Source organism: Argentina silus, assembly GCF_951799395.1.
Source record: "Argentina silus genome assembly, chromosome: 2".
NCBI classification, from domain to species: Eukaryota; Metazoa; Chordata; class Actinopteri; order Argentiniformes; family Argentinidae; genus Argentina; species Argentina silus.
This window is the reverse complement of record NC_139656.1, coordinates 10,105,406-10,174,962: the sequence shown is the minus strand read 5'-3', so window position 1 is coordinate 10,174,962 and position 69,557 is coordinate 10,105,406. Positions and strand designations below refer to the sequence as shown.

The 69,557-nt window shown below is 40.2% G+C and overlaps 7 protein-coding genes and 1 long non-coding RNA gene across 9 annotated transcripts; 7 read left to right on the top strand and 1 right to left on the bottom strand.

Annotated features, from left to right (window-relative positions):
* Positions 1-13,065: 13,065 nt before the first annotated feature.
* Positions 13,066-15,881, top strand: b3gat1b (beta-1,3-glucuronyltransferase 1 (glucuronosyltransferase P) b; the record flags this gene model as incomplete). Its single annotated transcript, XM_083690816.1, has 5 exons — positions 13,066-13,177; positions 13,690-14,201; positions 14,386-14,682; positions 15,303-15,406; positions 15,664-15,881. 4 exons carry the CDS (start codon positions 13,066-13,068, stop codon positions 15,387-15,389), a joined length of 1,008 nt encoding a protein of 335 aa, XP_083546942.1. The 3' UTR covers positions 15,390-15,406; positions 15,664-15,881.
* A 470-nt stretch (positions 15,882-16,351) lies between these two features.
* Positions 16,352-23,735, bottom strand: LOC310816268 (beta-galactosidase-1-like protein 2). The gene is made up of 18 exons (XM_083686381.1): positions 23,562-23,735; positions 23,408-23,476; positions 22,431-22,526; positions 21,756-21,864; positions 21,560-21,652; positions 21,253-21,334; positions 21,062-21,126; positions 20,604-20,688; positions 20,237-20,374; positions 19,444-19,524; positions 19,214-19,320; positions 18,920-19,066; positions 18,577-18,648; positions 18,377-18,455; positions 18,179-18,266; positions 17,984-18,095; positions 17,694-17,810; positions 16,352-17,561 (listed from the first exon to the last, which is right to left on the bottom strand). The coding sequence occupies exons 1-18, from the start codon at positions 23,723-23,725 to the stop codon at positions 17,475-17,477; spliced, it is 1,791 nt and encodes a 596-aa protein (XP_083542507.1). The 5' UTR covers positions 23,726-23,735; the 3' UTR covers positions 16,352-17,474.
* Positions 23,736-25,111: 1,376 nt separating this feature from the next.
* Positions 25,112-31,019, top strand: ei24 (EI24 autophagy associated transmembrane protein). Its single transcript, XM_083664837.1, has 11 exons — positions 25,112-25,221; positions 26,035-26,168; positions 26,862-27,007; positions 27,215-27,275; positions 27,429-27,495; positions 27,597-27,721; positions 28,132-28,251; positions 28,454-28,565; positions 28,692-28,803; positions 29,046-29,120; positions 29,224-31,019. The coding sequence occupies exons 2-11, from the start codon at positions 26,127-26,129 to the stop codon at positions 29,384-29,386; spliced, it is 1,023 nt and encodes a 340-aa protein (XP_083520963.1). The 5' UTR covers positions 25,112-25,221; positions 26,035-26,126; the 3' UTR covers positions 29,387-31,019.
* Positions 31,020-31,577: 558 nt separating this feature from the next.
* Positions 31,578-39,139, top strand: stt3a (STT3 oligosaccharyltransferase complex catalytic subunit A). Its single transcript, XM_083687686.1, has 18 exons — positions 31,578-31,610; positions 32,493-32,614; positions 32,725-32,785; positions 32,919-33,040; positions 33,432-33,577; positions 33,835-33,925; positions 34,025-34,131; positions 34,245-34,409; positions 35,163-35,343; positions 35,576-35,731; positions 36,265-36,356; positions 36,582-36,737; positions 37,002-37,190; positions 37,335-37,451; positions 38,062-38,164; positions 38,410-38,598; positions 38,745-38,860; positions 38,986-39,139. The coding sequence occupies exons 2-18, from the start codon at positions 32,527-32,529 to the stop codon at positions 39,022-39,024; spliced, it is 2,118 nt and encodes a 705-aa protein (XP_083543812.1). The 5' UTR covers positions 31,578-31,610; positions 32,493-32,526; the 3' UTR covers positions 39,025-39,139.
* Positions 39,140-41,758: 2,619 nt separating this feature from the next.
* Positions 41,759-42,737, top strand: LOC310801034. The gene is made up of 2 exons (XR_014554099.1): positions 41,759-42,103; positions 42,212-42,737. It is a non-coding gene; the product is annotated as an uncharacterized lncRNA (long non-coding RNA).
* Positions 42,738-43,572: 835 nt separating this feature from the next.
* Positions 43,573-47,492, top strand: LOC310818487 (cytoskeleton-associated protein 2). Its single transcript, XM_083689445.1, has 7 exons — positions 43,573-43,646; positions 44,417-44,481; positions 44,595-45,376; positions 45,484-45,751; positions 45,851-45,911; positions 46,197-46,494; positions 46,652-47,492. Exons 2-7 carry the CDS (start codon positions 44,446-44,448, stop codon positions 46,926-46,928), a joined length of 1,722 nt encoding a protein of 573 aa, XP_083545571.1. The 5' UTR covers positions 43,573-43,646; positions 44,417-44,445; the 3' UTR covers positions 46,929-47,492.
* A 1,112-nt stretch (positions 47,493-48,604) lies between these two features.
* thap12a (THAP domain containing 12a) lies at positions 48,605-53,791 on the top strand. Its single transcript, XM_083664864.1, has 5 exons — positions 48,605-48,830; positions 49,783-49,903; positions 50,029-50,136; positions 50,257-50,293; positions 51,505-53,791. Exons 1-5 carry the CDS (start codon positions 48,742-48,744, stop codon positions 53,322-53,324), a joined length of 2,175 nt encoding a protein of 724 aa, XP_083520990.1. The 5' UTR covers positions 48,605-48,741; the 3' UTR covers positions 53,325-53,791.
* Positions 53,792-54,506: 715 nt separating this feature from the next.
* Positions 54,507-67,951, top strand: LOC310800933 (uncharacterized protein). 2 transcript variants are annotated; one of them, XM_083664822.1, is made up of 11 exons: positions 54,507-54,775; positions 55,509-55,629; positions 56,076-56,180; positions 56,569-56,605; positions 58,759-60,581; positions 60,811-60,841; positions 60,964-62,744; positions 63,229-63,277; positions 63,607-65,405; positions 65,579-65,615; positions 65,723-67,951. In XM_083664822.1, exons 1-11 carry the CDS (start codon positions 54,642-54,644, stop codon positions 67,246-67,248), a joined length of 7,443 nt encoding a protein of 2,480 aa, XP_083520948.1. In that variant the 5' UTR covers positions 54,507-54,641; the 3' UTR covers positions 67,249-67,951. The 2 variants fall into 2 exon arrangements, with proteins under 2 accessions (XP_083520948.1, XP_083520949.1); XM_083664823.1 differs by lacking the exons at positions 54,507-54,775; positions 55,509-55,629; positions 56,076-56,180; positions 56,569-56,605 and having other exon boundaries at positions 59,044-59,086; positions 59,182-60,581; positions 65,723-67,945.
* The last annotated feature ends 1,606 nt before the right edge of the window (positions 67,952-69,557 follow it).

Below are 69,557 nucleotides of genomic sequence, written 5' to 3'. Positions count from 1 at the left end.
GGCTTCCTTGACATGCAGTGACTCTTTGGTCATGTTGACAGACACAAATAGCAGACTACAAAGGAAAATGTAAAGGCTAGAATCAATAATAGACATTGACAGCTCTCTTATGCCTGCACAAATTATGTGATGGAACACACCTGACTAACCAGAAACACCTGTCAAGGAAATGTTCCAATACTGCTGGTTCCCTGAAATACTCCCTTATAATCCCTTATAATCCCTTATACTACATATAAAAAGTGTTGTAATGGTGAAACCAATCAGAAAAAATAAACTAAAAAATAAACTAGATGGTTTAAGATGTGTGTGCCTCTGCGTTCGAGAAGGAAGGAGGGCGACTGGAAAGTCGCCGAGTGTTTTGGGCCACTGTAACAAGTTCCGTGACACAGAGGCGGAGTCGAGGTGGTGTGGTCTGGGAAAATCCCGTTTATTTTATAAAATGTTCGTAAAGTAGTCATCCAGTTCGTAAAAACCCAAAACACTCGGCGACTTTCCAGTCGCCCTCCTTCCTTCTCGAACGCAGAGGCACACACATCTTAAACCATCTAGTCAACGAGGCTTCATTTGCAACAGGTGTGCAACGGAGCCTCGCCGACGTCACTCTGGCCACGGTCCTGTAGCTCCCTCTACAGGCCGAACGCTGCATGTCCCCCCAAAATTATCTATCAGTATTAATCATATATCTTTTGGAGTCAGATATAACGCAAAGTTAACTTGTGTCAGTAGGTCATATGACCACTTGTATGCATTATCATGTCCATAACCGTCTGAAGTTCTTGTGTCAGATTACATTTCCTTAGTTTCCTGTGACAACCTTTGGATGTTGTTATTATCACACATCACTCGTATTTTGTGGACAAACATCAGGGAAGAGGGTTCAAATGAGAAATGCAAATCTTCAAGCTTGATGTATTGAGCCACATAAAAACATTATAAACTCTAACCTGGTACTACAGTACTTTTGGAGAATCCTGTATAAAAGGCAACACAATATTGTTTAAATAATAATGTATGGTGGAAAAATCCAAACCCCAAAGCTGAAGACTTCAAATGTCAGACACGTTTTCAGTTTCAATATAAATTACCAGCCAGAACCTTGACAGGCACGTGGAGGTGTGCTTTTCTTTTTGAAAGAAAGGAAAGCAAAAGCCCTTTCATTGTGCCTCTGACTTTGAGGTTGAGGATGTGATGTTGTCATTGAAGACTAAAGACTAGAAAATGATCACTATGCAGTCCTGATCATGCTTTTTTTCAAAAATCTCTTTTTTCGAGTTGAAATTCTCCACAAACAGTAAAAACACCATTCATCAGTCATGGTATTACACACCACCACAATGTGACATGTTCCACCACAGCAGAGGTGAACTGTAATGTTGATCAACCTTGACAACAAGAAGACGGCTACATATGGCTGTATATGCTGTCGCCTTCCTGCCTGAGTTCACTCCTTCTACTCCAAACAAAAAATTAAACATTTATGGCATTCACTACAAGCACACACACTATTGTATTGAATTCAGGCCTGGGGAATGACAAGACTGCCTGGTTTCAACTTCTTCTTCCAGCATCAATCTGTCTCTGTGGTTGTATTTGTGAACAACAGTGCAGCACACCAGCATGCTGTTCTGCTTCTGAGATAAAAAAATAAATGTTTGTTCAGGATGTTACTGTTTGTATTGGAATATACTGTATCTGCAACCCCTTTCATGGTCCACCAAGAATGTGGAAAATGAGATCTTAAGATGTGGATCAAAATATGATATATTTTTCAGTATGTATTTTCTTTTACAATAATATTTCCTGGTTTAACATCTGATGATTCTACAGTAGTTCAACGACCTGTTCTGAAACGGAGGTGTGCCATATGGTTTTCACAAGTAGAATACTTTCTATTCATAAACAGAACACATCACTATGTTACTCTTACGGACAGTTTTATTCTCCCCCAACTGTAATCCTCAATCATAGTGTGGATTAGTACTTTACTTCTCAAACCTCAATCTTAAAGAAGCTATCAGTGATTCTTTTATGAATTCCCCCAAAATATACTCCTTAATAAATATGACTCCTAAATACACATTAGTGTATTACATATAAATAAACTTTATGAGAGTAGAACAAGTATTCTACCTCATCATAACCAAAGCAATAAGGACTTATTACAATATTGTTACACATTTTCTTTTTTACATAGGAGATTTTGCAAACAAATGCTATATACTGTAGCTTGAAATCATGTTTTGAAAGAATAATGCTGCTCTTATGGAAATGTAATGTTCCTTGAAAACAGATTTTTTGCAAAAAAACAATCTTTCTTGAAAACAGGCATTTTTGAAAATAATTTCCTAGTATTTAATGCATTAGTCCACTCTTCATATAGTCCCAACATATCATTACTTTTCGCACAAGAGCCTCGTAGCTATACTAAAAGAAAGCCTATTTTATTTCCTGAAAAAGTGACATGATGATTGTATTTTGACTTGAGTAAAATCCCCCTTTAATGAATAACATTTACCTGACATTAATGTGGGAGCAGATACTGTAGATATAAAAAACACATACTCAATCACTGAATCAAAATAGTCAAGTACAGATACAGAAGGATGTCAATAACGGTCATTATTATCAGGTTGGAATGAACCAAAACTGGGATGGAATACAACCACAGCTTACTACAAGCCTTGCTGCAAGAGATACACCACTCCTGCCCAGTGAGGTAACCCACACAGCTTTTCTGTCTGGGAGTAGCACTGCATTATACACCCTGGAGATGAGGATAGTCCAGGAGAATGATGCATCCTCAGATTCAGACATGATACCTCCCCAATGCTGGGGTGGAGGAAGGAGCTCAGGACCAGCAGGGGTTGGGAACAGACTGCTAGAACACAACAGGCCAGTGCACAGAATCTCTCCACTCTCTCTGCCTAGAGATGTGTTCTCTCTGTTGCCATAGTAACAGCCATTAAGCGTAGTAGTGGGGTTGAGAGTCGGAAGAGCTGTTTGAATTAACAATGACAAGTCTGTTTCTTTGTCTGTTTGTGGCGTGTTTTTGTAATTTCTTGATCCTTCCATGAGTCATTAATAGAAGTCCGAAAGAATGATGAGAGATGGTAGAGAACACAAAAGCACAATGAGGAGATATCGGTTGTTCAATGAAAAGATCAGTCTCTTATCATAACCTCTGAGCATTACAAATGAACACCACACTAGACTAGAAAAGCTGCAATTCTAAAGCTGTATAGGTCTTTTCACACTGCAGTGAGAAAGGGCTATCCACCCAGTGCCAGGGCTATCTTACTCTCGATTCACAAATGCATTTGAAAATGCTATGAAATAACCATAGCAACATGCAACCATTCTAGCCTTGCAAGTTGGCTAACTAGCTAGTTTACAGTGCACAGGCAATGGAAACCAACAAATTATAGATAAAAGGAAACATACTGGGCGAAATGACGGACAAGGAGACATGAAATGCATTGGATATTTGAGTTTTACCTTGTAACAACTAGTCAACTGTTCGCTAGCAGCTAACCATAACAACAAATTGAAAATGCCATGGTAACTGTCCATTTTATATGCTGTGTGATTGGATAAAACCATTCTATTGCAGTTATACCTGACCCTGTTTCACACTGGCTAGTTTTGGCACCATGTTTGGAGGATTTCTGGGGCTAATCCCGAAAAGTTGGTTCTAACCCTGCTCCAGATTAGGGCCGGCTGGCCCTAGCCTAAAGTCGGTGCTAGCCCACTTTAGAAAGTGCAAGTATTAACAGTTGCTGAGCCCCAGGGTAAAAGCTCTCATGGGGCCAAGAAAGCTATTGGCCTTAGGCTAAGCTCAGTGTGAAAAGGCCTTATGTGTGTTTAGTTCTAGTAGCAGAGTATGGTAGCAGTCAGGCCTCACAGTCGCAGAACTGTTATAGCATCATGTTAGATGGTTAGGGTTAGGGTTAGATAGGAAACACATCTGAACAAGTGTAGCCTCCTTGCGTAAATTACTGGTGTTTTGTGTCCGCTGGGTCCACATGGAGGGCGCAGAGGGCAAGTTAAAACCAGCCACCCCTTTACAATGGCAGAGATGATACCAGGGCTAGATGGTGCATAGGTGAGAAGGGTCTTTAATAAGAGACTACTGGGAGAATGGAGGAGTGGACAGAGATGAGAGAGGCCAGGGCCAAGGAGTCAATTCTATTGTATCCCCATTTTATTGCAACGATTTTTTTCCGTTGCCAAACCATGCTACTGTCCAAGTGGATAGTGTCATTGAAACTGGAATGCAAACTCACTTTTCCAAATTTGTAATGAATATACTCTGGACCTTTATTGTGAACAGAGCCTGTTACACTCAATTAGATAAGATTTAATTTGATAAAAGTTAATTCCCTTTCAAGGTACTGGAAGGATGTGAAATCAGCTGTCTCTGAGGTTGGTTGAAGAGATAAATTAAAGTCTTCAAAGTTTAACTCTTTTATTGTTTTTATTATTTTTTTATTGAGGGAACAAGACATCATTGTTATGTCTCTTTTACAAGGTAGCCCTGCATACACACAGTTTACAATAATACATAATACACATACAGAATGACAACATAATAAAACACAAATGTAATGTATGTGGTAACAAAAGGTACTTTCTCGCACTTGCCTCAATAAATTCAGCACAATTGGTAACTACAGTAGCTGATACTAAACAAAAACAGTGAGTGCAATTAATATGCAATTATCAAGTAATAACATTACCCAGTACTTTCTAATAATAATAATAATAATAATAATAATAATAATAATAATAATAAAATAAAATAAAAATAAATATCGTTTAAGTAAGTACCTAATTATTACCAGGCTGTAAAATAAAGGGTTACTTGGGTTTTTTCAATGACACCCTCCCTGTGATCAAGGGCTTGTACTCTTATGTTGGGGCTGCCTTGCATCATCCCATTTAACCGTGAGAGCCAGATGAGTGGTGGACACTCAGGACACTCATGCAAATGGTGATCTTCCTCTGAGCGAATTACTCTGTCTGTCTCAGTTGTCAAGTCAAAATAAATATGAATTAGAAAATTCTGATGCAATAGGCCCAATGTTATTCCTTGCTTTAGAGGTAATTGAGCCTAAACCTTAACACACAATAATGGAATCATTTGATATTACATATTGTACCATTGGTTATCTATCTTAGAAATGATCATACATTGTGGGTGAAGAGAATTAAGGTTCACTATCCTCAGCTCAGAGAGTTGACATTTGTATTACGGCCATTTATAGACACAAGCACTGTATCTATGGATTGATTCAGCATTTCACTCACTTGTAATATAGTCACTTTGATCTGGTCTAGTCTTTCACAGGACAGAAAGGTCACAGACACTTCCTCATCCAAGACACGTGCTGTAAGCACTACTCAGGGAAACTACAGCAAAAGTAGTTTGCCCATTTCCTTTTATCAATTACCACTATGAGCATGTCATTCAATCCAATCTACTTATGACATGTTGCACTGACTGTACTGTTGTTCACATGGCAGGGTTTTTTTTTATCATCTGTGAAATACCTTAAATTAGAGGCATGAGTACCACATCAAATATGTTTCTGTTCTGAGTGTTCAGGAAGTCCAGTTAGAATGTGGTCCTTTCATAATGAAAAATGAAAGCAAATGAAATGGCCCCACTGTCTGACTGACTGACCATGTGACTGCTTGTACGGCAGACAAATGACCCCAGCGTTATGCATCACTCCCTCCATTTTTCAATCCCTCATCCCTAAGCAAAATTCCATTCGGAGGGCTGTGACATTTTTTATGTGATTTATGCCATTGTCTTGAGTCCCCCATCCCCTCTTCCCCCCTCCTCCTCATCCCCTCTCCGTCAGCTCTGACAATCCCAGCCTTTGTTTATGGAATGAGAAGCAGCATTCTTCCAGAGGGATGACCTCCTCTGTCTCCACAGGGGCTGGCACTGAGGACGCGACCCTGCCCGTGGATTGGACACCCCCGGCCGTTGTGCCCGGAGCAGTCTGCCCAGTGCTCTTCAGTGGGCTAAATCACTCTCTCTTGTTCAGTAGGGAGAGGAAGCAGACTGTATAGACCCCTCTGACCAGGATACCAAACACACAAACCACCATCAAAACAGACCACGATTTGCCTGTATTGGGAAGAGCAGAATATCCTACTGTATGCCCTGGTGAGTATCAGTCACTTTGTCTTAGTCATTTGATTAGATTCACATCTTATCTCACAGTCAGACTGGAAAGCAATAAGAAGGTGTCAAAAAAGACACGTTGTCTGACCCAGGGCTGAACCAGAGTAAAAGATTATAGACCATGCAATTATTTGGATTAAATCAAGAGTTTCCATACATCTGCATAGTAATAATAGTTATAATGTCACAAAGTTTGACCCTGTTTCTGTACACAGGTCTCAATTTGCAATTACTCGATTTGACTATAATCCATTTATTGTTGGCTGTCAAACACATCAACATCTCACACAATACACTTTCAATGTTAAACCTTTCCCTTGTTACAAACACTTTGCTGGCAAATAACAACAATATGAGGGTGCAGAGGTACTGAGCAGCAATAGTGGGTTGAGTGGATCATGATGGACATTCTCTGTGGCTCAGTGGGTAGAGCATCGCGCTAACAACGCTTAGGTTGTGGGTTTGATTCCTGCTGGGACCATATATACTGAAATGTATGCACTCACTGCAATGTACGTTGCTTTGGATAAAAGCATCAGCTAAATGGCATATATATACATTCTCTGTAGACATATCCAGATTTACCAGCCAGTGACTATCATGAATAGACAGGTCACCATTAGGATTTAATAAATTAAGGAAATAATGATTATCAGGATTTGGAGGGCTGTAATATGGATTTCCCCCGGATGAAACATAGCTTTTAGTGTCCAAGCAGATTCCTGATGATTAGAGAGGGCACAAGTGCACCTGCGTTTGTGTACTGTATGTATGTACAGTAGTGGTGTTTATGATTCACATTTGTGCATTACACTTCAACAATTTCCTAAACAATTAATATGCTCTGAAAGTAATTGCTTTTGCATAGGTATATGCACTTAATCTTAATTGATCAATTTATTTAGCGTTCAAAATAGGCATCTATCTTTAATCTGCTGTGCTGACATATTCATACACAATACTTAATGCTGCACTATGTGACTGTCATTAGAAGACAACATTAGTGTGGATTTCCCCGCTGAGACAGGATTTTAAAAGACCCTGTCTGAGCGCTTTGATATCTGGAGCTGTCTATTTATAATTTTCGTTGAGCTGTGCTGTTCATTAAATAGATGGTAAGGAGCTTTCAGTCTTTTTAAGTGCTAAATGAGCCTGACAGTCTCCTCTTCTCCCTCCTCTCTTGGCCCTTTGATCCAGCCCGGGTCCGTCATTAGTTACCACAGGATTGGCAGGACTGAGGTCTGTTGGCCCTGCATAGGCAGCTTGCTCCTCACACCACAGACCACATGGACTAGCACCATGTCGTAGACTACCTATTACATTAATTGGCTCCATTCTGATTTGATGCTGAAACACCTCATTTGGTGTTGTTTGAAATCATTCAATCTCTTTTTGTCAAGGCGTGTTGCTCTGGGTTACGTTGACTTTGTGGAAAACCCTGATATTTGACAATGTTCAGTGTGAAGAAATTAAGCTGTAATGTTAAACATGTATATATATATATATATATATATATATGTGTATGAATCAGAAAACATGCCACATCAGCAGGATGAAACTCTGGTTTCTCTACAATCTATATTGCATCCATATTATGTTGTATATGAATCTAACATAAACTATAGGGTGTGGGGGTACCTCTATTAAATAAATGGTTATGGATTTATTCATATTTGATTAATGTTTTGCAGAGGGGTACCCCTATACTACAACCACTGTCTAGGGTAATTTGACTTTATAGCCATCAGATTGACTTTGTGGCTCAGAACCTGCATCCTACTGTATATACAGTTCACAGCTGAAGTAATATGGCTGCATTGGTAAGTGCTGCATGTATTTGATGGATGAAAAAATCATGACCTTAGTATGTATGAGATACCCATAAATACATGGAGCAATTTCCCATCTTGAAAATCCCATCTAATGTGATGTATCTAGGCATCACTCCATTTGGAAAGACATGGATATGGCTAAGAGCTCTGAGGGTAAACATCAATCTGTGTGCTTCGATTGGATGTCAGGGTTCATGTGACTGTGAGCACATCTCTATAGCACACCTAGGCCTCCATGCAAAAGTCATTTTAACAAGGAGATACTATGTAATAGGGATGGTTACAAGCTAATGTTTATTGAAGAAATCAGTAGCGTTCTTACATCATATAGTACATATAGTACTAAAATGTACAGGTATAGCTTTAATTAAATATCTGTTCTTACAAGAGCAAAGCTGTAATTTATTATCAAATGTATTATCCTGTCAAACTGTTAATTGGATATTCACCATATTAATATCTCAACATTGGCCTTGATCAGAACAATTAGTACAATTTGTCTGGGGCAACAGGTAAATTAGTGAATGAGACTGGTTACTGTAGGAAGGGAGGAGAGCACTATAGCTGAAAAAAATAGCCTTTTTTGTTGCTTTTCTAAGTCTTAATAAATCAATGGCATTGTGCTTGATTTATGAGTGTCTAATCTCTATTTGTGCATGCTGATGATCGTTTGATTAAAAGGCCCACAAATGTTTAGACGGACCACTCAGCCCACCAGAGTTTATGGATCGACAGCTTAATGTGGGTGGTGTGTGGTGTGTGCGTGCATGCACGTGTGTTACTGCTGGGCTCTTCGTGATGCCTCAGTCACCATGGACCTCTTATTTAGACTCTCTGCCAGTCCCTCAAATCAATGGCATTCAGAACACAAACCCCCAAGCTGCCAAGTCCAAATGAACTCCCAAGCTGTCAAGCTTGGGAAAAGGTTTTAAACAGAAGTACCAGAAATCTGGTGTAAATGGTCAGTTGCATCTGCAGTACTCATCAGCTACATTCAGGCAATGAATCTATCTGTTCTCTCTAGATCAATCTGCCTTTAGTTTCTGTGCCCCGAGTACATGGAATTCAAAACAAACTGAAATTAGATTCTCTTATGTCACTTGGTCTGCTTAAAATCTTGATGAAGGATCTGTCAACTAAGGAATGTATATGTTTTAATTGATTATATTGTGTATGTTGACTTTGTTATTGATATGTACTTAACTAACGGTTTTATGTTTGTAACTTTTGTTCCACTTTTGAATGTACATTTATGATTGTTTTAAGTTTGTAAGCAGAGCTCCTCTGCAAAAATGACCTTGGTCTCAGTAGGTCCCCCTGTTGTCTAAATAAAGATGTAATAATAAAACAAATATTTTTAAAACCCAGGGCTGAGAAGGGCATTAATGTTCATTAAGAGATCAAACTGTGCAAACTTCTAATTGGAATTATCAGACTGAAAAGTGAAAGTGAAGAAAGACAAATAAAAAAGTGAAAGTGAAGAAGGACAAATGAAATGTATACCAAATATGACCCCATTCTTGCTTCACTAAATGAGATATGTGTTTGAGCTTTTGCATTGTTATGATATGTCCCTTGAAAAAGCTTTGCATGTAAAACAAGCTGAGTTAGCATCATGAATATAAACATTTAATATCTACACATTTAGCAATACTTTATGTTTTCCAGAAAACCCCTGCTCCTCCCTTTTTTCTGATGAATACCTTGATTATGGCCAATGGCCAGTATTGCAAATGTAGCTGACTTATGAATCTTCAAAGACAGTAAGACACATTGTGTAGTCCATTCACACTTTCCCCACACATTCAGTGAGGACAGCCAAGTGAGGGTCATGCTTCAGTCTGTTTAGTCCTATCACATAATTAAATCCATAGTAATTATGAGCTTAACAATAACCAAACCAAAATGGAGCCAGTAAACAAAGGTTGCACTTGGGAATCACCTTGCACCTCCACTGAGGTCAGCCAGCTTGGTTTCTCTTGACACAACAAAAATATTATCATAACCATTTCAACAAACACGTAATGAATGCCATATTATTGGAAAAATAGTCAATATGTAAAGAAAGAGTAGGCTGATAATACTTTATATTAAGACTATCAATTTATGACTGACAGGTTTGAGTAGGGAGAAGTACAGATTGTCCTTTTGGGTTTCCCAATTGTTAGGCTACTGTACATCTTATTTTTTTCTGTTCATAATCTACTTTTGGGTTTCCCCTCTTCTTCATTAATATTACAACCACAAAACATGTTATGCACTTTGTAAAAATGTGTTAATGACAGCAGTTAACAAAGACATATTAATATTAACAGGTAAATCTGTCCACTCAGAGATCATAAAAGCACTGTTTAGATAAACATTAACAGTTGTGAGAATGGGTAAGAAAACATACTGTAACTGTTATCTTTCATACGACCATTTAAGTAGATCTGTGGACAGCAAGGATTCAATATAGAATGCATTATAAAGACCACACCTGCATTGCTGTACAGTGTAATGTATACTGACAATGTGCAGTTTCTGGATTTCAGAACTCAGGGTACAGGTGTTGCAATCGAGTGGAATAAGTCATTTAGATGTGTTTTAAACAGTTGATTGCCAGCATGCTCTGCATTGTTAATTACCTTGCCAATATTAATGATACCTAATTAACACAGAGACCCCATTACGACTAGACTGGTGTGATAATTAGGTGCTGGACCCTTTGATCTTAGAAACAGAAGTTTATCTTCTTTAATCAAGGATTAATTACATCTGAAGAGCTGTGATTAACAAGCAGACTGTCTGTCTTGATCACAGACGAAAGGTGAGGGAAAATGACAGGAGTGGGTAGCTGATGATTTTTTCCATTATTTATCTGTCCTGTTTTGGTCCAGGATATGTGGTAGGAGCATTTGACTGGTGTGATACATCCTGACCAAATCAAATAGACAATCTCTGAGCCACATGCACATTCTCCCTCTCTTGCTTTTATATAAATGCATTTAAATGTTTGATTGTTTGATTTTTAGCGCTAGTGTTTTACTCCACGGAGCCAAGCAGAAGCATCTGCAGTAGTGATTCAGACACTTTTTCGACAAATGGTTGGTCTATTGGTTTGCATATATCCTGCAAGGCAGAATCTGTGAGGACAGAATACCAAACATGCCTGTGGAATTCATTCTAATCAAACCAAATGCTGCAATAAAACATGACTATGTCCCAGGTTAATTCATTTAATTTGCAGCAGAACAGACAGGAATGTAAAGGTAGTTGTAAGGAAACCTCTCAGATTCAGCTTGTCCCTCCCGAGACAACACACACACTGCACACACCACACCCCTCCCGAGACAACACACACACTGCACACACCACACCCCTCCCGAGACAACACACACACTGCACACACCACACCCCTCCCGAGACAACACACACCACACCCCCAAGGGAGAACAGAGGGCACAGGGCAGCCATATTCAGCACCGCTGGAGCCAAGTGCACAACAGCAGGAGCCTTAGATATGATGCCAGTAACCTTCCAGTTACCAGTTCACATCCGGCTCCTCCTAGGGGATCGAACCAGCAACCTCCCGATTGCTGGCCAGCCTCTCTAACCTCTAGGCAACCTGCCACCCCAGAGGTTACTCATGTAGCATTACATCACAAACACACCTGGCCTTTTGTGCTAACTGCTCTGTGTTTTTCTCTCTTTTTTCATGTGACAGATAAACTAAACAACTGAGGCTGCCTGGCTGCCTTGCCACCTCACTCATATTATATGCAGCTCCTGTGCTGCTCGTCCCTGGTATGGCCATATATGAGCTATAAACAAAGGTAAGTCCTGGTGCTTCCTCTTGGACATCTTTCTTGGTTGTGTCAGATTTAGACATTATTATTGCGCAGACAAATAAACACACAGTTAATCTTCACAGAGGCGAGAATTGGCTATGAACCTGCACAATAAAGACGAAAAAACCTATGTTATAAAAAAAATAAAAAAATTGAAAGCATCTTTTTAGCCTAGTTTTATCATGAGTAAAGTTTGGAATTCTTTATATAGTATTCCAGCTTGCTTTTCCATGAGGCAGAAATGAAAGCCTGGAGCTTTCTCTGACCTATTTTCTGGGGTGCAATGGCTCTAGTGGGGCAGAGGGTTCCTTGCAAATGCTTTATTTCTGCAGAAACACGCCTAGGAGCTTGCTCTTCAATGGAGGGTTACCATGTGGTAAATTCAATTCACATGGAGCCACAATGAATGTCCATTAGATGGCCACTCTACGGGTCAGCCCCTTCATTCACTGGCTCTTAACAGCAGGCTAAATATAGACCTTTGAATGGCGGACGATTGCGCAATCTCCCTCTCTACCTTTATGTTATTCACTCTGTAAAATAACTCTTTATTTAAAGCCTTGTACTGTATCATGTACCTGTCATTGACCCTAATTAAAAGAGTGTTCTTTATTCAGTTGTTTGATCACTTGTCTTTTTAACATGATATCTAGTGATATGGTCTTACAGTTGCTTTAATAATGCAGAGATGCATGGCAGTCTAACCACAGTTGACTTCATAGCATGAGTTCATAGCAAGCTAACTAGTTAATTAATTGATTGCATTTATATAGCACCTGTCACCCAAAGCGCTTACATTATAAGGGGGAGAACTCACCTCATCACTACTGATGTACAGCTTTAATCAGTGCATGTGGCAAGTGCAAAACAACATGAGTGTCAACATAGGCCTACCTGTAAATGAGCATACTCTAGGTGCTGGTCTCAAGCAAATTCTCCAAATCAAAGCTCTCTTAAAATATCAACACTGTAGTGCCATCCGCCGTACAAGCTGATTAACAGTGAGTTTAAAAAATCTTTAGTTTCAATGATTAAAACATAGTACTCTACATAGCAAACAACATTATGAGATCTGATTATAGCTTTAGCTTGACCATTGTTTGAACACATTGTTGATGAATTTGTTCAGTTAAAGCAGTACCTTCCACAGTTTGTTAAGTGTCCCTTTCTACGGTGTTATAGGTAATGAGGTCTGACCCTGGAGATGCCGAAGAGACGAGAAATACTTGCAGTTGTGTTGATTGTATTGCCTTGGACGCTTCTCATCACTGTTTGGCATCAGAGTGCCCTCGCCCCTCTGCTAGCTTCTCGGAAGGGTAAAGATCCCTGGTGGTGGTGGTGGTGGTGGGGGGGGGGTTACAATTTACCACTGAACCTATACAACATGTTTTTCTTACAGTGCAATTAGTTATTAATGTCATGTACAGTATTTGTTTACTTGAAATGTTGTTCGAGATTTTAAGCACAATGGGAAAAAATGTGTGTATAGTCATAATGAGCTGACATCTTGTCAGTGAGGGAAAATGTCATTAAGTGATGCTGTGGCATGAGGTCGCTTTTAGCTAGAGTGGAATCAGCAGAAAATTAATCACCCACATGATTTCATAATTCCTGTAATGAGATGCTGACTTTAAACGGGCTCATAATAGTTTGACATCTATTTTAATTGATTTAATTGCATACGTTAATGATCATTACATTCATTATTAGGATATATAGCAAAACAGGGCTAAGAGGAGTCCATTGGAAAGTCTTCACTCACTCTATGAAGCTTGTCTATGTAGTTTGTTGCCAGAAACAATGCTTTCTAACACGTCCGATGTCCTAGATGACAGGCATGAGAGTCGGCAAGACTCCAGGAACACCTTCACCCTCAAGGAGTCCTGCTCCACAGAGAACAAGGACATTGTGGAGGTGGTGCGAACGGAGTACGTCTACAGCCGTCCCCCACCCTGGTCAGATGTGCTGCCCACCATCCACATTATCACACCCACCTATAGCAGGCCGGTACAGAAGGCGGAGCTGACCCGGATGGCCAACACCTTCCTCCACGTGCCCAACCTGCACTGGATCCTGGTGGAGGACTCCCAGAGGAGGACCTCCCTGGTCACCTGGCTGCTTCGGGACACAGGCCTTAACTACACACACCTCAACGTGGAAACGCCCCGGAACTACAAGCTCCGAGGGGACACGCGGGACCCTAGGATACCCCGGGGAACCATGCAGAGGAACCTGGCCCTGCGCTGGCTCAGAGAAACATTTAGCCTCAACAACAGCCAGCCAGGGATTGTCTATTTTGCAGATGATGACAATGCATATAGTCTGGAGCTGTTTGAAGAGGTGAGTTGAATGGAGAGGGATGCTCGTGTTGTGCAGCACAGTACTGTTTCCATTTCACTGTAGCTATCGTATTAGGGCAAAATTTGGACTGTTAAATAAACTACATTACATAGTCGTTACAGACATTGTGCAAATCTCCTCTGACTAGTGGCTCTGACTCTTTTTTTACCTTTCTTTTGTCTAGATGCGATCAACAAGGAAGGTGTCTGTTTGGCCTGTAGCCTTTGTAGGTGGCCTACGCTATGAGTCCCCTAAAGTGAACACCTTGGGGAAGGTGTATGGATGGAAGACTGTATTTGATCCCCATCGGCCCTTTGCCATTGACATGGCTGGGTTTGCAGTGAACCTGCGACTCATTCTCTTTAAGCCTCAGGCCTACTTCAAACTGCGGGGAGTGAAGGGAGGATACCAGGAGAGCAGCTTACTGCGGGAGCTGGTGACTCTCAACGACTTGGAGCCCAAGGCTGCTAATTGCACTAAGGTGAGGAGAAGAAAGGTGTATATAGCTGATATTTGTGTCAGAATGTCTAAAGACCTGTTATAATCACTCTTGATAAGGAAGCATAATGTTACATTACAAATCATAACACATGCAGTGTGCATACAGCCACAGCATATGCCATGTACCGTAAGTAGTGGCATTAAATTCAAGTTTTTATTTATTTATAAGTGTATTTTCTACTGGAAAAGGAGAAGCATAGAGTACTTTTAGTTTACTGTACTGCATGTTTCAGCCACTGAGACCTTATTTTTCATAATTTTCCACAAAATCGTCTCTACACATTTATTTTAGATCAAACAATTTACGAAGAGGCATGTGTTCAATATGCCAGAACAAAAATGGGTGAAAGCTACTAATTTAAACTATATTCACCCACACAAACACCCACCTGGGTTCTTTTCTCCATGTTCCAGCAAATGTTCTCCAGGACATCTGGGTGAGACAAGCAAAGGAATCATATTTCCACTCTCCACAATAATAACACTCAAATGCCCAGAGACAAGAACACATAAATCAGAGCTTGCAGAAAGATTACCTTCCAAGAGTAAAAAAAAAAGATCTAGCATGTAACCTAGCATTCCTCATTATTTTCCGGACAGGTACTTGTATGGCACACTAGGACAGAGAAGCCTGTTTTGGTGAATGAAGGAAAGAAAGGATTCACTGATTCCAATGTGGAGATATGAAACTTCTTCTGAAACAGGTAATGAGAGATATATGTTAATGACTTAACTTTCCTGAGAGGCATTGTTTGAGGGGCAACCTGCCTTTTTGAGCCCCTGTGAGGTATGGAAATTATATTGAACAAAGCCTATCCTGGTCAATATGTATTGCAGAAATGTTATGATTAAAAGCATAGAGATTAATAAACATCTCTGTAATGTGTAACAATTTACTTTTTTTATCATATGGTTATGCATTTTATTTATATGACAATAACAACTCATTGTATAATTACAGGTGATGCGGTGGCTGGGATTCCAAATGGACAGGCATAATACGGGTCAAAAGTGTATTTACTGTACAGTATGTCTGACTTCTATTGAGAGATTTTGAAAAGGAATCAGAAAACACGTCAGTTTTAAGCAGCACATAGCCATGTATGAATACAGGCACAGAGTATCAAAGCACAAACTCAAAGAAGATAGCAATATTCAGCTAAGCGCTTCGAAGCACTGATGAAAGCCAAGAGGAGCCAAGAGAAGCTCGCCAGAGAGCAGAGACAAAAGATATCCAGCCATTCAGACAACAGGATGTCTTTACACAGTGTCCAGTAGAAAGTGTCCTCAACCAAGCTAACACAAACCAACCATCCAATCAACATCGCCAGACCATGCACTGGACCAATCTGTGGCTGGCCCAGTAGTGTCCCCTGTCTGCTGGTGATTTGGCTCCTTTTGTCCTGGACTGGACTGTTGTTGGGGTGCAGAGCAGCTCAGAAGAATGAGCTCCTTGTCTGACATGAGTCAGCAGTGACTGACACACTGATCAGAGAGGACATGAACCCTCCCCACGTTCACTGTAAAACACTGAGCTATTCAGACAGCACCCCGAAACCCATCACTAATTATGACCAGTCTCTCTCTCTCTCTCTCTCTCTCTCTCTCACACACACCCAAACACACACAGAGCCCTCAGATAGGTCTGTATTGCTTTACATTACACACAAATACACAAGAGGAAGCCATTCATTAGCATAACACCCGTACCGTAATACCAGCTTTTGTTCGTTGTTTGTTTTCTTTTTGTTCATTTGCACATTGTTTCCTGATTGTATACTGTATGTATAACTACTGATTTATTTCAGCACTTTCAAGTTAAGATCAGGGTCTATTGTCCATGTTGTTTTTCAAACTGGGGTCAGAAATATGCATCACATAAAATAAATATGTTGTTTTTAGTGTTAGTCAATGAAGCATTACTTTACATCATGTAGTCACATGATACATTTCCCTAATGGTCTTCCCTTGATGTCTTTAGACATTTTCTAAACGGTTTCTAACTAGCGCCCCAAACAGCAATTATTGCTCTTTGATTGGATATTCAGAGGTAAACATACGATTTCAAAGAGTAAGTCTGTCATGTAAAGTCACTGTAATTATATGTAAATATAGTCATAAAAATGTACTCCATATATCTATGTCTCTTTGCCTCCCTGTTTGATGTAGTTCATTGCCACTGTGATGGCTGATATGTTCATAATCACAGCATTGTTTTCTATTCACATATGGTGGAGCCCAACACACGTCACATCTTCACACATTGTCTTCGTCTCTGGGGAGCCAATAACAAAGCACACACGCCACAGTAACTCATATTTGCCAGCTGTCTACAGTATGTGCTTCAAAAGGAATGATGTAAATACTAAAACTAAAAGTAAAACTGCCCAAGCTCATACAGTAACCAGCATCAGCCAATCAATAGTCAGATCACTCATATGTCTAATAATTTACTTGGAATTTAAATACCACTAGAATGCTATCATTGACATGATATGACACCTTTCATAACCAAATATCAAATAACACATACAGATGTTGATGTCAGCTAGTTGGCCAGCCAACATGAAGATTGTAGTTAGGCAAAAAAAAGAAGAAGAAAACATTTGTTTTGTTGGGCTGTTATACCTTCTTCAAAGTTTCCAGTAGATAGTTTGAATTGTATTTTGTTTAAACAAAATGGTAAGCACAGGAAACAATTATATTATTTGTGGTGGATGAGATGAGTTACCCCAACACAATGTGCAGCCATTTTGCAGCTTGGCAATGCAGTCACTGAATGTCTACAGCCATGCCCAGATCAGGAGACTCTTCAAACTGGACTTTATAGTCAGCTTCCTGCTCTTCAAACACAATGACCTGAATAGTAAACACAATAAGGTGGTGGGGATCAGGGGGCTGCAGTCATACACTGAGAGGATGTTGAGAAAACCCAGGCTTACAAGCTTTATCTTAGGGGTGTGTGGGAGGGTTGTAATATAGTAGCTGTACCTGGTTAATTCCACTGTTGAGAAAGGGTCCTGGGAGGTAGAGTGCTTGCTGGGGGCCGATGGACCAGTAACGACCCAGGTTCAGCCCATTAATAAAGACCACACCTTTACTCCAGCCCTGTAGACATTACTATCCTGGTCAACAAATTGGCATACCATTCATTTTTTAACTCTGCATATCATTTTTGGGGTAAATATCACTTTGCTGGTGAGGTACTAGAAACAAAAAAGAGGTATATACTGTAAAGACTAAAGCAGGCATCAAGGCCAAAGTACTATGTATGCACTTACTGGCAGCTTCACAAAAGTGTCACTTGGATAGCCATACGCAAACAGTCTCCCCATGAAAAATCCAGGAAAGCTGGGGATATGCGGAAGGGATTTCCAAGGCGCCTGGTTTAGGCTGAAACAGTGCATTTTAAATATTTTGCAAATACAGTATATCATTGATATATTCTGAGTGCCAATTGAATAAAGTATTCAAACCTATCAATAAAGCTGGGTTTCATATCCAGACTGTATATTGTGAAGTCCCTCAGTGGAGTGTTGTTCAACAAAATGTCCCCTACCAGACCTACAAAAGAAAAACAAATCAAAGATGAAAAATCACATTTCCATTCATCATTAATCTTTGATGTTATGATTGGGCGATATGATTTAGATTCAGAGGCTGAGTAGACGTACCTTTGCGTTGTTTATCTAGAGCTTTGCCATAGTGCACTCGGCCACAGTTCTCCACCAGTAAGCTTAATGTGCGTTTTACCTGTAATTAGAAATAACAATGAGACACAAGTCTTTGGCTCTCTCTAGTCTTGTAGATGCTTTTGAGCATTGCCATCACATCAAACATTGCATTGAGGGCTAAGCAGGTCTCCTCTGGATACCTTTCCATCAGGGACCGCTAGCTCCAAGATCCGGTGCTTGAAAAGGCCAATGAAATGTCTGTCCACAAACACCTAGAAACAACACATCTGTTAAATACGTGCTCCCAATTACAATTCACAGTAATCACATTTCAAAAGAGTCTGTATGTTGGCAAACTGGGTTGGGATAATCATAAAACATTTAGAAATCATTATGATCGTTTTACTATACCTGTGTCATAGACCCTACAATATGCTGTCAGATTATGACATTACTGCCAGAATCATTCATTGTGATTTATGGTGAGTGTAGAGGTATGATGAGTCAATTGATACCTTTGTGTCTGAGGGTGTTTCTACTCACCAGGGCTCTGTCTCGTACATTGTCTCCCGACTTGAGGGAGCCTCCACTGGTGATAGTGGTCTCATAGAGGGTGTAGCCATAGGACTGTCCATTCCCGTTGTTCACTGGGAGATTCTCCATGTTTGTTGGGGTGGGGGATTTAAAAGGCTAGAGAGAGACGCACGAAAACAGTTTATCTCTGTGGAGCTCCTGAAGAATAAGATGTCAGACTGTCAAACACATACGAACGCACACATACGAACGCACGCACACACACACACACACACACACACACACACACACACACACACTCACCTCCTCAGCAAAGCTCATGGCGTCCCACAGGGAGAGGTGTTGGTACATGATGGCTGGCTCATAGGCCTCCCTCCAGTGCAGGGCCGGCATATCAGGGAGCTTCTCACCTCCGACAAACAAGGCCAAGGGAATCATCAGGCAAGAGGTCAGACACGCTCTCACATATACTCTTCATATTTGTAAGTTGAGGATTCATACTTATCAATGTACGTTTAATTGATAAAACTTACTGTGGTACCGACTGAATAGATCCCTGAGTAGGTGGTACTTTGGAGTGTATTCTCCAGCTTCGGACAAAGGTGCATCATAATCTACAAGACAACAATCATCAGGGACTGGGGAATTCTCTAAAGATAAGTAAACCCAGATGGCCACTTAGTGGTGGGAAAGTGTAATACAGCTTTAGAGGAAAGAATTGAGAGGAAATATCCTATTTTAAACAGAGGGTGTACTAGTGTGCTACAATGTTGCAAACAACCCATATTTCACTATTCAAAATGATGATAGAGTTTAAAGGGACACTTCACCCATTGTTAACATCACATTCAATATCTCCAGCACCATACCAGTGTCTACATATGTGAAAACAGAAATGTTCTGTAGTCAAAAGATATGACAAAAGATCCTAAGGAAATATGATATTATAGGGGATAAAAAAAAGGTTTAGGGTTAGGGTTTTGATTTAGATTTTCAAAAGTACAGCCATAAACACCCTCCCACTGGCTGGAAACTCCCTGTTGTTTCTAAAAATACCTTTTTTTTTAGTTTTTACCCCCAATGACATGATATTCATAACATCAATTTTCTCATATCTCTTTGACTACAGTAGAAACCTTGAAAATCACTGTTTTCACATATGTAGACACGTATGTGGCATGGTGCTGGACAGAATGAACGTGATGTTAAAAATTGGTGAAGTGTCCCTTTAAAAGTAAAAACACAACAAGAAACACTTTGCAGTGCAAATAGTATTTTTGTGAATGCTAAGATGAGTTGGATGTTCATAAAAACAGCAGGACCAACCATAACTTGTGATGAGGGCCTTGTAGGAGGGGTTAGCCAGTGCTCCGCTCATGAAGCCAAAGTTAGTCCCTCCATGGAACATGTACAGGTTGATGGACCAGCCCCTTCTAAGAATCTCCCGCACAGCAGAGACCGTATCTGCCACACAAATAAGCCATTCTCTACTACTACAGTAGACAGTCCTGATCTGATGTTACACCAGGGTTGGTCATATGGATGAGCTCCATAGAGAGCAAATGGGAGACATGCACAAACAAATGTGTTTATGATTAACAACTAAGTCCAAAACATGATATGCAGCAGCGTGACAAGCTGATGGACTTCAATGTATATCTGCAAATATTAGTGAGGAGAAATTACATATTACCCTCTGGGGCGAGGACGTGGTGGAGATCTCCCCACACATCAAACCAGCCAGTCCAGTACTCCATCACCATTGTGGGGCTATTGGGCTGTCATGAATAGAGCAATCAAATATATATATGTACATCTTTCACTTATCTACCGGTGCTGGGCCAAATAAGAGTAATAAATAATGAAGAAAAGCCTGCAAATGGAATCTCCCATGTCCTTAATTCCAAACAAGCATTTATCAGGTCGTATATGAATAGAAAGCACACAGCATACACTTGGTCAATTACAATTGATACAATATTGGTTAATGAGGGGAATTCAATGTTTACATTATAGTATTATAGTATTATATAGTATTAGTATTTGTATTATAGTATTAGTATTCAAGTACTTATATGGACACGTTCAAAAGTGGGCATTCTAATGATTCTGAAGTACAGAAAAGTAGTGGAAAATAAGTTTTGTATGTACCTGTATAGCATTCAGATACTTTATGTCCCCCTGATTGAGTTTCTGAAGATTTACTGTTCTGATTACTAAAAGAGAGGATGACATAAAATACATACTGTATAAAACCACTTTGGAAATTGATTACTAAATGTGGACACAGATAACATTCAAGTTAGCATAATGTGAGTGTCCTGTAATGATATATACTGTACCTCCACTCATACCCCCTTCCTTTAGCCCCTCGTGGTTATCTGATGTAAGCAGGAGCTCATTCATCCCCCTGGACTGCAAAGCCTTGAAGAAACACAACAAGTGACAACCAACAAGTGGTGTGTGTGTTTTGTACTTGTTGTGTGTATTTTGTATTTATTTTTGTATGAGGGCTCACTTGGGTCTCAAGTGATCTGTAGTGAGTGTGTATGTGTGTGTGTGTGTGTGTGTGTGTGTGTGTGTGTGTGTGTGTGTGTGTGTGTGTGTGTGTATTATGTTTGTGTGTGTGTTCAATTCTGAACCTGTTACCTCTTTAATGAAAGGCATGTAACTGGTATCCATTGCAAATGATCCATATTGATTTTCCAATTGCACAGCAATTATGGGGCCTCCTTTTTTAAACTGAAAAATTAACGACATTTTCAAATGATATACAAGGACAATTCTACAACTAACAAATAAATGACAACTATAAAGGTAAATACAATAACAATTTAAAAACAACCTGCATTGGGACCACTTTTGGAATGAGCTTGTCAAAGAATGTGTTGACTGCTTCAGTGAATCCTGGATAAGTTGTCCTCAACCTCATACTTCCATCACGAAGAAGCCAACTTAAGAGGTGGGAAAAGAGACCGGGGACATTGAATGCATTGAAAAAAGAGACAGAGACATAGTTAGATGCTGTATCTACAGTAACAGACTTCTCACAGTGAGGTAGAAAGATGTGTGGGTGTTGAAGTGCAATTCACTGTTTATTCACTATTTACTCATATACTCAAGACAGAGCAAGAGAGCCAGTAGATAGGACAGCATCCCCCCCCCAGTAACTTGTTTATCCTAGTTCCCATGGCTGCACATTACAGTGAAATGGCACCTTGTGTTGGTAGATCAAGTGACCTTTGTGTGAACGTATTTTTACTCTTCGACCTCTTTATTGCATTTCCTGAGGAATGCTGCCTCAATAAAGTTCTCACTCTAATAAAAAGTAGGCTGATAGGATTCTACAGACTTGTAGTGAGATTCTACATGTAGGGAAAAGGCTGTGGTGTAGACTATGTGTATCTCTGAAAATGAGATGCAAATGAGAATAACTTGTGTAGGTCACAAAAACCCAAAAGCTTCAGTAGTGGTTTGACAAATCAGAGGACAATAGCACAGAAGTTAACAGCAGACAGACCTCGGTAGTCCTCCTAGGTCTAGCTCTGAGCAAATGTATGGCCCTGGACGCAGAATCACCCAGAGTCCCACTTCAGCAGCCAGGTTAATGTAGGCTCTGGGAAACCAAGACAGGATGAAGAGAACAGTCACCAACATCAGTTATTATACCTCACCTCCACACAGAAGTATAAAATATTGTATTCAGAGAATCTAAAAGTGTTAATTTCGTCATAACTTGCCTTAAAACAAAGTCACTGAAAATGTGCTAGTTACATAAGCTCAAGGAGAGATAATAAAATATGTCATTGAATGAGGTATCGGACCTCTGCTTGGCAACGCTTAACATATCTCCTCAGTGTCATTAATTGCACGCCAAGTGCTGTTGTTGTGGAAATGCTGCTGTTGAGTGCATCTGCTGCGTGCTCCCAAGAGCATTAGAGCTCAGGTAATTCCAAATATCAAAGGAGGAAATTCCCAATAGGTTTTAGACCAAGCAATATCACCAGGGTAAAGAAAAGATGAAGGGTGTTATTCTAAGATAAACAGAGTAATACAAAAAGCTCCAAGCTTTCAATGGATATAGGTATATTTCCCTCTATTGCTTGTTTTCTATAAAAATACTCTATATGAAGAGTTATATTCCATAACATGATACAGTATATCTATTTGCATATTACATTTAGCATAACAATCAAAATAATCAAGATTGATTACAACTTCAAGAATATGATGATATAACATAGCTACTGTCCTTCCAAATGTATCATAAAGGAGTTTTATGTCATGACAGCAATCATTTTATAAGAAAGAAAGTTCATCTTTGAAAATGGTAGGTTTCATTCATTTTGCAACAAAAAATATTTTTTTTGAGAAGCTATTGAAATAATTCCAAGATACCATAATGATACAGTGGGACATACACTTTAGACAAAAAATCTATAAGCCTACATTACATAAGCCTGCAGTAAGTGATGAGAGTAGCGGGTAAGTCTTTACTCTAAATCCAACTGCATTTGGAACTGGAAAACCCCTCTCTCTGGCTGATGTAAACTCCATGGCACATATCTGTAAGACAAACAGGATGCTCCTTATTACTGTCCAACAAGTGACCAGGGTCATGATGATGAAATAGATGAGGAATGGTACATACGTAGTGAGAGTGTTGATGCCACAGGCCTTCATTTTCATCATGCGGTCCCTCCAGTAGGCTCTGGGGACCCGAAAATAGTGGACGGATCCTCCTAGGATACGGAATGGTTTTCCCTCTAAGGTGAACTGGGATGAGTTGGCACTCAACCCCACTCTCCTGCTCATTCTCCTTCCTCCTGAAAGCATACTGGAGAATAATGGGTCATACCAGAATGATTTGAATCACACACAATCAAGTTACAGTCCTCTGCTCTAAGTCACAGCCTTATGTGCTTGAAAAAATCCTTGAGACCACTAGATTTCTGAAATTCCAGATAAGGCATGATTAAGTATGAATGGATAACATGCAAACTGACAGCAAAGACACATAAAAATGTGCACTACTACAAACAACATCCAACAATGGAACTACATACATCTGTGTCCACCCTTTATAAATTAGACCGCAGTGGAGGACGTTGCGTGACACTACAAGATAATTCATAGAACACACTAATGAAAAAAAGTTTGGTCTTGCCTTGAGTTATAATTCAAGTAGCAATATACTTCATGTAAACCAGTTGCCAAGTTAAGATAAGCTGTCTTTAGTTGCCTCCAATGTTGTGCAGTTTTCAATAACCAGACAACAAACCAACAGCTGGTGATTTTATAGCAACATTGTTACTCTATAACAAGTTCTTCATTTTCTCCAATAAAACGTATTATGTAACAAAAATGAGCATTGAAATAAATAACTTATACAAACTTACCCGAGGTATCGGTACATGATGAAGCCAACGATGCTCAAACACAGAAGTGCATAATGTCTTTTGCGAGCATTCCTGAGTTTTAGAACAACCATCGATCTGTGAATTTACGTTGTTCGAGGAAATCACACTTCCTAATGACAAAAGAGCAATAGACCAACTGCACATTAAAGCAAGACTGAGTGGTCGGGTCTTTGGTTGCTAGAGAAAAGGTTTAGAGGAGGAGGATCTCAACAATATTCTCGCATGAGCTCTTGAGAGAGGTAATGATGATCGCACCGCCCATAATGGGTGTGTAAGCAAAGGATATGTTTTCTACAGGGATACAGATGTCAGATATACAACGAAATCAGATTTACAAAGTTCGCTTATTTCGCTAGTAATGGGGTCCTACAGTGGCATTCCGATGGTTTCACACTGAATGTTAAGTGATTAGACAAAAATGTTGCTCTATGTATTCTCTCTCTGTATTCCAGGGATGTGAACTATCCCTCTAGAACCTAGCCTATATCAGGTCATTGAATTTTCCCTACCCTAATAACGATAGGCCTACTGGTGGTGATGAAGATGGTGATGATGATACTGATGATGATGATGATGATGATGATGATGATGGTGATGGTGATGGTGATGATGATAACAATAGAAATATAATAAGTTCTCTTTCTATTTCTATAATGACACTTACTGATGTCATTTGTCAAGAAATGACTGAAATGATGGCGAACAAGACAGAGAACTTTTAACTACTGACTACACATCCCACAATCCCTCAGTTGGAGCTTGCGCAATACATAACTGACGGGCCTGTTAGCTGGGTTTGGTTTTGTTGTTGTTGTGGCAGAAATAAGGGGTGAAGAAATAACAAAAAGAAAAAGGGGTAAAGTGAAAATTTTAGTGAAGTTGTCGCATGAGGTAAGATATGTTGAATAGATGTTAAATTACGTGGCCTGTATTTGATCTTGCCAGTTTTGCTAACTATTGAAAAACACATTTGTCTAGCCAGCCAGCTAGCAACACTGATGCTATATTCCTCACTAGCTAGCTAACATTAGATGTTAGCTGGAATAGCCTTTAGATTTGTAAAGCTTATTCAACCAAGTTATGTAGCTAGATAACTTGATACAAATAATGGCTTAACCAGTTTCTTTAAACGATTGAATTGGCTAGGAGGATTCGCATAGAGATAGCTAAATCGTGTATGTTCGTTAGCCAGTGTAAACCACACTAGTATGTTGCTGACCGTAGTAGTTGTTAGCTAGTACTACTAGGGCTACACGTATATTACGTTTAGATTGCCTTGTAGTCCAAACTAGACAGGAGTGAGGACCATATGGTTTTTGCACAAAATATCACATCATGTTTCATTATATACGACGGGAACAGATGGGGCTACATGTTTCACAGCTTCTCTTGTTATATTGGAAATTCGCAATTGAAGAAGGCAATCACAGTAGCTAATGATTCAACCTGAGCCATTTAGACCCTTGATTATGTAGCTAGTTATAGCTTACGTATCCACATGCACACATTAAATGTGTATGTCTGAATGTTTCTAAACTGTGTGGATTACATAGTTGTTCAAAAATATAACATTATTAGGTCATCACAAGGAGGAGGACTTCTCGAGAACTGGCTTAAATATTCAACATCTTCGGTGAGTTAGAGTAAAGCGAACCTGTTGTCCCTCTTTTTTTTCTTTCTTTTTTTTCTTCTGTATTCTTACAGGTTGCTGGGTGTGCACCTCCCTGCCATGAGAGCTGTCCAGGTCACCAGCCCCCCCTCCTTCTGCAGTTGATGGATCTGCAGCTGGTCTGGAGATGACAGACAGCGTCAGGGCCTTCCTCCGCAATGTTGCGACGGTCAGCAACACACCCTGTCTCTTCACACTAGTGACACTATCGGTGTTAAGAGGATCCAACTATGTCACTGACTCAGTCTGAACATTCGTCCTAAGATCTGTATAGATCATTTGGGATTTAATGTTTCTAGTTTACTCCTCCTATACACCTCTAAAACATGTGCGTCAGTGCTAAAGTGGCCCTTATTACTGAACAATAATTAATAGAGATTGCAGGGTTTCAGGATTTAGTTTTGTTTGTTCTAGAGGAAGTAGTGCTTAGGGACAAGTAACTACATTTTGCTGTTGAGCCTTGACCAAATATCGACCCTTATCTGTTCTGTTATTTACCTTGAGCCTTATCACTATGTGCTCCCAGGTGTTCTTGACAAAAGCAGTTCAAAGATTAGCTTTGTTAGTGTTTTATTGAAAGTGTTTTCTTCAGCCATGCTTGGTAACTAAGGGTTTGCAACTGCCTTCAAAGCTGCTCCCTGTGTTCCCTGCTGTTGTTACCATTTTGAAGTAAATTAAATAGTTTGACAAATTTACTATACATCTAGCACTCTGCTAAATAAAATGCTCCGCACAAAAATAAACAGTGCTACAGGAATACAAAAAGTCAGTATTTTTTTTGTATTGCATACAAAAAGTCTGTACTTTGCTGATTTCAAGTAAGGCCTTTATGTAAAATGTGTGTCCTTTCTCTGTCCCTTAGGGGATCAAGGACTCCATTTTGGGGATTGGCACCATCTCGAAGCTGGATGCCCGCATCCAGCAGAAAAGGGAAGAGCAGCGGAGGAGGAGAGCCAGCGGGGCCCTGGCACAGAGACGGGCCCAGAGTGAGGAACGCAAACCGGAAAGGTACACCCGCAGGACATCCAGGGAAGCAACTTCATAAACTGCTTCTGCTTAAATACAATACTATGTTTAGTAGTAGTTAGTTATATATTATAGTAACAAGTTATACTACATGTTCTCCAACCCACCTCACTCCTTAATTATGAGCTTTTGAATGCCATTGTGATAACAAGTAGTGGTTGACATTTATCATGTTACCCTCTCTTTCAGTGAACCCAAATTAGCCAGTAGGATTTGTCAATGCTGTGCATGGAATGGGGGAGTGTTCTGGGTAAGTAATTTACTGTTCTAGTAGCGAATTAGAATAAATGTTGCAAAACATCAGTACATTGTTAACTTCAAAGAAGGTTTGTATCAACACTGTTTTCACATACTTTATAAACATTACAATTCACCCCATTTTGTATCCTCATTTCCTTTGCAGCTTAGTCTGTTTCTCTTCTACCGGGTGTTTATTCCATTACTGCAGACTCTCACGGCAAGAGTCATTGGTATGTATGCCTGTTAGGAGGGTTTATTCCATAATCACATGCTTTGCAATATGTTAAGATCAGTGGTAAAACCTGTCATTCAAAGAGACATTTCCTGCCAGGTGACCCCTCTCTCCATGGCAACGTGTGGTCGTGGCTGGAGTTTATATTGACCTCTGTGTTCAGTGCTCTCTGGGTGCTCCCTCTGTTTGTGCTCAGCAAGATAGTCAACGCCATCTGGTTTCAGGTGAGGTCTCTGGTAGGACACAGATGGAGCTCTTTTGTGGTTGTCATATTAATGGCCAAGGAGTAGCAATGTTGGCCCTGGAGAGTGTTGATTGCTTGCTGTACTTTATTGTTATCCAGTTCTTCAATTAGGGTTCTGTTTGAACTTATGCAGCATCCTATAATTGTTAAGAGTGTGAAATAATGAATTATGTCATGTTGACCAAAATCTGGCTGTGCTCCCCCTCTGGTCCTCTTAGGTTGATGACCATCACAGTGCCATACGATTCTACTTTCTCCCTCTCCATGTTATCACTATGATGCATATAAGTCCGTTTTTGAAAGGTTATTCCCCCAATGTTCTTGTGAGATTATGACATCAGTAATACAGTGAAACAGGAGTTTAACACTATTTATGGTTGTCTATTGTAGGACATAGCTGACCTGGCGTTTGAAGTGTCTGGTCGTAAGGCTCAGCCCTTCCCCAGTGTCAGTAAAATCATCGCCGACATGCTCTTCAACCTCCTTCTTCAAGCACTCTTCCTCATTCAGGTATTACAGCGCATAATCCAGTCAAATGTCTTATCTGCTGAAAACATGACCTGTACAGCCTCACTATCGATCATGACCTCATACTTACAAAGGTTTGAAAACCTAAAGGGATCTTTGGGGTGACCATTGAGAGCTGTGGTTGTGGTGCATTACTGTGGTCAGTGTATAATCCCATCACCTTGTTTTTGTTATGGTCCTCTAGGGTATGATTGTTAGTCTGTTCCCCATTGATGCCATTGGACAGATGGTCAGCCTTCTCCACATGTCTCTGCTCTATTCCCTGTACTGCTTTGAGTATCGCTGGTTCAACCATGGTACGCATAACAGATCAATTGTTTGATTGTTTCCACGCAAAAAATGTTTTTCCTGGAATTGTATTGTACGCTTTAGATGAGCTAAAATTGCATTAATCTCAACCCTTTTATAACATTTCATCAAAGGCATTGAAATGCACCAACGGCTGTCCAACATTGAGAGGAACTGGCCCTACTACTTTGGCTTTGGTCTCCCCATGGCTCTGTTGACTGCCCTCCCGTCTTCATATATAATCAGGTAGGGCAGATGACACCCGGTCCTACTGTGTAAGCTGGTGTGGTAATGCCAGTTATTATGATCTGTAATGAGATTTGGGTGAATTAATTAAACACAGAGCTGCTCCCAGGGCCTATATTGAGATAATGTGTGAATGTGATTTTAGCCTGTTTCAGATTGTATTTCCTGCTAGACGTTGAATTTCTTTTGTTTGTTCTCTCTCCCTCTCTCCCTCTCTCTCTCTCTCTCTCTCTCTTATATAGCGGTTGCCTGTTCTCCATCCTCTTCCCTCTCTTTATCATCAGTGCTAACGAGGCCAAGACCCCAACAAAGCTTTAGTGAGTATGGTCAACTCTCTAATCTAATGACCAGAGATCTGCTTGTGGAAAAAGAAACACTGAAAGCCTCCCCTCTGCTCACATTCCTCCCTTGCTTCCACAGCCACTTCCAGCTGCGCCTCTTCTCCCTGGTCGTACTGATCAGCAACAAGCTGTTCCACAAGACGGTCCACCTGCAGTCTTCCCTAACCTTGTCCACATCCACAGAGAAGCTGCCCTCTCCTCATGCCTCACCAGCCCGTCAGAGACCCCTGTCCTCCCAGTGATAACCACTAGGGGGCAGCATGTGAGCAGCTCATCAGCTCCACTCAGTAAACAGAGAAACATAGTCTGTGCAAAGGATCTCTCATTGGGAGGAGGAATGAAGTGTATTTGGTTAAGGGGGGGTTTATGTGTTTTTAACAAATCTGTAGCCCTTTTCATATTATTTAGGAGCACCAATTAGGTGCATTTTTAATGTGAACAACGTATATTGGGATTTGACAGCCCTGTGCCTCACACTCAAAAACACATGATTTATATATCCTTTCTTCATTTAAATATGTTTAATTGTTTTGTTTTTGTATGTATGATGTGCCATTTGAGTGCTTCTAGCGTTTTCAAATACAGCACAAGCAGTCATATACATTTTTTCTTTGCTTTTTCATCCCACTCTTAAATTGCAATGTTTACTATCCTTTGCTCTTCCAGTGTGTTTACCCAGTGACTGATTTAGGACTTATTTGTATGAAACACCTAATATGGTGAAGAAAATTAATGGGCCACATGCTCATGTCATGTTACAATATTGTCTGGAGCTGTGTAGATATAAGATACAGCCTTATCCACTGGTCAGGTGATCCCTGGTAGCCTATTCTTTTGAATGATGAATCAGCTGAGAGATGCAACCAGTGACTATAGAAATTCATCCAAGCTTGGAATGCAACAAGCAGGTTCTCCTTAATTGAAGGGCTGTTTTTGCGTTCAAAAGTGAAGCACAAGCGTTGTCTTGTGACGTATGTTTGTCTGTGTTGCAAGTGACATTCCTTTCACATACATTGGATGTGTTCTTGCACATAAATAGCTGTTTCTATGTAAAGCAGGGGTGTCGTCACTACTTTGGTTTGAAATCCAGGAATCTTAATCTTGTGCAGTAAAAACAAAGGGAGACATTTTTAAAATTATTATTCCTATAAGTGCTTTTTTAGAGGAATCTCCTTTTTACACTTTAAACATCCCACAAAAAGGAAGAGTATCCTTGCTAACCTAATCCAAATATTAAATCACTGGTTGGTGTGGTGAAAAGTTAGCTGTTTGAATACGCAGTTTTCTATTGGTGTGTATTAGGTAGGTGAAGCTATATGACTCTGCTGCTGGGTCAGATGACACTGCCAAACTGCTTCGTCTACTCTATTTGACTCATTTTAGATTAATTAAATTCAACACCATTCACTGTTGTATAGGAAGGGTCCACATAGTTCAGTTGTTTTGACTGCTGTTTATCTTGAAGGAAGGTGTATACCTTAAGGTAGGGGAGAAGCTTTCATGTTATCTATTTTCCCCTAGAGCAGTGGCAAATCCAGAGGCTGTGCGCTTCTTGTACGTGATGTCACTAGGCTCTGAATGTTCAACCAAAACCTCACCATGGTTATCATCGTCTAGCTTTCTCATAGTCACCTTATCTCATGGGTCGGGGGAAGGGGATGTGTTTTTGACATGGTATGTAATTATTGTATGAAGTGCATAGTGTTTATGTATGCAGATTGATATTTGTGAGTGAGGTTTTGTAAAAGTATTATGCCTAATTTCAATAAAATTGGTCAGTATACACTACACCTTGAAGTGCATTTGTATTTGATATGCTTGTACACAACTAGCCCCATCTGTGACTAGGATAATATTATTGATGTTGTACAGTATGTGTGTAATCCTACCCATACAACATCCAAATGTAAAAAATAATATTATCCTAGTCAAAGATGGGGCTAGTACACAACATATTCAAGTCTTGTTTTTAAATATAGACCTAGTCATCTTTTTGATGGAGTGTTTTGCAAAATGTACATTTTTTTAATAACTTAACAATGTACTCAATAAAAACATCCGGAAATGGGGATGAGTTTTCCATAATATATCAGTATTTTATCAAAAATGTGTACGACCATTCAGAGATCATGACTCAGAAGATAATTATATTTACATGCAGTGTCGCTGTTCATTCCATAGGCGGTTGATACAGCCAGACCTCATGCAATCTGCTCCTCAGCTCCTACCAGAGGTCTTTAGACAGCTTTGCGTTGCGTTTACTAGCTAAGGACACGTCACGACTGAAGCGCCAGAGGCAACATCGGCTGCACTCGCAGAGAAATTCGAATGACAGCTGCTAAACGAATCATAAACTGGATAGGACCGTTGCAGAACCAATAAACACATTGGATGATCTAGTTGGGCGGGATTCAGCTGCACTAAAGGTTGTGTGTGAAAAGTATATGTGTAACAGGAACGGAGTGGGTAAGTTCTGCTCAGACCTGTACATTTAACGAGACTAGCCATTTAATTTCTGTATAGTTGTATTTCTATGTATGTCGTGAAATAAATCACATTGATTAACATTGATAATACGAGAAGGTAAACGTTCTGTTTACTGCTACAGCGATACAGCTAGTTAGCAAGTTAGCTGAAGGCTCAGCCCTTCTGGACCTTAGTTGAATGGAAGACCGCAATACGGTCAATTTATCTCAGTAGCTACCGCAAAAAAACACGAATCAGATGCTGATTTGTTATTACCTTCATCTCTCAAGTTAAAGCAAGCATGCTTCCAGCAGTATTATACCATAGTTGCTTAACGAGCTAGTTGGCTACCTAGCTAGTAGCTGATCATGCATTGCCAGGCAATGTAACTTTGTCGCGTCCATTGATTTTGTCATATAGCTACTATCCAATAAAAAACTATGCAACAACGTTGATATTCGTAAATGAGCTAGATGGTTCTTGGTTATATGCTGTCATTTATTTGTTTTGGAGTGTGTTGGCAAGCTAAATCGGTGAAGCAAATATATGAATGACAGCTAACTGACTGCAGACATGGGATGGGTTGCGCCAGCATTTCCTGGTTTTGTTCCTTTCCACGCCACATCAACCTATGCGTGTCCTTATCTTGTTGGAACAGAAAGTTGCCAGTGTCTTTGAAGTCTGTGATTTCTGTGTAAGCCAAAATAGGCGGTTTCGAGATGCATACGGTTTTGAATGTATTGTTTCATGTAATATCTTAAATTCCCTACACACATTTTCTTGTTGGAAACAGTACTCTTCAATTGGCACTATGATTATGCAAGGTTGCACTCCTGCACTAGGAATGTAATGAATTAATGTAATTGATTTTCTTCCTATTAGGTACTAAGGGTTAGTTGTCCCTCCCCGCGTGAAGATGACCAAATTGGGCTTCCTGCGGCTGTCCTATGAGAAACAGGACACGCTACTGAAGCTGCTTATCCTGTCTATGGCTGCGATCCTCTGTAAGTCCTTCTACTCCACAGTTCCACTAATAATAAAGGCTATGCCTTTGTGTGGAGTAATGAGCAGATGATGATGATTATGACCTGATTTTTTTCTTTCTTCTCCATAGCATTTTCTACCAGACTCTTTTCTGTGTTGAGGTTCGAGAGTGTCATCCATGAGTTTGATCCGTAAGTCCCCAAGATAGTTGTTTTTTGATTACTTAAAATACTTAAGCATTTTCTCTTTGATATTCTTATTAAAGGGTGAAGTGCTAAAAGTGGTTAAAGCTCTGCTCTCATATGCTTACTACTTTATCCTCAGGTACTTCAACTACCGTACTACCCGCTTCTTGACAGAGGAAGGATTCTACAAGTTCCATAATTGGTTTGATGACCGGGCATGGTATCCTCTGGGGAGAATCATCGGTGGCACCATTTACCCAGGTAGGATTGGCATAAACTGTGCAACAAGCATATAGAGGCTGGTCTTGAAACGTTATTATAGGGTTGGGTTGATGCACTGATGCAAAGGACCCAAGTGTGGTCATTCATAAGTGTGGTCCAATGAAAGTAATGTGAACAAGCTTTGTCAAGAAAGATCAGTAGGCCTATACAGAGACTGTTCTGGTTTTGGGTAGCTTTGGATTGACTACGATTCACTTTTGGGGTTTCTTACTACTATCTTTGTTATTCTTTGGGATTTTTCATACACTGGTTATCACTCAGGTAATTTTATTTGTGATTGTCATACACTCTGGTTATCACTCATTACAGCTGCCTTGGCACAACTAAGCTCACATAGATGAACTGACTTGTCCTGTGCCTTATTCCCCAGGTCTAATGGTCACATCTGCTGCCCTATACCACGTTCTGCACTTCTTCCACATCACCATTGACATCCGCAATGTTTGTGTCTTCCTGGCTCCCCTCTTCTCCTCCTTCACTGCCATAGTCACCTACCACTTCACCAAGGAGCTCAAGGTACTCCTGGCCAAAGCCACCCCCATCTGATCTCAGTTGAAGAAGTCCCAACATGTTCAAAAGCAGAATTATATTATATATAGTTTCATTTTAGGATTTGTATGCTTTTCATAAAGTCTTTCAGGCTCATGGACTGCACTGAGTTAAGCTTTGATGAGAATACGCTGTAATAAATGTACAACATTCATGAGTAGCTCAGATCATTTGGTTGTTCTCAAGTTGTTTGCACTGCATTCATATCTAATTACTTCTCTTAGGATGCAGGCGCTGGGCTTCTTGCTGCAGCCATGATAGCAGTGGTGCCTGGATACATTTCTCGTTCAGTTGCTGGCTCCTACGACAATGAAGGTAGCCACAAGCCTCAGCCACACAGACATACCCCTTGAATGGAATTGACCCTTATGATCAATAATTGGCCTAATAATACTGCCATGTTTTTCTACCCAGGAATTGCCATTTTTTGCATGCTGTTGACATACTACATGTGGATCAAGGCAGTCAAGACAGGCTCTGTGTACTGGTCCTCTATTTGTGCCCTGGCCTACTTTTACATGGTGAGCTACTAATCCTATTTTAATGGAATCTAGTCCAATACACTACATTTACAGCCCCAATTGAGGCTTCTGACCCTCCTGTGACAGAGCACACCTGATGTCTGTGTCTGCAGGTGTCCTCCTGGGGTGGATACGTGTTCCTGATCAACCTCATTCCCCTGCACGTGTTGGTCCTCATGCTCACGGGCCGCTTCTCTCACCGTATCTATGTGGCCTACTGCACTGTCTACTGCCTGGGCACCATCCTCTCCATGCAGATCTCCTTCGTAGGCTTCCAGGTAAAACCATCGCTCTCTCTTCTCATATCATTCTTGTCACATCCACTGGAGAACTTGTCTCAAGTAATAGCGTTTGCAAGAGGCAACGATGTTAAATGGGTAGTTCACCCAAAAATCATTATTTCTTACTCTTTCACTACCTTAGATATTGTCTGTTGACCAGTAGTGACACCCTCTGCGAACTGCCTGTCATTCCATTTGCCACAGCAGCCGAGGTGTTAGCAGATAGTTTTGACTAGCAATTTAACATGGATTCTCAATGTAGCCCAACCGTATTATCTGAATAAGCCTGCTTAAAGGGGCGACCTGAGATTCAAACAACAAGAGAGCGGTCACCTTGTCCCCTTTTTTTTTTTTTTTTTAAACAGTTGATGGGACTGGAGAAATGTAACCTCTCAAATTCATAGACTGAGCTATGAATGCAAGTACTGACAAGCCATAAGATCAAAATGATAGTTGTAACCATGTTTGAAGCTATATAGTGTTTGTTTACAATTACATTGTTTGCAAACAATGGAGTAAAACAAGCTTATATGTTGGGTTCTGATGTGGCAAGACAGTTGAACTAAGCTTATGAGGCATTTATAAGTTATATTCTTCAAGAATCAATGGTTATATATCATAACAAAAGCCAGTCATAGTATCTGGCCTGTGTTCGATATGAAGGCAGCATGGGTCTATGAATACGATGAGAAAATGTGATGTACTGTTATGTGAGCTCACCTCCCTGTCTACCTCTCCTCTCCATGGCAGCCGGTTCAGTCCTCTGAACACATGGCAGCCTTCGGGGTGTTTGGCCTGTGTCAGATCCATGCCTTTGTGGACTACCTGCGCAGCAAGCTCAATACCCAGCAGTTTGAGATCCTCTTCAAGAGTGTAATCTCCCTTGTGGGCTTCGTCCTGCTATCTGTGGGAACCGTACTCATGCTGACCGGTAAGAGGAGCTCCAAGACTCCACTTTTACATGGCAGTACCTCTACTCATATTGATATATACATCTACAGCCCTGTGGTTGTTAGATGCCCATTTATTTATGACTAGTTTCCCTGACAAATGGTCTATTAATACGATCAGATGCAAGGAAAAAAGGTACACACATTATGCAACAAAACTTGGCTGAATGTTTTGTCTTTTTGGTCAGTATGTGTTATTGTTGTGTGCTTCAGGTAAGATCTCTCCATGGACGGGTCGTTTCTACTCCCTTCTGGACCCCTCCTACGCCAAGAACAACATCCCCATCATTGCCTCTGTCTCTGAGCACCAGCCCACCACCTGGTCATCCTACTACTTTGATCTGCAGCTGCTGGTCTTCATGTTCCCAGGTAAAACACAGAAAAGTCTAACTGGGATCCTTGGGACAACTTGACTGGTGGCACCCCATTGAAGTTTAGATTTAAAGCGGAAAGGTGAGGGTTAGGTATGGGTTATGGTTAAGTGTAGGGTCATCCCAAGGATCCCAGTTAGCATCTACAGTAAATACACTCACTCGGTTACGTGTCAGAGTCATGTTGAAGGAAATGGACAGGTGATCAGAATAGGGTTGGATATCGAGACCCGGTTCCTTATTGGCACCGGTTCCAGAATTGTTAGTGTTTCGGTCTCTTGTGATAATATTTGTTTAATGAAAATGCATTACGTTCAACTCGATGCATTACTAAACAAAACAAAAAAACAGTTTCACAATTGAGTCATTTTTGCTCTTTATTTTAATTGGGAACCGTAAACAGAACCGTTAAGGAACCGAATGAGTAAAGATCGCTAAAATCCTTACGACACCCAACCTTAGATCAGAATCTTCTGGCATAGTCTACCCAGTGTACTGCTGCCTTAATGGACTTTGTTATCCTTTTGACAGTGGGCCTGTATTACTGCTTCAACAACTTGTCTGATGCCAGGATTTTTATCATCATGTATGGAGTCACCAGCATGTACTTCTCAGCTGTCATGGTAAGTCTGTAATCTAACACAATACAGGGCTGAGTCGAGCTGTACTCAGCCGGCCTGGTTCTAAATCCGCCATAGTTGCCGGAACTGTACTGGAAAGGACAATGTGAATAGAAATGGCACAGTACAATCTTCACAATAGTGTTCTGTACTGATTCACATGAGCAAGCAGATGACTAAAGGATGGTAGGTTTTGGAGTGTGGATTGATCCCAGTGTTTCTCCTCAGGTACGTCTGATGCTGGTGCTGGCCCCAGTCATGTGCATCCTGTCAGGCATCGGCGTGTCCCAGGTGCTCACCACCTACATGAAGAACCTGGACATCAGCCGGCCAGACAAGAAGAGCAAGAAGCAGCAGGACGCCACCTACCCGATCAAAAATGAGGTAAACAGGAGAAGAGAGTGCCATCTTGGCCCCCTGATGGTGCTGTTCAACAAATGTTTCTTAGTCCATCACACAGATATGCATCTCTGAGAATTGAGCCATTTATAGTGGTTTTAATTAGAAATGTGATATCACTTTAAGGAGACTTGTATGATAAGGGGTAAGGTGGTAAGGTGATGTAAAATGTTGTTTAGTATTTACTTTACAGCAAGCTTTGGTTATTATTTAGTATTGGTTCCACTGATTTCCTGTTATGTCCATCAGGTGGCCAGCGGGATGATTCTCGTGATGACCTTCTTCCTTATCACCTATACCTTCCACTCTACCTGGGTGACCAGTGAGGCCTACTCCTCCCCCTCCATCGTGCTCTCAGCTCGCGGCGGCGATGGCAGCCGCATCATTTTTGACGACTTCAGAGAGGCCTACTATTGGCTGCGTCACAACACCCCAGAGGTCAGAGCCAGGGGCCCCCTCACACCTTCACTGCCTTCACATTTTGCCTTTGATTGTAAAGGACCTTCATAACAGTCAAAGCAGTGAGTAAAAAGAAACCCTCTCCAAGTAAAGTAGTAAACTGTTTTATTTGTGTTGTTTCAGGATGCTAAAGTGATGTCGTGGTGGGATTATGGCTATCAGATAACAGCCATGGCCAATCGAACAATTCTCGTGGACAACAACACGTGGAACAATACACACATCTCCAGAGTCGGCCAGGTGAGAAGCATTGTTGGTTTCACAATTGTTTTGTTCCTCGCTGGAAAGTTACCATGGGGCATACAATATCTGAGAACAGATGTATACACAGATTATCTTCCACTAAGGTTCAGTTATGGTCTTGGTAGGTGCCATTCTGTTGCTGTATCTAAATCAGGGCTGTCAAAGAGAAAAATAAAGTATTTTTTATAAAGAATAGATTTCAAGTGGGAAGATTCTAAATTCTATCAGAAAGCATTGCTTGCAAATTTGTGATTATTTTATTTTTGCTTTTGAATCCCTACCACACCCTCCCCTGATTGGAGGTCATGGAAAACTTACAGCTATTTATTGTACCTCGTAAGGTATATGTAATGTAAACAAAGACAAATATATACAGTATGTCTGTTTATAGGTTTTTATTATTGCTTGTAATAGATTTATAAGTATATTTAATATATATTAGTTTTACTAACAAATGTATTACTTTTTCAGTCCCGCATGAGTCTGCATTTTGTCCAGTGTGGCCCTCGACCACAAAGAGTTTGACACCCCTCATCTAAATTATCTTGTTGTTTGGCAGAACCTGTGGCAGAACTTGATTTAATGTTTATTTTCTGTTCACTTGTAGGCTATGGCCTCCACAGAGGAGAAGGCCTATGAGATCATGCGGGAGCTGGATGTCAGCTATGTCCTGGTCATTTTCGGTGGACTGACAGGATACTCCTCAGATGGTAGGCCCATGAAACCAGTCAAAATAAAGCTATTGATACTCATCTGCTTGCTCTGAATAAACACTTCTTAACATGATTTTCTGTGTTAGAGATTCATTTGTTTAACTCAAAAAAATAAAAATATTTTGAAAAAGTATTTGCTGTAGCACCTTGTGTATTACAATAGCTTACCTCCACTTGAGAATGCTGATATCAAAACTATGCCAAGTCTCTTGGTCTGCTAACATTCCCCTCTGTTTGTGTAGACATAAATAAGTTCCTGTGGATGGTGCGTATCGGGGGCAGCACAGACACAGGAAAGCACATTAAGGAGCATGACTACTACACCCCCACCGGAGAATTCCGTGTGGACCGTGAGGGCTCCCCTGTCCTGCTCAACTGCCTCATGTACAAGATGTGCTACTACCGCTTCGGCCAGGTCTACACAGAGGCCAGTGAGTAACTGCAGATGCTATTAATTCATATATCAGGTCTCTAGTATTATCAAGATTAGCTTATTTATCAGGTCTCCCCAGATAACTGAGAGTGGAATCATAGTGTGCTATTTGCCCTAATCCTGATGTTATAAACCTCCTTTCAGAGCGCCCCCCTGGCTATGACAGAGTGAGAAACGCTGAAATCGGCAACAAGGACTTTGAGCTGGACGTGCTGGAGGAAGCCTACACAACAGAGCACTGGCTGGTCAGGATATACAAGGTAAAGGTCTCTTTCTCTCTCTCCCTCTTTCTTTCGATTTCTTTCTCTTTCTTCACGGCACTGGAGGATCATTAATGATGTCTTCTTTAGTATAACCCAACAATGTCTTGTGTTCAACCCCCCAGGTGAAAGACCTGGATAACCGAGGGCTCTCGCGGACGTAAAGTCCTCTGACTCTTCAGCATTCACTCACCCCTTTTAGCACACAGCACTGAAAGCCTTCCCCTGTGGTCTGCAGATGAGTGTGAAATTAAAACTTTTTATACTTTTGTTGGGAAATGCAGAAAGAGATTTGTTTTTGTTGATTCTTTTTTATTTTGCTTACCAATGTGGCGTCTCATCTGGGAATGGAAGGTGTTATCATAACGTCCAATCTAATGTCAAGAAGTGATTTCTGCAGTCAGTGGCCAAAAGACCGATATTGTCATCCAGTGAGTTTTGAATTTTTACAATGTGGTCAATTAAAAAGAGGGATACATGTGGAAAAAAATGTTTTGTCTTGTTTTGAATGTGCTCCTAGAATCATTGGTAGAAGAGTTTGTTTATTTCAAATTCCAAATAAAGTCTAAATTAATCAATACACAGACAGACGATACAAAAGCGCTTGAGGAGAACACATTTACTTAAAGGAATTACTGAAGACTTCCAAACAAGGATAGGAAACAAAGTTGGCATCTGTTGAATTACAATTAAATGAATTTGATAAGTAAATTGAAATTACAATTCAACTATTGGAAATAGGGCATTTATGTTTAATGATTTTTCAATAAACTGAAAAAGAAAAGATTTTTAAATAACTTTACCATTTGTGAATTTCAAATTGAAATACAGAGCCTTTGGAAAGTATTCAGATCCCTTCACCTTTTTCCACATGTTGTTGTGTTATAGACTCAATTTAAAATGGATTAAAATAAAGGAATTTGCCATCAATCCACACACAATACCCCAGAACGACAAAGCGAAAAACACGTTTTTTTGAAATTTCAGTAAATTTATTAAAATTGAAATACCTCATGTTACATAAGTATTCAGACCCTTTGCTATGACTCTTAAAATTTGCTAAAATGCAAAAATGTCATCAACAAACCACTCAGTAAGTTGAATTGAGTCCATCTTAATGCAAGGATAATAGTTCATGTAATTTTGGAATTAACACAATGAGTAGATAAGGATGTTACTACCAACTCAGCAAATTTTATAATTTTCTCTTGATCCTGAAAAACTCCACAGTCTCTGCCAGTGACAAACATACCCATAACTTAATGCAGCTCCCACTATTCTTCACAAAAGAGATGGTGGGGAAACTGCATTGCATGTGCTGGATTTGCACCAAACTTAATGCTTTGTAGTAAAACCAAATAAACACATTTCCAGCCACTTTCTTTGCTGTATCACTTGAATTCATTGTTGCAAACAATTATGGATATGAGAGAGATTATTTTCCATTAAGGGATTCTTTTTGGCCATTTGGTTATAGACTAATTTTGTAGAGAGACTGAGATGATGTGGTCCCATCGACTATGCTTTTTGCTCTCCACCATTCAACTTTGTAGATTTTTGTAAGTCTCCCCAGGCCTCAGGGTTGCATTCCTGAGCAGTGTTGTTCCTCTACATTTGCTCAGTTTGTAATGACAACCTGATCCACACATTGTGTAATTGATTCCTATGTAAATCAGAGACCCTATAAAAAAAAAAATATTAATTCCAAAATGACATGAACTATTATCCTTGCATTAAGATGGACTCAATTCAACTTATTGAGTGATTTGTTGATGACATTTTTGCATTTGAGCTCATTTTAAGAGTGTCATAGCAAAAGGTCTGAATACTTATGTACATGAGGTATTTCTGTATTTCAATTTGAATAAATTTACTGAAATAAAAAAATAAATTTAAAAAAAAGTGTTTTCGCTTTGTCATTCTTGGGTATTGTGTGTGGATTGATGGGCAATTCTTTTAATTTAATCCATTTTAAATTGAGTCTATAACACAACAAAATGTGGAAAAAGTGAAAGTGTCTGTATACTTTCCGAAGGCACTGTATATAGGCTAGCTAGAAAAAATGTTTTGACCTGAATACAAAATATAAAAAAACAAAGGCTGGCTATGATGTGGACTGAGCAAACCAAGGTTTGGTTGTGGTCTTTCTCTTACAGGGGATTTCCTTTTTACAAGTAGGTCATGGGAAGTGATCTGTGTTTTTGCAAGAATTGGTTTAAAGCAACTTGCTTGGATTCTCATAATTTACTTAGGCGTACAACATTGTTTGATATTATGAATTACAGAAAGATATCCTTTTCACTCTGATACATGCATCTTTGGGAATGGTAGGTGTTACCACAGCCAATGTGTTTTGATTTGCTAGAGTAGGGTGTTTTACTTATCTCTGTGTGCCTCTCAATGTGGAGTGTTGATATGCATTATAATTTAGTGGTTTACTTTACAGTGATTGTGTCACTGGAAACTGGTGACAAAAAAGCTAGGTTATACATAATCTCTGAACCCAGAATCTGATTTTTATTTTATTTTATTCAACCTTTATTTATCCAGGTTAGTGTCATTGAGATAAAACCTGTTTTTCAAGAGAGACCTGGTCCAAGACAGCAGCCATATAGTCCGACTAAGCTATAGTTTGAGAAAAGTAGAGCATCATATGCTAACTATCTTACATGAAGTCATATTTAGTTGACTGTGTGTTTATAGCATAAATAAAACTATCTAACCACTTGTGTGACTGGATGGCTTGAGCTAGGAGATGTCTGGTTGAGCTTGTTTGCGGCTGTGGTCACTTAAATGAAATTGGTTTTAAACTTGGTATAAGACACATTTCCATTGTCAAGATTCTATCAAGATAGTCATTTGTTTCTTTGGGGTTATACTTCTTTGGAATAATAAAGCCTGACCTGACCTGAATGTAAAGCCTGACCTAGTTAAGGTTTATGTTCTGTCAATCAAATGTGGGCGGTATGTACATGAAGCCTGTGTGGTTAACTTGTCAAGTATAAATTAATAGGAGGTGGGGTGAATAAAACATCATTCATCTTTAGAGTCTGTCGAAGGCCATCCAAAAACCCAGGAACTGACATGCCATCCCAAGATGATGTTGAGTCTCAGGGGCAAAGAGGGGCATTGCAATATGCCAATGAGGAGCAGTCTGTGTCTAACTTCTTTTGCTGGTCCATGTTAAATGTGTTCTTCTGCTGCTTTCCATTTGGATTAGCATCACTTCATTACTCCAAGAAGGTTAGTGTTTTTCAATCAAACCCCATGTGGATTTAATTTATGTTTAAATTGCATTCACAGTCGTTTTTGAGAATGGTAACAGACATCTTTACTGTGTTGTAATTTCAGGTGAAGAAAAAACTGTCTGAGGGAGATGTGGAGGGGGCCAGGATGGCATCAAATAATTCATTAGCTTTCAATGTGTTGTCGATGGTTACTGGAGTGGGAATCTGGATATATTTATTTTACCAGCACCAATCTTATTTTGTTCACACCTTTGAACACAGATACCATGAGTATTAGCATAGCTATCAGCATACTCAGTAAGGGAACTAAATACCCCAAAACTGACTTGGTGAATTGACCATAGCCAAGATGTGTGTCATTTTATATATTTTGGGTGGATCTCTTCAAGGAAACGTTGCAGAATTAGGTTGCTGTTCAATATTCTGATTTGTTTCATCCATCCAAGTAATGGTCCTAATACGACATATCATTCTACATGTGTATTTTGGGAACATTTGACTTTGCCGAAGTAATGCCGGAAAAGCGTGAAAATATGATAAACTGGAGCAAGATGGAAGCCACTGACCGACATCGTCCTGTTATTTTTATAATATACTCTGGTACTCTGAATAAAGCCAATTTATCATCTGATCATGTCCTGTGATTTGTATGTATTAGTCTTCTTCTGTATCAGCTATAAGCACTTTTTATTTTGTTTTATTAGCCTGATAGTCAGCCTGATAGTCATGATAAACTTGAAAGTATTACTCCATGAATCCTTTTAAAGAACATAAATTTAATGTGTTTGCAGGAGGTATTCATTTTGTTGTCAAGATCGGAGAACAACATGGAGACAACAGATAAACCTGTAAAGTTAGTTAGCAGTGGCACATGAAGTACATTACTGAAGAGCCAATTTACCTGAAATGTCTTTGGTTCCCTCTGCTGGTAGGTTACCTACTTCTTGTTCATTTGTTACACATTAGCCAATATATAAATATATAAAACATTAACATATCATTGGTTTCTATTCTCTAATATGCGACACACAGACACAGACACACACAGACACACAATCTTGACTTAAAAGCGTGAACAATGTGTTCATTTGTGATATGGCATGCACGCAAAACTCTGGTTAGGTATATCCAGTTGTATAAGAATATACTGCAGCTTGTAGCTGCACTGTCCATTGCGTGATTATTACCGAAAGTGTGTTTAAAGTGAATTAATATGCTGCTCTCATGCATCTAACTAGGCGAGGGTGCAGCAGTCCGCCTTTTGCCAGTATTTTAGGAATTCTATTATCGTTCAAACATTCAAAAGTACAGAGCCCTTCTTCACGACTGGGCCCGCCTCAAAGTATCACATGAACCCATTTCCACATTCGATTGGCTAAATTGAGTTTTCCCGACACCATCTCGACCTATCCGTACAAACCTTCTGTTACGTACACCGCCAAAGTCAAACTGAGTCGTTTGTTTGAGAAAAACGTTATACCTCGGCGGTGCTTTATCTTTACTCTAGTCTAGGCAGTTAACCACATTTTGATCCCAAGGTAAGTGCTTTGAAATGGTTAATATACGTTTGCTAGCTACTTGAGAATCACCATCGATTTAGTTGACATTCATTGCTGACTTGTTTGTAATATTTTCCAGCTTAGCTAGTAGGAGAAGCAACAGCAGCTATCCTTCTGTTTTGCAAATAAACGTGGTCATACCATTAATTATCAAGCTAGCTAACTTAGCTTCCAGAATAATTATGAATTCGGCGGATATAATGGCATTGGTTGGTTTCAACAAGTGTACAGTAAACATGTTGTCCCTCAGGAATTACGTAGCGCCGTTACTTTTTTTGCAATTGGTTACTGAAAAGTGTACTGCTTATTTGATTAATTGTCAAGGATTTGACTGATTTATTTGAACTCGCTTCTTTGCATCTTAAGTTTTTAATGATAACAACCTAGCACTTTAGCCGCAACGTCACGTGATGAATCGGCACCACCTCGAAACTCCTAACACTGGATAAATTCGGCAAATCAGTTGTAAATTTGGCAATTTTGTAAATGCCGCATCTGTATGGCAAGATGCATCATTCACCCAAGTTTGGTCAAAATTGTCCAAGTGGTGTCGGAGATAAAGCGTGTGACATACGAACGAACGGACAGAGACGGATTCATAGTCCCCTATCAGATTTCATCGTGGGGGACAATTAATCTAACTAGTAACTATATATGTTTGCAACATCTGCTGACAGCCATCTTATCTATTAAAGTGTCTTGTCTAGTTGATTTTTAAGTCACTGATTCCTTAAATTTGACATGTTTAGGGAGTCTGGCTTGTGGGACGCACAAAACAATGGATACAATATCAAGAACTATCAACCCCAAAAAGGTAACTTTAAAAATAAGAACAATTAATCTTGATATAATTGTTATTTTTTTTTCTTTTTCTGTAAATGTGCCTACTTAATGCATTATTTCAAAATTTTCCATGTTTATTATTAGGGTAACAAAGAGAATAGTAGACCAAGTGGACACAGTAAGTCCTCCACCAACAGAGAAGTTCCCAGAACAGTCGCTGCTCCATCTGCCCCTCTGCAGTCAAAGAGCAATGAAAAGGAGGAAAACTTTGAAAAGGTCAAGACTGAGCAGAAGGATGTGAGGGCAGCAACTGCAGGCAATTCCAAGAAACGTCATACTCTCAGCCAGGTCTTCCTCACCAAACAGGCTGTTAAACAGAGAAAGCTTGTTTCAGTGGTTCCAAAGCCGCCCGCTTCCATACCACCTAAACCTGTCCCTGGCACCTACAAGGGCAAAGTTGTCCAGTCCAAAATAAGTTCCTTCAGAAAGCCCAGTAGCCTTGAGGGAGGGCTAGAAAATAAACCAGTCACAAAGACATCAGCGCCCAAAGTTGAGAGCCATAAGCTTGGAGCGGTACGGTCCAAATCCATTGCTGACTTGCCTGGTCGTGCTTCAAATAAGCCACCTCCTCAATTTCATCCCCAAAGACCCAAGTCTGTGTATGATGGGCATCCCCCAGTCTCAAAGTGCCCAACCGCCAGCCGTCCCACAGGCGTGCGCTCTGTGGTCGCACCTGCCAGAACTGCTCCAGGAGCCATGGCTCACCCAGGTTCCAGAAAGTCTGCCATGTTGTCCAAGGGAAAAGACCAGTCACAAAGCAGCAAACCCAAGATGCCAGTTGCAACAGACAAGAAGGTCCGGAAGCCACCTGCAACCAGCACCCTAAGCCAGTACAGGGTTTCCATGGAAACTGCTGAAGAGAGAAGGTTTGTAGCCCTTGACTAGTAACACTCAAAAGGTTTTTAAAGTTGGTGTTTTGAGACACTGGTGTACTGGAATAAGCTCAAAATTAATTGGCATCTTTGATTCACAGAGCAAAGTTGGCTGAGTGGCTGGCATCCAAGGGAAAGACTCTGAAAAGGCCTACCGTATCAGCAGTTGCACCCCCAAGAGCCAAATCAGTCTCGCAAACCGAAGTCCCACAACCCGATCTGAAAGGTCCTGCTGCTCAGCCTGAAAGCAACCAGGTACCTGAGCAAGAAGCTGTATGTCCCTCAAGCCCACTAAAAATAAACACAACACTAGACCTGCTTGACAACTCTATGGATCTTCCTGTTGATCCAGAGGTCAGGATGAAAGATGTAAGAGATGCTTCCTTCACTTCAAATTGTATTTTCTTCTGTACATTGATGAAACCACTGAAATGCAACTCATTCATGCCTTACCTATGTTTATCCCAGGTTGTGGTTAACCTTTGTAATGCTTTGGAGGCAATGGATATGCCCTCAGCATATGTAGATGGTATGTTTTTTTCACTGCTTTTGCACTCACAACCATACTTTATTTGTTTTACTTTTCACTTATGATTGAAGATCCATGATTGTAAACAACACAATTTCGATGTATTTATCCATGTAGAGTTCTCTGCATGATTCAAATGACTCAACACGACAGTGCTTGATCATTACCAAAAATGAACATAAGATCAACATCAAGTTTTTGAGTTATTTTTGTGTGCTTTATCAAGTTACCAAGTTATCAATGCAAAGATGGGGTTTCATGCTAAATAATCTGTTTTTGTTAAAGTGCCACGGGAGATGAAGGAAGAATTGGAAGTGAAGATGGTGGGAAGTGACCCAAATAAAGAGACCTTGAAAGAGGAACCTGAGGAGAGGAATGAATCATCTGAGAATGCTATAGATTTTAACAGGCCAGAGGATGTTGAAGTGAAGAGGGAGGCAGGAGAGGGAACCACTGAGCAGAAATTTAAGAGGTGTTATGTTCAAGACTTTGATAGTGATGAGGACCTGATGGAGACAATACCAGAGGCTGAGAGGGCCTCTGTGGTGAAATACAGTGTGAAGACAACTCCGTACCTGCAAAGGTAAAATGTATTTTCACAGAAAATGTGAATACCTGTTGAATTCATCAGACACTTTGGAAAAATTATAATTTAAGTTTCATAATATACTCAATGTGTTGGATACTGAAAGCTTTCAACTTACCACTGTGCAATGTTGTCCCCCCCCCCACACACACAGTGTTAAGAGAACAATTGAGGGTGAGGCATGTGCAAGCGATTCTAGACGAAAGAGCACCATCAAGGATCTGAAGTTCCTTACACCAGTGCGCCGATCCTGTCGAATCCAACGCAAGTCATCACGCTTGCCTGGAATGCTGACAGACCACGACCCCTGCGTGTCCTCTCTGGCCGAGCTTGTGCAGCTGGACGACGATGCCAATGCCTACATTTACAGGAGGAACCCTGCCCTTCTGGAGGATCTGCCTGATCATCCCCGGGACCTTGAGAGGATCTGAGTATTTGGATGTGGGGTGTAGGTGAGGCCTTGGAAAGTTGCTAGAATTTCCATGGAACATGTTTAAAAAAAAAAAATATGGAAGTGGGCACTTTTGAAATAATGAAAAGAGGTTTCTGTTTTCTTTCATTCCAAAATGCTTTATACAAATGTTGATTATATGGACTAATATGTGCTAACCCATTTAGACTGCATGCTTCAATTAGACATGGATGGAGATGTTTTTCTATTTTCTTTTGAGTTGCTGTCATTTCTCAAAAGGATGCAGACCATGGATGCATACCATGATCTAATTACTACTTTCTTTCACTGTTTCATTTGTTATCCTTTATTTATTGTCTCCTGATGTTCACATTTTGTATCAATATATTTAGTATTTCTTTTTAATTGTTTAAAGTGGAAAATACTAATACATCTTTCAGTTACCACTGTCTCTTTTTACCATACAAACAATGCATACATTTTTTTGGCTTTAGTAATTTCCTTTGTTGTCAAACGTACAAGGAAGCAATTTAAAACATGTGTGCTGCTCTGCAAAATATACTGAAATAAAAGATATTATACAGTGCCCTGCGTTAGTAATGGGACATTTAAGCGTTTGTTCTTCTTTTGGCTTCAGTTTTAATTTGAAATCAAAGCTTTACTATGAGGTTAAACTAGGCAACACTTTTTATACATAGTCCCCTAATTCAAGGCACCAAAACTAATGGGACAGATTCATATGTAATGTCCAAGATCAAATTAAGCACACATGTTTAGTATTTTGATCAACAATCAATCTTTGCATGCAATAACTGCCTGAAGTCTGACCCCACCAGACACTGGGTGTCTTTCCTGGTGATGCTATGCCAAGCCTGTGCAGCCATCTTCAGTTGTTTGTTTTGAGGTCTTTTTGCTTAAAATCTTATCAGGAAATTAAATGCATGTTCAGTTCAAAATACAATTTAATGTATTTTGACTGTAGGTGTGTTTCTCTGTTATGATCTCAATATGATGCATGAAACTGCTGCTTTAACTAGAATTTTCACATTTATACTGATTCAATCTTTTTTTTTAGATCTATAAGGGTCTATAGGGAATATAAGACTAGCCTAACAGTAGTTTATGTATCATGGGGCCAACATTAATACACATTCCCAGGCATCCTGGGGTGGAAGGGTGTTAAAAACAAATCAGTACACCTCAATTTGATGTTACAAAGTCTGTCTCATGCAGTCAATCTCTCAAACACAAGATTTTTAGTTCAGTGCATATTAAAGAGGAAGTTGAGAAGTAGCCTACATTGGTCATCCATTGTGGCAGTCACTGGACATTTGTTTAATTATGATCTCTATGGGAAAAACTTTGGAAATAGATTACTACCTTACTTGAATGTATCTCTGGTGTGACATGACTCCATTTGTAAAAGCTACGGTCTGCCAAAAAAAAAAACTGCCTGGGTTTTCAGATACAGATAAATAAGACCAACGATAATTCATTTAAATTAAATCTCTCTGATACTTTTCAATAGAGAGGAGAACATGCCAGAGATTATGTGTCTATAATATTGGAATATAATGCTTATATTGTATCATATATAACCAATTCTCCGTTAAAATAGACGTTGAACATGCGCCCTATTGTAAGCAAGGCATTATGGGAAAAAGTGGTATTTTCATTCCTCGCTTCTCACTGCTCCTTTGCGCGCGTTGACTCCTCCAGGCCGCACAAAGCAGTGTAGCACGCTGGACGAACGTTGCTTTAAATTAATAATCTCAGAATTTCTTAAATTGAAGTTACTGTTGAAGACAGAACAGTTTACAAATTGCGCTATAATGCCGAACTTCTGCGCTGCTCCAAATTGCACCAGCAACAGCAGCAGGTTGGGGTTACTTCTCTTTAGGTTTCCAAGAGACGCTAAAAGGTAAGCTGCTGCACTACTACCACACTACGGAGTTCAGTGAGTTTACACTACATTAGCTTGGGATTTGTTGTGTTGCATATGTTTACAACACATGCATATAGCTACAATAGCCTTCACGGTTAAGTCAAAAGTTCCAGTTAGCAGCACCATACGCTAACAGGATGAGACCTAGCTGCCCGAAGACGAGTCGGCTCTACCACAGGCTTTCTGTATAAATATGTCAGAGCCTGCAGTTGACTTCGGCTAGGTGACTATTACTGTACCTATATCACAATTAGCTGTAGCCCCAATCTGACTAGACGTACTACTAGCCGGATAGCATCCTCCTCTATACTGTATAGTCCTATGCCATGAAAACATGGCTATGCCATGGACAGAGTCTGAGACATCGAAATAAAAATGACCCCGCCAAACCACTGTTTGCAATATAATCCTTCTTTCACTGGCTCTGATAGTTCGACAGGGGGTTGTCCCCTTTGACGAGCATCAAGTTTACCAAATTTCTCAGGCAAAGGAATTTAAAACCAAGTAAAATGAGTTGGCGAGCCAACTTTGACAAAATCCCGAGTTGGAGGTAAAATTAGCTCGCTAACTCCCTGAGCTCGCTTCCGTAGTATACTCCTCGAGTAGTTGAAAAGTTGTTTTATTTATTTTTTGGAATGCACACGAAGGACTTTATTAGAAACTGTGGCATGGTCATTTTTATTTCGATAAATGACAAAGTCTCCGACTATCTGTTCATAGGGCTGTATAGAGGAGGATGCTACCTCTTCACTGATGTGTTGCTGTAGTTCCATAGAGATGCAGCTAAAAGACTGGCTAGCTATGAGCCCATAGTTATAGGCATTAGAGCTGTCAAATGGAAACAATCCCAAAAATAATAATTACTTCATTTTCTCAATCAAGGTTGCAGTATTTTATTAAATGCAATCATATGTTCTGTCCTGCACAGATGCAAGCAGTGGGTGGAAAACTGTCACCGCAAGGATATTGAAGATAAAACACCAGACCAGTTGAACAGACACTTCAGACTTTGTGCAGGCCACTTTGAACCATCCATGATTCATACAACTGTAAGTGATACTAATAAATCTACAGATTACCACTCAATTTGGCTTGATAATATTGCTCAGCTGGCAGTTTGAATGTTTCAGATTGGTGTCATTGAACTTGAATGTATTTACTTTCTTATTTCCAGAGTCTTACAAGGACAGGGCTAAAAGAGAATGCCATACCAACCATTTTTGATTTATCAAGTGACCTCAATAATACACAAAGTAGACAACGCAAGCGAATGAAAGAATCGGTAGGTTTTAGTTTCTCTGTACATTAATAACCAATGAACATATACAATTGAATGAAATATAATTGTCAGTTTAAGGACATCTTTACATACCTGTCATTGTGCCTTTATTGTATTCTACAGACTGAAGATGATCCAAAGGAAACTAAAGAGAGAAAAAGTAAGTTTAAATGTCAAACCCTAACCCTCTCTTGTTGTGCTGAGTCCATCATATGTACTCAGTCTTTCTCTCAGCCTCAGAAGGATACATTAATAGTGAAATAACTGTTACTCTTGTTCAAAAAGACGGGTTTTCTTTTTATGTTGAGATGCATGTAATATGTGCATATGATTGCATTGAACAAATTGTACCTTGTGTAGCTTGATTCACAATTTAATGATATGCCACATATTGTTAATGCAGTAGCAAGCTGTGATGTGCATGGCCTTAGCGGTGGGAGAATAGTCAACATGCAATCAAAATAGGTCTATTGACTAAGCATTGAATGAGGGAAATTAAGCACAAATGTAAATCATGAAACTGACAGCAGGAAATCACTCCAGCAAACAGTATTTTAAATTGTTGCCTATATCCTTGTGTATATGCTGTAATTACTGTAGTAACATTGTATTACCATTTTACAACAAAGTAATGGGTAATTACATTACTAAAATAAATTTAGTGGTTGATGTTACTACACAAGTGGTGGAATATGGAACAGCCGCTTTATTACTAAACAATTAAAACCCAATTGCCAATGTACTATAATGGCATGTTAATGCAATGTTATTAGAGTTACTACACAGGTATAAGAGCAACTTAGTATAAGTACATTTCTACATGTGTATAGTTACTACAATCTCGTTGAGACCAGGCTTTCCTTTCAAAACCCCTTTTGAAATAAGTGATGCCTCGTGACACATCAAACCAATCAAAATACCTTGCATGGGTGGAGCGCCAAAAGGTTTTCTTCCATTTCTTCAATATTGTAAGATAGTATAGGCCACAACTCTGCAAAATAGGCCTAACTGGTCTAAAATAAAATTGCATAACAACAAGCAACCATTCTACGGGCATGTGGGAGAGGGTTTCTTGGAATGTAACTTCCAATGAAATTGCAAGCACATTCATTCATCACTCCGTCCAGATTCAATCTAAGACAGATCGCAAGACTAGGGGCAACATAACATAAAGTGCTACCTTTAATTTAGAGTGTATTACAGCTGAAGTTTTCCCATTTCCCAATAGTCTATACGGCATGGGTATAGGTAAAAGTTGAGTGTCTTTCACTCCCTCATCTTGAGACACGATACAGTATAACAACATTTGAGCACCCACATAGGCATTAATGTTACACTAAATCTCCCCTCTCATGCTCTATTTTCCTATAGAAAACTCAGAGGACCAAACAGAGACAAACAAGGATGCCGCCCAGCTCGCCTCTGATGAGAAGGCATACAAAGAGTACCTCAAATCACTGTTTGAAGTTCTTGTTGTGTTGGGGAAACAAAGCATTCCTTTGAATGGACACACTGAAGAGGGGCAGGAGAGCAAGTTTCTCAATCCAAGCAACTTCCAGGCATTGTTGGAATACAGAATGAATGCTGGTGACGAAGCCCTCAGGAAAAGGTTTGAGTCAACCGTTATGAATATAGAGTGCTGCTCCTCTGCCCAGCAGAGGCAGATGATGGAGGTGTGTGAGAATTGCATCCGTGAGGAGCTCTTGGTGGAAGTCAGAGAGGGTCGCTTCTTCTCATTAGTCACTGACAATTTGGTCAAGATCTCAGGAGAGTGCCACCTCCCCATGTTTTTGCGTTTTGTGGACCAGGCCAACTGCCTGCGGGAAGAGTTTATTGGATTCCTTCCATTTGAGGGAGCCGAGGAGACTGTGACAGAGAGGCTGCTGTCTGAGGTGACTGAAAAGTGGGGCTTGAACATGGAATACTGCAGGGGACAGGCCCACTTCAGCTCTGGTGTGCATGCTAGCAAAATAAAAGCCATCGCCAACAAGCTGACAGAGAAGTACCCGACAGCATTGCATACCCCAGGATCCAGCCGTGCCTTGAATTTCTCATTGGCAAATGGTATGGCTCTGACAGGTGTTCAGATTGTCATTTCTACTTTTAAGAAGATTGAATCATTTTTCAATGACTCCCCTTCATTGCAGTCAGAATTGGAGCATGCCATCTCTATTTTTTACCAGGGCAAGGATGAGAAGGCGAATGAGCTTAAAGAGGCCTGTCACACCAACTGGACAGCACGACATGATGCATTTGAGCTAGCTGTTGATGTTCTAGAAGCTCTACTGCTCTGCCTGGATAGTATTCATGACAATGAGGATCTGAGATGGAGTGACCAAGTTACACATGAAGCCCTAGAGATTTCAGCGGCACTAGCTGATTTTGAGTTTGTTATGGCTTTGGTTGTGCTGAAAAGCACCCTGTCGTTCACACGGGCTTTTGGCAAGAATTTGCAAGGGCAAACAATGGATGTTTACTTTGCTGCAAACAGTTTGTCAGCTGTGTTGCACTCGCTGAAGGAAGTCTTTGATAACATTGATGTGTATCATGAGTTCTGGTTTGAAGAGGCCATCAACCTAGCTGCTGCCTTGGAGATCCCAGTAAAGGTTCCAAGGCTGTACATGAGAAAGCATCGTGCTGAAGCAGAGATCCGGCCAGAGATTTACTTCAAAGACCATTTAACAGTCCCTGTGGTGAGCCATGTCATTCAAGAATTGAAGGACCTCTTCTCTGAAAGCCACCTCAAGGCTCTGAGATGTCTGTCACTGGTTCCTGCTGTCATGGGCCAGCTGAAATTCAACACGTCTGAGGAAGAAAATGTGGATATGTACAGGAAAGACCTTCCAAATGCAGACACTCTCCCTGCAGAGCTGCATTGCTGGAGAGTGAAGTGGAAGCACAGAGGCAAGGAGGTCAATCTACCCTCCAGTGTCCATGAAACGCTACAGCTGTCTGATGTAAAATTCTTCCCCAATGTGCTTGCCTTCTTGAGGGTGCTCAGCAATCTGCCAGTCCTGACTCTTGAGGAAAACAATTGTGATGCTGCTCACAAACGCTTCAAGATGTACCTCGAGAACACGCCTGACAAACACAGATCCAAGAGTCTTGCATTTCTGAACATACATTATGATGCCAGACATGACCTTGACTTCATGGTTGATACTTATATTGAAATGTACCCTGACAAATAAAATGTATTTGATGACTGAAGAAGTAAACATGCTAGCCTCTCAATTACTTCACTTGAGAAATTGTACAAACCTTTTTCTGTTTTCAAACATTTGTTACCTCTAGACTGTTGTTGAATGTTTAATAAATTTCAATGGGGAACCTAGGGTGAGAGACTAAAAGTGAACATGTTTACCATGACAAAAATATTTAGGTTAAAATGTATCATTAGATTTCAGTTACAATGTAGAATGTGTTTTGTTCTAATCAATTCCAACATGTTCATACAGTAAGTTTGTGAGTGAATGCATCTGATTTTGGTATTTTGTTTCATTAAATGTACATGTGACTGGATGTAGATCAGTAAACAGATATTTCAGGTGTATTGTAAAATAACTGAATAATTGTATTTTAAACTATGCCCACTCTGAATTGTAAAGTCAAGCAACCTGATTATTTCTGTCATTGATGATGTGTGTAAGTGTATAAATCTGGAGGAAAAAAAATAAGGAATTAGTTGTTTTCTGTTCATCGCATAGTAAGCACATACATTTTTTGTATATGTGGTCCAAGCACAAATTGAACTGACAACTTAAGGTTTCTAGTACCATGCTCTACCAGCTGAACCACAGTGGACTACATATATTTGAGGAGCGTGGCAATTTTCCTTCTAAATACTTTTTGTAGAATTGCATTGCACCCCTGTGCTACTGGTGTTCCTGATAATTATGCTTTCCCCCTGTTGAAAACAAATATAGCTTTGATCACCACACAATTCAAACTATTAAGTACAACGTTATCCAATGCTCTCGTGGTATAGTCGTAAAGATTTGCAGTGAACGTTGCATTGATCTATATATGCAGAGTTTTTAGATGTTGGTACACAGTCTGGTTAAATAATACACTACTTATGGTTCAGGTGGTCTCCTGAACTGTTCGTCACGTGACAAGTGGAATATTTGATGAGATGCCTCGTGGAGCGTCGTTTACGCCGTAGTGGTTATAACCCGAATTCATACTCATTTATTTATAGACATTAGAATTGTAGTGCCATCATCGACGGGAAATTACAGCAGGATATTAATATATTCTGGTCATTAGTTATAGTGCACACATGGTACTGAGAGCAGAGATCAATGCGCCATTCATGCGTTATTGTGTGTTCATTTCCGTTCTGTATAGGTGTTCTTCCTGGTTATGAGCACCCGGATAACTACTCCACGCAACAAATCAACTTTTTGGAGTATGAAATAATGTAGCTATCCTGGTTGGAAGTTCATTTGAAGAGTACAAGTATTGAGTTTAAGGCTCACCCGATGGGATTTTGATTAATTTGTACGATGCATGACTTATCTGAACCAGAGAGTACATGCATGCAGCCCAAAATGACCGTCTGCTGTGCCGCACCGAACTGTAATCTATATACAGATAAATCAGACGTCCCCTTTTTCAGATTTCCGTTGGAACCGGAGCGGTAAGTGTTGTGTGGTTAATGTTGTATTTTAATAGTGTTTAGTCCCTATTATCTCGGTTTTGTTTGTATTGAAAACTAGCTAGCGATTGATAGTGTTCCAGTGAAAAAAAATCTCGAGCTGGGGTGTGACTAATCCCTGGAACAAAAATGTGCCATGGAACGTCCTACGATTAAGAATATGACCCGATGTCAATTGGGAATATGTAACTATCGTAAATTCCATAATGGTTAGATACCCCCATATTGAAACATAATGTATGAACGCTCGTTTGCATGTGTTACACAACTTTTATTGTAATTGCAAATATTCGTTTCTATTCCCACAGTTAGACTGACCCCTCGAGCTTTTTCTAGCCAGTGTTAGCAACAATAGCTTTACCCGGCGATAGTCCAGTAGTGGTTATAACTAGTACACTCTACCAGTTGACTGAGGTGCAGTATCATCAAATTATTAAATCATAGTGAAATACAGTAATAGCTGGCCAACTGTTTGTCGTATTTGTACCCAGTCAACTTTCATGCTGAGTCTTGCTTTGTAGCTGAATTGAATGTTGGCTAGCTTTGATGTGGTAGGCTATAACCATGTAGCATACCAACGTCGATATTGGGAAAGGCAATTATTAAGATGAGGCAGTTACATCTCATTAGAATTTTATGAAGTTGGGTTTTTAGCATTGAGTGGAATCTAAAGAAGTTTGGACCTATATCATAATAATTCAATTTCATCTTGCAGATGTAAACAGTGGTTGAATAATTGCCGTCGGCCAGACCTGGCTTCTAAAACTCCGGAGCAATTGCACAAGCTTTACAGACTTTGTGCAAACCACTTTGAGCCCTCCTTCATATGTCATCACGTAAGTATTAGTGAGTCAGTTGCCACAGTTCTCAGTGGTGTGTTCATGACTAGCAGAGGGGCAGGGGATTTGTGAATCTGCGTGTAAAAAAATTGTGGTGATGTTTGCCTACATGATGATGTATGTTTGTGATTTTAAATTTGAATTCACATTTGACTTAACAACATTATGCAGGCATGTCAAATACTGAATGTGAGCTATCAGCTCCACCTAATGGATGCTCGTGTACGAGGCTCCTGAAGTGCATTTATTCAATATAATTTCCGTCTGAAAGGCTTTATTTTCATTTGCCATGCATTGGAGCATTTGTATTCAGAAAAAAGGTCTTCTTATCAACATGCAAAAAATCATGTCTTCCTTACTTGCACTCTGTCATAAAGTGATGGTGAAGTTGTAATAATGTTGATTTGCCTTTCTTTTCTTTTTTTTCTTCTTTTTTTCTTCAGAGTACCTTAAGAACAGTCTTGACGGAGGGTGCCATTCCAACAATATTTGATTTTACAAGCCAGAACAATCCATCCACGTGCAACAGGAAAAGAATAAGAGATCCTGTAAGTTTTTTGTAAATATGTTAATATAATTCACAAATTATGCTTAGGTGGCCCTTTTACTGTCTTGAATGATGAATTAAGATAACACATTTCTGGCTGCACTTTATTTGGACTAACCTGAACAACCACCAAAACAGTCTATGTGGTTGCATGTTGAAAACCATGCCCCCATCCTACCATGAGATGTCTATTAGTCCCTAATTGCAATAATGAATGATGTTTGCTAAAATCTGACTTGATCAATATATTTAAGAATTTATGTTTGAGATATTTAATATCTAAATTGTATCATTTTTTAATTAACAGACCTACAGACTGCTTGATCATACCTCATGTCATTATGTGTAGAAGTACGTCTGACTAAGTATGCCTCTTTTCATCCATTTAGACTGAGGAGGAGCTTGCTTCCTTGAAGAAAACTAAAGGTAATTGTTAAGGAAGTCTTTAAGTCCTACTGAGAGAATTCTGCATACTGGGTCAACAAAACATTAACAGTGGAGGAAATACATTTTCACATGTGAATACCATGTAATATCTAATACATGACATCTGTTGTGCAATGAATGACATTCCATGAGACAAGCATTATGTTTTTGAACATGATTTAAAGGTGTCTTTGTTCATAAAGTATCCTATGACAAAAACTAGAAGTCCACAAACCACAAACAATCAAATAAACATGAGTTGTATTTTCTGCCAAGTCTGAAAAGTCTCAGTAAGTGGGAAGAACCAATATTTTTTTTTACTTGTATTGGCAATCGTTTTGTCTCTTGAGATTGTGTAAAGACGCTTGTGCAGTCCACAATGTGTGGTTATCGTGCGGTTATAGCCTCTATGCAATCAAACAGCCCGTAATTCAATTGAATGCTTTCTCTATCAAACACATTTTTTGCCCTCTCATATTGCCCCCCAATAACGCAGTCTAGTATCACAATGTAATTTCTCATGCGCACTCCAGCACAATTCATAGCCTTTCTGCAGCCCAACCCATTGAGGATGATTATTCCCTGTCAAAAATATTTTGTACAGCCCCTTAAAGGGGTAATCTGTGATTGGTACATCCATTTTTTAACCTTTAAATTCATGATATATAGCCACTGATTGATGAGCTAGTGCACTTATTTCCACCCCTCCTGTTGGACTGAGCTGAACAAGAGAATGATGCCCACAGCACAGGTAACCGTACTCTGCTATTTCCTTATAGGCCTAAATTTGCTGTAAAACTACATTTTCAAGGCCAGACATGTAGTTAAACTGTCTCTGGTTACTTTTACTAAAGTGCAATGTCAACTGCCTCCGCTAAACATTTGGAAATAATTGGTAGTTTTTAGTATCCCTAACACACACTCATGGACACCCCCCCCAGAGCAGTGAAAATGGTTGTGTGACACGTGGTATACCTGGCTATCTGAACTTTTCAGGTAAATCTCACACTAATGAATATACAAGGTTTTTTTGGGACCAACTTTTTAATTGTTTTATTGCTGTTGGGTAGCAGGTACAGAAACAAACCCCCCAAAAAATCATAAGACCATGTAAACTTGATTAAATGTTAAAACGGATGCTCGCTTCATAAATTATTGTTGTTATGGTTAATACATTGTTTTCTGATCGGGCCGGCCCAAAGCATAGGCGAAGTAGGTGATGGTATATGGTCCCAAAATGAAATAATAATTTTTTTAATTGATTTAAAAAAAAATTGCTTTTGTAGTTTTCTTTTAGTCAGTTACGTACCACAAATTCAGGGTGCTTGCTTCAGCACAAGCCGGTGGCATGACTAGCAGCACAGCAGCTGACATTTTTTTTAAACTTACTAATAAGTTAGTTTATATTTGTGTATAAGGCAAGACCTGGTTTACAAAACTAAGTTATAGATTTCATATTTTGTAGCTCAACTAGCTTACACCTGTGTTTAGTACTATTCAACGCAAGATAGGAACACTGGCTGGCACTGATTGAGGTCTTAACAAGGCAGTGTTGTATGTAAGAAAAAAAGTTATTTCATCATTAGGCTTCAATTTAATATGCTTTATACTGTAGGTTTGTTGGCATACATGTTGGCAGATGTTTAAATAGCAGCATTTTCATTGAAGCCACATTTTTTTAATTTTCCCAGTGATATTACTTATTTCCCAGAAATATAACTTACATGTACATGTAAGAGATAATGAGGTAATTACAACTGTCTCACCTTTCCATAATCAAAACACCAATAACTTTTGCAAACGTATAATAGGCTCTACATAGCTTCAAAACATAAACCATGTATGAACTGTATGTATGTACAGTATTTACCCCTCAATGAATGGCATACCTTAGGCGTTACTCATATGTCCTAGAGACCAAGTGCTATTTGCATGGTCAATGCCTTTTCTCTATTATTTAATCTTTTCTTAGTGGCTCACTTTGATACTTTTTTTATTTGTTTACGCTCGTTCGCCTCACTTTTAAAAATGTTTAAATCCGTCAAAGATTTAATCATGTTTGCATGGCATAATTATAATAATATATTGAATGTATGTCTAAATATTTTTGGAACCACATTTTGATTGTCTTGACCATGTCTCCTTTTGTACAGATGACGATGCACCACATGAGGTGAAAGAGGAAGTGAAAGAAGAGCCTGTAGAGAATAGTGTTTCATATGAGTCACAGCAAGAGGACCAAAAGAGCGGGAATGCCTCCAACTCCAAAGCGAAGGAAATCCTTAAAGTCCATTTCAAGGAAACTCTTGCCTTCACTGGATTCAGCATAAGGAACGATGCAAACCTCAACACAGATGAGCCAATGGGAAGTCATGGAGGGCAGCAGTCTCTCAACCCTATCTGTGCTGAAAAAATTGACCAGAAAGAAATCCTCAAATTCAGTGAGGACCTCATGCGGGAGGAGATACAGAATAGTTTGAGGTTGGCACGTTATTTTTCCATTCTGTTGCAAGATGTGGCAAATATCGAGGGAAAAGATCAGATCCCAGTATTCATCAGGTCTGTCACTGTTGCAGGGTTCCCTCAGAAGCATCTCATGGGTTTCCTTCCTTGTGATGTGGATGCTGAGAGTCTGTTTTACATGCTTCTCTCAGAAATACGAAATAAGTGGGGGCTGCGTATGGAGCATTGTCGAGGACTCACCTACCTGACCACAGGTAGTACATGCCAGAAAATGAAAGACCTGTCCAGCAGGATTCTGCAGGAGTTTCCCCAGGTAGTTCTAGCCCCCAGTGACCCATATGCCTTTAACATGTGGCTGATCCGTTCCATGCCTATACCTTCAATCCAGAAGATTATGAACACAATTGAGGAGGTTGCTACAATGCTAAGAGTATCACCAGATCTTTGGCAAAGATTGGAGGGGAAGATCTTATTAACATATGGCCATCTTAAAGGTGAAGTGGACAGGATCAAGGAGGCTTGCCAGAACCACTGGGAGTATGGTCTTGATGCTTTTCAGATCATGTTAGATATTCTTGAGCCATTCTTAACCTGCATCAATGAGGTGACCTCTGAGGCAGACCCAGACTCAGACACTTCTGAGCAGATGGCCAGGCTCAAGCCAGTCTTGAAGAATTTCAATTTCATCATCACCCTTGTTGTTTTGAAGAACACCCTCTGTTGTGTGAGCATACTTAACCCAAGTCTCAGGGGAGCAATTAGCATCAGCAGCACCTTACAGTACACAATCTCTAACGCCTTAAAGCTGGTCAATAAACATCTGCAGGAGATTGCAATATTTCACAGGAAATGGTTTTCTGATGCAGTTGGTCGGGCAAAGAAGCTGGGAGTGGAAGTCACTCTGCCGGAGACCTCACCAGAGATGAGGGAAGTAGGTGCATCTGAAACCCCGCTGGAGGATTTTTACAGAGAGACTGTGAGTAGGCAGGTCTTGCAGTATCTTGTTGAAGAGGTGAAGAGAGTGTTCAGCACTGAGATGGTACGAATTCTTCGATGGCTCTCGTTGGTGCCATCTTACATGGCTGACCACAATTTCAGTATCCGTAGGGATAAAGTGGCGGATGCCAACTTAAACAACCTTGCAAGGCCTGACACATTTTATGATGAGCTTGGATGCTGGGAGGTAAAATGGAGACATGCGAGCAAGAAAAGGATCCTGCCAACAACTGTGTTTGCAACTTTGAAAATCCCAGACATTGGGTTTTACCCAAATGTGCAGAGCCTGCTGAGAGTTCTGGGCACCATTCCTTGTGTCAACGCAGAGGCAGACGTGTATGGGCAGTACAACATGGTGCTAGAGCGATACCATTCCTACCTAAAAGCCACACCAGAGGACCAGAGACTTTGCAACATGGCATTTGTTTTTGTCAATCAGGATGTGCACTTCAATGTTGAAGATATGGTGGAGTCCTATGTGCAAAAGCATCCTGACATATTGCAGTTGCTGCATATGGTAAGTGGATTTTAAAGTTTTATTAATTGTCTTTTTTTATTTCCATATTTCATAATGCATAATGTGTAGTAACTCTGTAATTACTCTACAACAACATTGCTGCAATATTAGTAATTACTTTGTACAGTAATTGCATGGAAATGCAATGGAGTGGTTTGTGTTTGCACAATATTGGAATAAGGAGTGTTCTACTTAATTTTGCTAATGGTTTTATTTTGGATGCCTACAGGATGATGATGTAAAAGAAATGCATCCCCCAGGTAAGGACATTGTTTTTGTTTCTTGTGTCATTGTGTAGCTCCAAAATATTTGCCTATATAGTTATCTAGGCCCATCCAATAACTCCTCTCCAATACTCATTCTTGTCACTGCTTTATTTCAGTGGCAGTCCCAGAGAATGATGGAAACCACGTTAAAAAGGAGAATGCTGAAGAAACACAAGTCATGACTGTAGAGATGGAGACAGAAAGAGTAGGGCAACCTAGGTGTGCAGAGACTGATAAAGAAGCACTAAAATCTGCTTTGCAGACTGCTGTGACATCTGCATATAACAGCCAAAGCAGGCAGGCTGGTGAGGCATCTGTGGAACACGATGGTGAGGTTGAATATGTGTCAAAGTCTGAGATGAATGAAGTTCTCAGAGTATGCGAGGATGCAGTCAGAGAGGGAATTCTCTTGGAGGTGGGAAGTTCATTTTTCTCTCTGTTCATCGACCGTGTTGTTAAGTTGGGGGAGAAAGACTATCTTCCCCTTTTCCTTAGGTTTGTGGACAGTTCTGATGTCATGCGACTGGAACTAATGGGGTTTCTTGACGTGGATCTAGAGTGTGATTCCATGTCAGAGCGCATATTGGAAATAATCACCAAAGAATGGCGTCTAGATCTGCAATACTGTAGAGGTCAAGCCTACCTAGGATCCGGTGATGTTTCCTACAAGCTAAAAGCTTTTGCCTGCAAAATCCAGGAGAAGTACCCTCTTGCAATATGCACACACAGCTCTTGCTATTCCTTTAATACTTGGTGGTCAAAATCCACCCCAGTACCCTCTGTGAAAAGAGCTCTTGACACTTTTGAGGAGGTTTTGATGTTTTTTGGTAGCATGCCTACACTTGAGAAACAACTGGACCATGTCATTGCATTTGGTCTTAGGGAAAGCTATGAGAAGGTTCAAGAGCTGCAAGGGAAATTCTGTACCCTCTGGCAAGAAAAGCATGATTCCTATGAAGTCTTTGTTCAGATGCTAGAGCCCCTTGTTGAATGTTTGGAGAAAATCAAGAACAACCCACAGAGGTGGAAAGCTGTCCTCTCTGATCAAGCTGGGACACTGCTGCATCAGATAAAGGACTTTGATTTCCTTGTGCCCATGGTAGTCCTGAAGAACTCTTCCTCCTTCACCAGAGAATTGAGTGCCGGACTCCAGAAGGATCATTTCAGCGCTGCATCCCAGCTTTGCCAGATCAGTGGTATTGTGGCCACTCTGAACAGGGTAAAAACAAATATCAAGGTGTTTCACCAGAATTGGTTTGATGAAGCTTGTGCCCTGGCACAGAGTCTAGGTGTGCAGATAAAAGTGCCTGAAAATTCGTCTTTGCCCAGGGATAACATGATGAAGCCTGCCACTTATTACAAAGATGCTTTGAGTGTGCCCCTTGTCGACAACCTCATCAATGCTGTGAAGGATCATTTCTCTGATGACCACAAAGAGGCCCTAAACTTCCTCTCCCTGGTTCCATGCTCTGTGACTGTGAGTTACATGTTTGAGATACTGAGGTCAAAGGCTCCTCTCTATAGCAGTGATCTTCCTGATTCTGACAACTTCTTCACAGAGTTGTGCTGCTGGAGGGTAAAGTGGAAAACCAAAGTTGCGTCAGTGACTATCCCAGATACCATATATCAGACTCTTCGTCTGCCACTTATGCAGTTCTTTGGGAACATCAATACACTGCTGAGGATCATGTCTGTGTTACCCAGCACAGTCCTGGAGGACTGCGGGGTAGTGATGCACCATAAGATGTTCCAAGAATACTTGAGGAACACCTGCCCCAAAGACCGGTCTCCATGTTTGGCCATGCTACAAGTGGGAACCAACTTCAGCAGAGATCTGGACCGGATGGTCGCTCAGTGTTTGAAGGTCACTCCCCAGGCTTTAGAGGGTATATGCTTGGTAAGTTTTCAATATTCAATGATGTTTCAATGTATTGTTTGATATAAGTCTTGTAGTGTTTCAGAGCACCCTACACAAAAATTCTGTCATACTGGAAAATAGGGCTGCAATGATTATTCAAATAAATAATTTGATCAGTTATGAATTTTCATAATCGACTTTTTGGCTTGCCTTATCATAATGAGTCGTATGACTCCTAAAGTAATTTTACAAAAGCCACTGTTGAAGAGAGGATCATCTGTGTTTTAGGATACGAATATCATGTTCCAACACCCAAAATTGAGTGTGTGGCACTCATTTGAAGAATTACTGTGATACTGAGAAGAACAGACATATTGCTTTAGGCATAACTGTTCATTAATTCATGATTCTATAGAATATTCAATTATTACAACAACAACAAAAAAAAGTCAATAGCTGTAGCCCTACTGGAAATAAGGAAATGTTCTTTAAGAAAAATGTCTTTTGAAAAATGTTTTCACAGGACAAAGAATCTAAAAGCATTATGAAGAACTCTGAAACCAACATGGATGGTATGCAGTAGATTTGCTTTTTTTTTGCTTTTTTTTTAATTGTATTGTATCCCACTAAATTGTTGATTATAAAAATAAAAAAAAGTGGTGGGCAAACTGCTTTTTGTTTAAATACCAGATTGTCATTGTATCATACTCATTGTTGTGAGATGTGTTCTATGCAATGATGAATATGTTCCTCTCAGGTCTAAACCCTCTTATTTACATTAATCTTACTGTGAATATTTCAGCTATTTTCTTTTAATGATATATAAACTGCTGTAGACATGTGTACAAGTGGAAGTAATTACTTTAAATTGGATTGGCTAATTTCCCTTTTATATTTTCAGTTGATCCTGATATAGCGGGAGCAGAAGAGCTTGACACTCAGCAGTCTTGTGACAAGAAAGAGGATCAGGAAATGAAACTAGTGGATGAGAACGGGCACATTGGAGATAATCGACAGAGTTTGGAAACGGTGTTTAGACTGGCTGCACGCCTAGGGAAAAAGAAGTGCCAGTTCTCTGAACTCTCCAAAGAGGATCAAGAACTCCTCATCCAGGATCTTGGCATGTGTCACTGGTTTGGAAGCGATGGCAAGTGGACAGTTATCTTAGGGGAGGAGGAAATGGTAACAATTCTTATGAAATCAATCAGGGAAGAGATATGCCAAGAAATACAGGAGTCACCATTTTTTTCTCTTATCACAGATAAACCCGTTACAATAACTGATAAGAAGCATTTGCCAGTTTTTGTTAGGTATGTTGGTGAATGTGCCCCAAAGGTAGAGCTCATTGGTTTTTTGCCTTTTGATGAAAGCTGCGATGTTGATGTTCAAGCGAAGAATCTCACTACGACTCTTACTGAAGACTGGGGGTTGCAGATGAGTCACTGTCGTGGACAAGCATTCATGCGTATGGGCTCAGGTTGTCACAGCCTGAAGAAAATGTCCCTGGATTTCCTTGAGAACTATCCTCTGTCAGTTATTACGCCCAGTGAGTCCTGTGGTCTTGCCTCTTGGCTGGCTGGAAGCATGCATTGTCCACCCGTCACAAAGATGTTGGACATTGTTGAAGACCTTCTACTGTTCTTTGACCAGTCACCTGTACTGGAGGGAGAGCTAGCGCAGGCTGTGGATGGGTTACTGAATACGCCCAGGGAGGCCTTGGAAGAGATTCCAGAAACCTGTTGCTCCAGGTGGAAAAAGAGAGAGGACTTCTTTGATATTCTAGTGGACACATTGGAGGGAATTCTGAGTTGTTTGGATTCTGTCAGCTCCAGTGCCACGGGCAGTAGGTCATTACATGCACAGGTTCTCTCCAGTGCTGTAAAAGAGATGGACTTTATTGTCACACTTGTCATCCTGAAGAATGCCTGTGCTCCTCTTCGAAACTGCAGCACTGTCTTCCGCTGTGGTAACCCTGCTGATATCATTGGGGAGGTGGAAAAGATCACTCAAATTGTCGAGACACTGAGCAAGATGTTGGAAAACATAAGCAACATACACTCACCCTGGTTTGAGGAGGCATTCCAACTAGCATCCAAGCTGGCCCCTGAGCAAGTCTGTTTTCCAGAGCAAGCCAGCAGCTATGACTCTCCAGAGATGTACTACCGGGAGAACTTGAGTGTCCCTCTCTTGAGCTGTCTCATTGAAGAAATGAAGTTCAGCTTCTCTGACAGTCACTTAAAGGCTCTGAAGGTCCTGTCCCTGCTCCCCACCTGCAATCCACAGCCCATCCTTTCAGAATCCACAGACAAGCTCTACAGTCTCTACCAGACTGATCTTCCTGAACCTGACACAGCAGAGCAGGAAATCAGTAACTGGGCAACAGTGTGGAAAGAGAAATATCAGGATGTTGCACCGCCAGCTTCTATCTCTGAGACATTGCTGCACCCAGAATCCAAAAGCCACCCTACCGTGACCATGCTGCTTAGACTGGTGGCTGTCCTACCAAGTGTGAGTATGGAATGTGACCTCATGAAGACCACTCTGAACTCCATGAGGGCTTTGCTGAAGAATACTGTCTGCAAGGGCAGCAAAACTGACACTGTGATGCTTCTCATGCATCACCCAATTGTTCAAAGATTACAGGAGGTCATTGATAAGTGTATTGAAGTTGATCCAGAAAGCAGCCCATGTCTTTCACAGGTAAATGAACAGCGAGAATAATTTTGTCATCTTACAGTGACTTTGATTTTTTAAACAAATTTCCCATTTCTATATCAGAGGACAGAGAACTGTTCATGATAATTCATATTTGTATGTATAGAAATTAAAATATATTGTGCTCATGTCTAACTAAACTATGTCCTGTGATTTAGGTGAAGAAAATAGTTGAAAGTTTGAAACTGGAATGTGGTAAGTTAAAGTTAAAATAACAAACACTTATGACAAGTCATGACCTATTGCTTTGAGTGAAAATGGGGGAGGGGTTTATTTAACAGATATTTTTATTTTATGTTTAGAATTTAGAGCTTTGGATGCAAAACCTTCTGGACCTGATGAGAAAACTGAGTCACATCAAGCTGATATGGCAGGGCAACCCACTGCAGGAGAGATGAAAGCAGCTGATGTTGTGGGTCCAAGACAGGCCATGTCTTTCTATGACCCACCTGTACGAGAGGAAATCCTCAAGGAACTCTGGGACTCCCAATTCTTCACAATCATAACTGAACGGGCAGTAGAGATTGAGGGAGAGCTCTACGTCCCCCTGTGTATCAGGTACTTGGACAAACAGGACACTCAGTGTGAGGAGACGGTGGCTTTTGTCCCATTTAGCAAGGACCCTGCTTTGTTAGCAGACACCATTGAGACAGCCCTATCAGAGAAATGGGGGCTCAACATGGAATACTGTAGAGGACAGGCTTTGCTAAGTGTCAGTGAAGTCGGGTCTCAGATGAGGGATGTCGCTGCTGTAATATCACAGAAATACCCCCTGGCCATGCGGACCGTCAGCTCCTCTGTGTCTTTGAACGTGTGGCTAGCGCGGTCATCTTCTGCAGTGGAAGCAGCTGACAGTGCAGCTACGGTAGAGAACATGTTGCAGTGGCTCACAGAGGACACACAACGACAGACCAAACTGGAAGATATGATCATTTTCATGTTCCAACATGATGAGGGGAAGGGTAATGAGCTTAGGGACAAGCTTATAAAAAACTGGGACAAGAGTCATGATATGCATGAGGTGATGGTAGAGCTCCTAGAGGCAATCATGCTGTGCTTGAATGAGCTGAAAAGTGAAGACAACGGCTCAGACAGTGGCCAAGCATCGCTACTCTTTAATGCAGTAAGGAATTTTGAGTTCATCTTCTCAACTGTTGTGTTGAAGAATGTGTTGCGCTTGACCAAAACGCTAAGCCAATCCCTTCAGGGCAAGCCTTTAGATGTATTACTAGCTGTGAATAGCTTGCCTGACCTCCAAACTTCCCTCAGTGAATTAAAGAGAGATCTAGACACCCATCATAAGGTGTGGTTTGAGGAGGCTGTTGCTTTAGCTTCCAAACTGCAGATTAGATTGTTGCATTCTGCACTTCTAGAACCCCTGAGTGAATTTTACAAAAAATCAGTGAGTGAGAAGGTGGTAGAGCACTCCATTGCTGAGGTCACTGAACTCTTCACAGAGCAGGTCCTAAGTACTTTGATGTGTCTGGAGATTGTGCCTTATGCCATGTCAAAGTTGGAGAGGAGTGTAAGTGTTCATGTAATCCGCATGTACAAAGACGACTTGCCTGATATGCTCTCACTCCACACAGAGATTAAGTCTTGGAGAGAGAAGTGGTTGGATCCCATGCCTGGGTATCTCCCAGCCACTGTGCTCGATACCCTGAAGGCATCAGATATTAGGAGCTTTAGTAACATTGAAACACTCCTCAGACTCTTGGTCATCTTACCATTTTCGCGGAAGGAGAGTACCTTCAGGCAGGGAAGGAGAAGCCTACAGGGATTCATACAGCAGGACAAAAGGTCCCTATCTGAACTTCATCCGCTGTAAAGGTTGAAGGCATTCCCTCAAAGCTCATAACCATAAATCAGGTGTCCGAGAGGGTGTCATATACTGCTGAACCATTGTATCCTTGACTAAATATCAAACCTTAGGTCTCAATACTGATTTTTAACTTACTAGAAGACATTTCCCTGTATACAAAATATTACACATTTTATTTGTTGTTTTCCTGCAAACATATGTATTTTCTGTTTACGTTGTTTGAATAATTGTACTGCCTAATGGGACCAATGTCTTGCCAAAAAAAGCAATGCTCACCTGAGGGTTACCAATGCTTGTGCCTTTATGCAAAACTAACAGTCAACCCCATGCATCATGAGAATACGGATGTCTGAAAATGACAGTCCCATCAGGCTCTTGGACATTTTGTTTTTTTCAACAGTACCATGAAATAATTTGGACAGAATTTAAGAATCACTTGCATCTATTCATTGTTAATTCATAACTTGTCATTTACTCCCTTGGCACAAATAGAAATGGTTAGTTCTAACATGTTGGTGTGTTTTATGATGATTTCTTAGGATTCCTGTCTATTTAGGGGAGTTGATTTTCTGTAAACACATCTCCAAATACTGTCTCCTTAAGAGGAAAACATATATATTTGTCCAAAAAAAATAATAAAAGTTGTAAAAAAAAAAGTCTTGACTCGTTTTAATTGTATCAGATGTACCAAGGACGTAAAGTACCAACATGTACCAACATGGGTGGAAAGTTTTTTAAAATGGACACAAGAGGGCATAATAACTCTTTGAAATGTTTTTCAAGGGGACATTATTTTGCCATGTTAAATGATTTGGGCTGTACTAGTTTCCATTATTGACATTCACACAATTAAATCAACATATTTTAGTTGTATTGTACAGTTTTTGTTTACCTATAAATTATTGTTAAACGTAAACTTTTGAGTAGAATACTTTTTCCGTATATTGTTTTTGTTCTCTGTGTATGAAAAATGCTGTGGCAAAAATAATTTGGTCAATGTCAATAGTTTGAATAGAAGCAAAAGCCTACCTGCCCCAATATCCAGGATTGGAGAATTTTATAATGGCTAAGCTTTTGTCTTAATACAAGGGTTATAAGGCTAAGGAGAATTAGAAGCTGAATAGTTTGTTGTTGAAATGGTGTTGAATATTTCCAGGTTTAAATGTGCCTCCACTGTTCTAGGAAAAATATTAAATGAGCACTGGTTTAGATATCAAAGTTCAGCAAATGTTTCCCATTTCTCAATTGCTTGTCGTGCTGTATGTGCTCTCACATCCTCCACAGTTTTTCCTTTGGTCTGTGAAGAGTATTTCTGCCATTGTAACAGAAGCTAAGTGGAGTGGCATTCAACTGGTATAGTTTTGATGTTCTAATTCAAAACAGAGTAAGATATTAAGATGTGTATTTCTGTATTAACATGTTTTTGTTGGATCAGAGTAGCCCACAGCCTTTTCACAAAATTGGTAATATACAAGAACCTTCATGTTTAATGGCTTCTTCCCTGTTGATGGTTCTCAGCAAATCCTCACTCTTGTCTCTTGGCTGGGCATCCATCACTGAATATTGTTTTCAAGAGAGCTTCAAATCTTGAAGGGAGGTAATCTGTCTGTCGTCTCTGTGATTTTGGGCTCTTGATCAGACATTTTACATTTTTACAATTACATTTTTGACATTTGGCAGATGTCTTTATCCAAAGCAACTTACAACAAAAACATTTGTCTAAGTAAGTGAATCTATCCATCAGTCATCATAAGAAAAAGAGGTCTATGCTAGAACCAGGGGCCATTGGTAGTCACAATGCTAGAAGAAGGAAGAATACCTCTTTTTTGGGGGGGGAGGTCTTTAGGAGGGACACTTAAGATGTGGCCTGAAGAGATGGGTCTTCAGTCTACTGTGGAAGATAGGTAGTGACTCTAGTCCTGACAGTAGCTCGTTCCACAGGTGGGAAGCTCGTTCCACAGCAGGGCGCCAGGACAGTGAAGAGCTGTGACCGAGTGGCGTGACTACTGCATCCACGTAGAGGCTGCAGTGCCAGGCGGCCAGTGGAGGTGGAAGAGCGGAGTGATTGGGCAGTGGTTTGGGTGCTGACCATTGCTTGCAAGTAGGGAGGGGCTGTTCCCTTTGCCACCGGGTAGGCGAGCACCAAGGTCTTGAATCTGATGCGAGCTACTACCGGGAGCCAGTGAAGGGTGCGAAGGAGGGGGGTGACATGGGAGAACTTGGGGAGATTGAACACCAGATGGGCGACAGCATTCTGAATGAGCTGCAGAGGTCTGATGGCGGAGGTGGGGAGCCCGGCCAAGAGTGTGTTGCAA

What these genes read in the sequence shown, in the direction of transcription:
- LOC310816268 (XM_083686381.1), bottom strand. Translation starts at nt 23,725, where the DNA reads ATGAGCAGGAGAGTGGGGTTGAGTGCCAACTCATCCCAGTTCACCTTA. An exon ending in GACCTAGGAGGACTACCGAG is followed by an intron (nt 21,865 to 22,430) that starts GTCTGTCTGCTG and finishes CCACCTCTTAAG; the next exon opens with TTGGCTTCTTCGTGATGGAA. An exon ending in ATGTACGAGACAGAGCCCTG is followed by an intron (nt 18,649 to 18,919) that starts GTGAGTAGAAAC and finishes TGTTGTTTCTAG; the next exon opens with GTGTTTGTGGACAGACATTT.
- ei24 (XM_083664837.1), top strand. Translation starts at nt 26,127, where the DNA reads ATGACAGACAGCGTCAGGGCCTTCCTCCGCAATGTTGCGACG. An exon ending in TCAACGCCATCTGGTTTCAG is followed by an intron (nt 27,722 to 28,131) that starts GTGAGGTCTCTG and finishes TGTCTATTGTAG; the next exon opens with GACATAGCTGACCTGGCGTT. An exon ending in AAGACCCCAACAAAGCTTTA is followed by an intron (nt 29,121 to 29,223) that starts GTGAGTATGGTC and finishes TTGCTTCCACAG; the next exon opens with CCACTTCCAGCTGCGCCTCT.
- stt3a (XM_083687686.1), top strand. Translation starts at nt 32,527, where the DNA reads ATGACCAAATTGGGCTTCCTGCGGCTGTCCTATGAGAAACAGGACACG. An exon ending in GTCTATGGCTGCGATCCTCT is followed by an intron (nt 32,615 to 32,724) that starts GTAAGTCCTTCT and finishes TCTTCTCCATAG; the next exon opens with CATTTTCTACCAGACTCTTT. An exon ending in AACCGTACTCATGCTGACCG is followed by an intron (nt 35,344 to 35,575) that starts GTAAGAGGAGCT and finishes TGTGTGCTTCAG; the next exon opens with GTAAGATCTCTCCATGGACG.
- LOC310818487 (XM_083689445.1), top strand. Translation starts at nt 44,446, where the DNA reads ATGGATACAATATCAAGAACTATCAACCCCAAAAAG. An exon ending in GAAACTGCTGAAGAGAGAAG is followed by an intron (nt 45,377 to 45,483) that starts GTTTGTAGCCCT and finishes TTTGATTCACAG; the next exon opens with AGCAAAGTTGGCTGAGTGGC. An exon ending in GCCCTCAGCATATGTAGATG is followed by an intron (nt 45,912 to 46,196) that starts GTATGTTTTTTT and finishes TTTTTGTTAAAG; the next exon opens with TGCCACGGGAGATGAAGGAA.
- thap12a (XM_083664864.1), top strand. Translation starts at nt 48,742, where the DNA reads ATGCCGAACTTCTGCGCTGCTCCAAATTGCACCAGCAACAGCAGCAGG. An exon ending in CATCCATGATTCATACAACT is followed by an intron (nt 49,904 to 50,028) that starts GTAAGTGATACT and finishes TCTTATTTCCAG; the next exon opens with AGTCTTACAAGGACAGGGCT. An exon ending in GCAAGCGAATGAAAGAATCG is followed by an intron (nt 50,137 to 50,256) that starts GTAGGTTTTAGT and finishes TGTATTCTACAG; the next exon opens with ACTGAAGATGATCCAAAGGA.
- LOC310800933 (XM_083664822.1), top strand. Translation starts at nt 54,642, where the DNA reads ATGCATGACTTATCTGAACCAGAGAGTACATGCATGCAGCCCAAAATG. An exon ending in AAAAGAAATGCATCCCCCAG is followed by an intron (nt 60,842 to 60,963) that starts GTAAGGACATTG and finishes GCTTTATTTCAG; the next exon opens with TGGCAGTCCCAGAGAATGAT. An exon ending in AAGTTTGAAACTGGAATGTG is followed by an intron (nt 65,616 to 65,722) that starts GTAAGTTAAAGT and finishes TTTTATGTTTAG; the next exon opens with AATTTAGAGCTTTGGATGCA.